The 72089-nt window shown below is 38.8% G+C and overlaps 1 protein-coding gene across 1 annotated transcript; it reads right to left on the bottom strand.

Annotated features, from left to right (window-relative positions):
- Positions 1–13584: 13584 nt before the first annotated feature.
- Positions 13585–17363, bottom strand: LOC148036363 (cyclin-D2-1-like). Its single transcript, XM_087678357.1, has 6 exons — positions 16684–17363; positions 16285–16374; positions 16083–16181; positions 14981–15215; positions 14746–14885; positions 13585–14068 (listed from the first exon to the last, which is right to left on the bottom strand). Exons 1-6 carry the CDS (start codon positions 16996–16998, stop codon positions 13754–13756), a joined length of 1194 nt encoding a protein of 397 aa, XP_087534483.1. The 5' UTR covers positions 16999–17363; the 3' UTR covers positions 13585–13753.
- Positions 17364–72089: the final 54726 nt, after the last annotated feature.

Genomic DNA, 72089 nt, shown 5'->3' on the forward strand with positions numbered 1-72089 from the left:
TTCATGCATTAACATAAAAAAGAAACTTGCCTCATTATTATTGGGTTGAAGCAATTGCTGCTATTGTATATGACATCCATTGTTATTGTACATGGTATGATATATGAAGAGAAGTTTACAACTAGAAAGCTAAATCTGTCCCATCTAAAAGTATTTGGATGTATTGCAAAAAAATATATATTTTTTGGATATTATCTTGAGTAGAAGGGATATAAATATTATAACCATGTTGTATGTGAGCTAGATTTAGCAGCAGGGATGCTATTTTTTATGAAATGAGTAGCTAGTATGGTAATGTGCATAATACAACTTGGGGTTGATAAGCATGAGAGTGTGTTTGTGAAAAAAATAGATTAGTAATCAAAGATATTGAGTGGACCATAAGAGTCTTCTAGTCATAATTCTATTGATACACATTAGAGTGGAAAATTAAAGTCACAAGTTACTCCACCAAGTACATCACAAATGTCAAGAAAAGGTAAAGAGAAAATTGGGAACTCACCTATTGTGACATATGTATCATCAAGTTTCTCTCACATTGATGCTAATTTAGATGGCTCGGAGCAGAGCTTGGATGAGGAGTTTGAGATTCCATCTATTAAAACACCTTGTGTGTGGAAGGCACAAGAGGATGCTAAAGCACTTGTAGTGATCCAAGTCCATGCAGGTCAAGTAGAGTGAGAAATCCAACATAGCAATTGATATATGATAGCTATGTAGCTCATCACTATACATACATGGCTAAGGTTGTGCAGGATATGGAACCCACTTGTTTTGAGGATACAATGGGTAATGAGTATTGGGATCGTGCTATGAATGAAGAAATGGTTGCACTAATGGATAATGACACATGGGAGTTAGTGCCCTTACTTGAAGACAAGAAAGCTATTAGCTGCAAATGGTTTAAAAGGTCAAGCAATATGGATCTATTCAGTGCTATAACGCAGAGTTAGCTATCAAAGGATATGCATAGACTCATGGTATTGATTATGAGGAAACTTTTTCTCTAGTGTATAAAATTGCCACTATAAGGGTTATCATAGCAGTGGCTACATCAAAAGGTTGGATTAGGCATCAAATGGATATTAAGAATGCCTTCTTGCAAGGGGAATTACAAGAAGAAGTTTATGTGGAGCACTACCTAGTTATGTGAATGAGAATCATCTAGATTATGTATGTAGGATTCATAAGGCCTTATATGGGACGTTGAAGCAAGCATCCAGGGCATGGCATGATATGATTATAGAATACATTGTCAACATTGGATTTCACAAAGCACACGCTAATCACTCACTCTGTATGTGAGAGTGATGCAAGTATTGTGATGAGTGCTATATATGTGGATGATTTAATCATTGTGGGTGATACTAGAATAGAGATTGAGATTGTGAAGTCTTCCCAAGGCTGAATTTGAGATGAAGGATTTAGAAGAGCTGCTTATTTTCTTGGCATAGAGATCATTAGGACTCTAGAGGGTCTATGGTTGTCACAAAGACAATATGCATTGGATATGTTGAAGAAGTATGCTATGGATAATTGAAAGCCTATTTCTATACCTTTTGGTGTTAATGCTAAGCTTAGTGCACATGAGGGTGATTTGATTGAGGATGTCACTATGTATCAGAAGACAATAGGAAGCCTTATCTACTTGATGATCACTAGACCAAATCTAAACCACACGGTTGTTTTGGAGAGACTGTTTATGCAGCTTCCACAAAAGCCACATTTGGATACAATGAGGTGCATATTGCGCTATGTCAAATCTACATTGGACTATGCCTTATTCTATGATACACGTGTACCATTGGACTTGCATGGTAACATAGATGAAGAATGGGCTAGTAGTATTTTAGATAGGAGATCTACCAGTGGTTTTATGTTTTCCTTTGGCAATGGTGTTGGTACTTAAAGTAGTAAGAAATGGTTGACAATTGCCTTGTCTAATACAAAGACAGAGTACATAGGTGCTACAATTACAACATGTGAGGTAACTTAGTTACACAAGCTACTTGGTGATTTAGGGATGCAAATGGATAAGGCTGTTATCATCTACTATTATAATCTTAGTAGCATTCAATTGGCTAGGAACCTACTATATCATGCATGGACCAAACACGTAGAGGTCCATTACTATTCCATTCAAGAGCGGGTTCTAGTATGTGATATTGACTTGCTTTATGTCAACACAAAGGATCAAGCTACTGACATTTTCACCCAATTCTTGGGAGCTTAGAAGCTTTAACGCTTTAAGACTATACTTGGAGATCACAAGATTATGCTAAGCTTGAGGGGGTGTTAAGATTTCAGCTCTACATGAGTTGGCATCGAGACTACATGCCTTGGTGATGTGGCATAATATTATTCACTAGCATGTTAGGTGACCAACATGAGGATATGTCGATGATTCTATATCTCGATTACACCCACATATTCCATCCTTGGTTACGGCACATTCATTGTGCCATCTCTTCTTTTCTTAGAGTGTTCATACTTAGTGACTGCATGTACATACATTGTGGTACTTTTCATATTAGTATGTTATCATGTTGTAGACTTAGTCCCTTTGTGTGAAAGAAGAAGGAAGAAGAAGAAGCTTTCAGCCCTATCTCTCTGTGTGCTCAAGTTTCTATTTATTTTGTGTGTGTACTCTTGGTCTCTTCACCTCTCTTCCCTCTTGTCAATCTTCATTGGTGAGTTTTTGAATCAGGTTGTGGATCTGACTTGTTTCCTTGTGATGATGCTACGTGTGATGATGTTGATGTTGTAGTTTCTTCAATTTGCTATCCTGAATCCCTTGATGAGGATTTTCATGAAGATGCTCTAGATGGTGTTGACCGCCCTTTGGATATTGTAAACTGATTGGAGTTGTATTTTCCTGTTGAGTTGTGTGAGTTGTATGGGAGTCTTAAAGTGGCCCTATGTCTTGTTGACCTACCTAGTTCTTATGATGTTATGAGCCTATATGTGACTCTATTTGTGGATGATGTTGTTGAAATGGGAGTCCCTTTCCTATTATTTAAATTTATTTGATTGTTTGGATGAGTTTGTTGATAAGACTAAAATTGGCAATAATGATGGGGCTGAAATATTGTTTGATAACTCCGAGATAGGTACTCTCCTAGGGTGGATGGGAGGGATTTGAGGATTTTGTGGGTGTATTTCATGATGTTTTGAATTTTTTGAGGCTTTTGGATGGGTAGGCTTTGGTGGTGTGAGTTTTGAATTTGATGATGGTTGCATTGATGGGTTTTTCTTACCATTTGAGATTTCGTCTAAGAGATTTTATGGAAAGATGATTTGGTTTGACATTGAATTGTTTGGTAAGTATAGCAATACTACTCAAGACTCAATATTGAGTGGTTGATTACTATTTTGTCATTTTATGAGAACCACTACTACTCATGGATGCCTGTAGACTAGGGGTAGGGCTAAATATGTTGGGCATTCTTGCAAGAATAGAAAACCCTTAGTACTATATCAACTAGATAGGTTTTTATGTGCTTGTTTGATTGCATGACTAATTAATTTGTTGCTTTGTCATTAGAATTGTTTTATGTGTGATTAGACTAGGGTTTTTTTCATCATTTTAACTCTCTTTTTGTTGATGAGCTTGATCTTATTGGAGAAAATTGGTGATTTCTTTGACAAATTGAAGTTGGATTTTGATTGGAGTTGATGGACATCAAGGATCAAATATACTTTCTTGGTGATTCTTTGCACACTAGGTTAACAAGTTCAGGATCACTTCACATTGCATTTATTGTTGAGTAACTACATTGGGAGTCATCTCTTGTTCTTTCCATTTACTTCCATCCCATGGGTTTGGATTTATGCATGATTGCACCATAGTTGAGCACTGATGGTATGAAGCCCATTTTAGCTATATGCAACACAATCTAGATTATACAAGCACGATGAGAGAGCACCTTCATTAAATAAGTAGGTTTCTTGTACACATGATTTTGTGATATTATGTAACTAAGCTAGGAATCCTAGGATGAGAAGGAAATGTGGAAGGAGAGATCGAGGGTCATGTAGGACTCTGACAATTGTGAGATGCTTTGCATTTGTTTTGTCAATAGGAAAATGACCACTTTTTCTTGAGCAACTATGAGTTTCTAGGTGGATGGAGGAGAGTGCTTTCATTTTTCTTTCTTGAGTGATGAGGGGTGAAACTAAAGGATTCTAATTTAAATCAAGGAACCATGTTTGCATTTTTGCATGACGCATAGACACTCTAGCTAGGCTAGGCATAGATTCTCTTTCAATGCATCAATCTCTTTGTGTGCTGGATAGATTGTTTGATTAGATGTCATTGTGCCCACCTTGCCCTTTCTCAAAATCATGATTTTTAAAGCACATTTTATAGTTACAAAAATTTTAAGCAAAAGGTTCTTTAAAAATGTAAATTGCTTGTAGAGGAACTCTCCCTTGATGTAAGGATGTTAATTGTTAATTATAGAAGGGTAGCAAGAGCTTGAGAAGTAGATTGGGATTTAGATCATCAAGAGAGAAAGTATGCAAGACTTTTGAACATTGGAAAAGCTTTAGTCAATTGCAATAAAAGACCATTAATCTTGGAAGGAAAACATGAAGATTGATAAAAACCCAGTTCACTATATTTTAGTAAGAAGAGAAACATAAGGGAGGTATCAACCAAAAGAGTTCTATCTTTAGTTTGGAGAGGCTATGTTGACCAAAGGAGGATAGAGTATAGACTTGAGAGGACCTTCAACCACTACAAGTCTACTTTAAAATATAAGAAATATAACTATCATAAACAAGGAGTAGGTCAAGGGCTAAATATAAGAATTTGAAATTAAGTCTATAACTACAAGAATTGGAATCTCTTTAGCCTTAGGGTTTGAGTTAAGAGACTTTTGAGTTGATTGAGAGCTTGAAATATTTACTATTGGGCTATCTTGATAAAGGGAGTGAACTGTGAAGTGGAAGTATGGAGTGGAAACAAGAGCTATGGTGGAAGGAGAGAGAGAGAGAGAGAGAGAGAGAGAGAGAGAGAGAGAGAGAGAGAGAGAGAGAGAGAGAGAGAGAGAGAGAGAGAGAGAATGTGTGTGTGTGTGTGTGTGAGAGAGAGAGAGAGAGAGAATGTGTGTGTGTGTGTGTGTGTGTGAGAGAGAGAGAAGATGTGGCAACTCCAACTGTCACAATGTGTGACTAGCCTTTCCTTTATTCAAATGTTACTAAAAGAATAAAGAATGAAGTGACAATGATGGCCATTTGCCATTTACAGTGTACAAGTGTGCCAATATGTGGGTACTGTTAGTGTAACTAATGCAGGAGCAGCTAGACACATGTGCCTTTACTCCCAACAACCTCCCACTTAAAGAAAATGTGCCCCTAGTGAGAAGAGAATAAGAAAAAAGTGACAAAGTACAAATGTACATAAGTGCAACAGGATGAGGAAAGACATCATTTTATCCAATGCCCATCAACTTCCTAAGGAAGGCCAAATGCTCTACTTAGAGACTTTTAGTGAGCAGATCTACAGGATTTTGGTCAATTGAGATCTTGATAAGCTAAATGGACTTGTCCTCGAATGACCTTTCAAATAAAGTGGTGATGCACCTCAATGTGTTTCATGTTTACATGGAAGACCAAATTCTTGGCCAATTGAATAGCACTCATAGAATCTGAATGGTAGGGACTATATCACTAATGCCACAGTCTACCACTAGACAGCCTAGCCAAAGAATCTCCTGGCAAGTCTCAGTGGCTGCAACATACTCTTCCTCTGTAGTAGATAGGGCCATGCATTTCTACACCTTGGACATCCAAGAAACAACACCTCAAGAAAAGGTAAAGACATAGCTAGAGGTGGACTTTCTATTGTCTGCATGTCCTGTATAATCAAAGGCAGTGTATTCCATGGCACTTTTATTCTAGCCACCATAACAAATGCACATATATATTGTGCCCTTCAAGCATCATGATACTCTTGTCGACATCCCAATGTCGATGGCCAAGTGTAAATATCTAACATGCCACAACTCTTACTACAAATACTATGTCAAGACGAGTGGCTATCATGGCATACATCAAACTTCCCATCGCAACAGATGAATAAGGGATATTTTCCATCTCAGCCTTCTGCTCATCACACTACAGACAATCAACCTAACTAATCTTCACATGCAAAGGTAGAGGATAGCCAATAGGGTTAACATCCTATAGATGAAACCAACCAAGAACCTTATAATGTACTAATTCTATAACAAGTAAAGAATCCCCTTGGAGTGATCATATGTAATGCACATCCCAAGAATATGTGAGGCATGTCCCATGTCCTTCATCTCAATGCTCTTGTTGAACTGATCTTTCAAGGCATCCAACTCATCATGAGCACTTCCAGCAATCAAAATATCATCCGCATAGAGAATCAAAATCATAAGGCTTCCATCACAAGCCTTCTTTATGTATAAACACAGATCCATATCACTACTCAAGAATATCATTGTGAATGCATAAAAGCATCAAACTTGTGGTACCATTTCCTAGGCACCTACTTAAGTCCATAAAGGCTCTTTCTCAATCTACACACGAGGTGGTCCCTGCCATGTTTTATAAAGCCCTTAGGCTACTCCATGTGAATCTCATCATGCAAGTTTCCATGAAGAAAAGCCCTCTTGATATCCATCTGATAAATATCCAAGTCAAGCTGAGCAACCAAAGCCAGTACATCATCTTTACAATAGGAGAAAAGACTTCATCAATGTCCACACCATGCTCCTTTTTGAAACCCTTAGCAACCAATCTCACGTTATATGTCAACTTGGGGCATCCAAATGTACTTTTCAACTTGTATATCCACTTGCATGGCAAAGCATGCTTTCCACTAGGCAAATGAGCCAAATCCCACGTATGATTTTTCTACAATGAGTCATATGATTGCATGGCCCTCTCCCAAAAGTGACTATCACCTCTGTGATGCATGGCCTCATCATAAGTAAGAGACTCACCAGCATCTATCATCATAATATAATCCATAGAGAGATCAAATTACGCAAGTTGTTGTCTATCTCTAGTAGACCATCTCAAAATAGACTAGGGGGCATATGCATCCTGTGGAGTATCAAGGACCTAGGCCATTGGGACGTTAGCTACTACTACATGATATCTAGCTAGATGTATAGGAACAAGAGGTTCCTTCTGAAAGATCACCCCGCATACCTCAATGACATGCTTAGGAGGCTGCTTATGCATTTTCTCCTCATAGAAAATAACATCATGGTTGTGGATAAACTTTCAAGCCTATGGATCCCACAGGTGGTGATAGGCCATCTCACTTGCATCCCCATAACTAAGAAAAATGCATTTTCTAGATTTAGGATCCAGCTTATTGCACATTTCCTTGGGTACATGGCAAAAAGCTTCACAACCAAAGACATGAAAATGGGCATATGAGGGAGGTTTTCCAAACCATACCTCCTTTGCAATCTGATAGCCAAGAGCAATACATGGGGACCAATTTATCGAGTATACGATAGTAATAATTGCTTCAGTCCAAAAATGCTATGGTAAGCTTGACTAGCTAAGCATACTGTGAACTCACTCTTGAATTGTCCTATTTATACACTCATCCATATAATTCTCGGGTGTATTGTGCGATCAGCTGATAGTTAATACCCCTCTCATCACAAAACTTCTCAAAGGATTTAGAGACATATTCACCCCCATTATCTGACCTTAGGCATTTCAACCTATACCTAGACTAGGGTTCTCAACCAAAGTAAGCCAATGCTAAAATATAGCAAAAATATCCAATTTCTGCTTTATGGGGATTGCCCAGACCTTATGCATATAGTCATCAATGAAAGTAATGAAATACTTCATGCTACCTAACGACTTGTAGGGCATGAAACCACATACATCCAAATGAGCAAGAACCAATGGCTCACCCATGCATGGCATACTAAACTTTTATGTATATTACATATCTACCTGCCATATAAACAATGAACACAAGACTCAAAGCACTTATAGTTAAGGGGCAGAAGATACTGCAAACAATTGAGTATTTTCATTCCTTTCAAGGATATGTGCCTAAGGTCATAAGGCCAAAGAGGTACATGTGGAATTGTATCCACTGCCAAAATATGGTCAACTAACCCAAATACAAGCAAGGGGTAGAGAGTATTGGACTTTGTACCACATACAATGACAAGATTCCCATAGGTAATCTTCCATGAGGAATCACCAAAAGAAACTAAATAACCTGCATCATTCAAAGTGCAACAAGTAGAGATAAGGCTCTTCATGAGAGCTGGTATATGGCATACATCATGAAGAGTAAATATGCAACATGAACCAAACTATAGCTAGACATCACCAATACGAACTCTCTTGAGTGCCAAGTCATCAACCAAATGGACAAATCCAATCAAAATACAATAGGAGTGAAACCACTCTCTATGAGGGGTCACATGAAAGGAAGCCCTTGAATCTATCAACCAACGCTAAGTATACCCTGACAAAGCAGTTGTGAAGTATCAAGAAAAGAAGCTACAAGTATGAAATCGTCATCAAAATTAGTCTACACAACATTAATCTCTTCAATCTTAACACTAGACTTGCTAGGGATAATGCTGCATTTATCATTTTTGTCCTATACTTTACCCTTGCTCTTTTCTTTGCGCTTGTCCTCGTACATCTTATGGCACTATGGTCATATATACCCTACTTTTCCATAGTAATGGCAAGTCAATGATGACTTATGGCCATGGGACTTACTATGAGACTATCCAAGTGAGTGAGAGTGAGACTGTTGAGAGACTCTCCCATGGCCGTCATTACTGCCCCTACCATTATTGCATCTAACTGTCAATGCATGAGAGGTGTGAGAAGCATCGATATTATTTTTGTTAACCTCTTCAGTTTATAAGAGTGCATCCTCTATGTCCTGCAACAATAACTCGTCAGTAGGTATGTTGGCATACATAGCAGTACAAAAGGTATCCCATGATTGAGGCAGTGTAACTAAGAGGAACAAGGGAAGAATAGTGTCATTGAATTCAATTGCATGCGAAGACAAATGATTGAGAATGGAATGAAGCTCGTTTTAAGTGAGCTAACATAGAAGTTTCCTCCTTCATATGAAGATCCATGAGTTGCTTCAAGGGCTTTGCTTGTTATAAACATTGTGAATCTTTTTCCATAATTCCCATGCAAACTACCCATCAAAGACAATATTATAGAGCACCTACTTAAAGAGGGATAATATGATGGTGGACTTACGTACCTCATCTAATGTAGCCCAATCATCTGCATCAATAATTTTGGACTTGACATCCTTATGTTTCAAGGGCCTAAAACTTGCATTTTCTACACTAAACCTTACCCAATTTGGGCCTTCTCATATAGGTTTCAATCTTATTTTAAGTATTAAGAGATACATTTGCATGAAGTAGTCCAACAATGCCTTATCATTGGCAGAGTCAATGAAGAAAATCATGGATAGAATATTTGAGCACATTCACAATGCTGATTTTGCTTAAGTAAAATGTTTGTGCACTCAAAGTCATCCACTTTGCATTGCATTACATCGACATGGTATAAAGAGAACTATCTCCTAGATGCATAGCACTTGGTTTCAAACTATTGACCCACAATGAGTGTGAGGCTCCCTATGTTGTAAGTTTAGTAAAATCATTTCCTTGGGACTGATTTGGTGAGGAATATGCTATCTCCTAGAATGAATATTTTAAAGAGTAGACTTTGTGTGTATGTGTTATACATTGAGATGATGCATCTTAGGGCCAGTCCCTAGGGTGTAGGAGAGTCATAGTGGGGCCACATTGGTAAATTGGGAGATGCTTCCTTTGTTTGTAGTACAAGGTGCTAGCCACCTATGAATATGCGACTAGCACCAAGAAGTTTCAAAGAATCAATGTGTCAAACTGAGATGCATCCCATAGGCATAACCAACACACATAGAGTGGGTCTCATTGGTAACAGAAGTGACCAACGAAAGGCACAATGGACTGAGCAATGTAATAGAAGCTCAATATATAACCAACCAAGATGCATACATCACTAACAATATCGTGACATATATCGGTGCCGGCCTAAGAGGAATGTCAAATCAGCCCACTAAGCATCAACTATCTATATAAAGCATAACAAGAGCATGTACATGTCACCAAGTCCCATGGTCTCATTAGAAGACCCTCAAGCTCAATTACATAACCAAATGCTCAATGTAATATCCAAGTGTTAAGTAGTGTCTCCCATTGGAACAAAATCGGATTCCAGATGAGCAAACAAAGCTTAAAAATATCATGTAAAAGGCATTCAAACATCCAAGATCCAAGTAGTATATATTCGGGAGCATCCAACCCAAGTAACTTGCAAAGCTCTTACTAGAGCATCAAATAACCATACGTAATAGTGAATGACAGTAGTGTCAAGATTCAAACCTCCAATCTCAGCTCAAAAGTAAGTCAAAAGCATGACAAACTTGGATATAATGTGAACCATAAGCATTGGTACATCAACCCAAGTAGTCGGTAAGCACCTGGGAGCAATAAGCATGTACTTCACTGATTAAATGAGATTTAGCGCTACTTATTATAGAAATAAAAAACCTTTGTAAATTTGAGTAAAAGAGTGCTGAAATTAGTCCAATAACATTCCAATACATTGGCATAACATCCCTAGATAATCTGGCATCAAATAGACATCTCGGGAAGCATAACTGGCCCCTAGACAATGAATGAAGTGTTATCATGAATTGTATGACAACAAACTATCACAAACTGTGAATCAATGTCTAATCTCAAGATCTTCAAATAATATCTAACTCAATCCCAAAGCATTGGGTACAATGCCAAGTGAATGCCCAAGTGCCCAATGACCACATGGGAGTTAAAGGAGTGGCTGGGTGGAGTAGGGATGCAAGCCAATAAACTGGTGCAAATCACGTTGATTTGCTACTAGTCCTACTAAAACTAATGAGTTCTATGAGCGCTTATTGACGCTTGAGCAATGGTCTTGAAGCTCCAGAACAATCCTCAAGTGAAGGGAGCAACTAGGAAAGAAGCGGGAGCAAAATGCATACCTCAGGAAGAGGAGGGCTCAACTACCATGGAACCTTCACTCTGAAGCTTTTCTCAAGCTAAAGTAAATTGAAAGGGAAGAGATCCTCAATGCTAATTCAATGGCTCTCTGCCTGCCTCTAGGCATAAAATTGTGACAAATACGGATCTAGAGCATGGCAGCTATGGTGGCTCATAGACCAACGCTAGATTCATGTGTACTTAGACATTACAGGAATTAACACTTGACTAGAAGTACAAACACAAGCAAATCGAGTACACTAAGCTAAAGAAAAAAATGACAATGACATTGCATTCATCATCTATGAAAGTGACATCCAAGTACAATGTTATATAGAATAGGATAGGTGAAAGTCTTCCCCTCTATGCCTATGGACTTGACTAGAAGTACAAACACAAGCAAATCATGTACACTAAGCTGAAGAAAAAAATCACAATGACATTGCATCCATCATCTAGGAAAGTGACATCCAAGTACAATGTTATATAGAATAGGACAAAGCATGCTTAGGAAATTATTCATTTTTCTTACTACAAATGGATCAATAGTTCCTTTTTAGATTGATCTACTATCAAGTACCCACAAAATGTTGACCCAAAAAAGTTTTCAAAACATTATTCGTGAGGATCAAAAAGTAGCTAAGGTACAAACCAAAAGTCATGATTGAAAACCCACATTACCAATTATTTATAAACATGGTATTGAGCACATCCTTAGCTTTGACAAAATACATGCCTATGGTCAATATTTGTGGAGTGCTTTGCATCCCATAAGATGGTCTAATAACCTAGTGGTTCTATGAATAGAAAAAACTCCTAATGGCCACTTTGATACTTGTGTGGCAACCAATCACATGAGGAAAAACCAATTCTTCACCCAACCAGCCTCATTTTAATTAAGCCTACCATAATTGGATCCCACTCTAATCTAGGCTACTAATCACCCAAGCATAGTAGCAAAAGGTGTTTCCCCAAAGCTCCATCCTACAAAGATATCCATGAACCCAATGCACCTAGTGGCCTATACCCACTTATCCCCCTATTGTCCTTCCACATCTCTAGTGCTCACTTTGGTCTTTTTGGTCACTATATGCCTTTTGATTCAAAATCCACATCACCATGATATGCTACATCATAGATAGTTTAGAACCACAAGGTGAGTTGTGAAAGGGACCATTTCATAAATTGTAGACATTCACATAAACTGAGCCTGGACTTTCCATGTTGCATGTTTATCCTTAGAGATTTTGTGCTATTGGATGATAACATAGACTAAGATTATTATAAGATTTCTTATTTCCATGAAATAGCTCATTTGCAATTACATTGAAAGGAGCGGTAAAGATACTAAATAACCTTAGCAATGGAGGTTCCCCCCACAGATTACACGCGTGCAAACAATTTCTACAATTGAGTGAACAACAAAGGTTTAGAAAAGAGAAGGGAAGAATGGCCCTATAGATGGGGCTAAGAGAATCAACAAGCCAATGTCACAGAGATCCAAAATGAGAGAAATTAACAACCATCCAATAGGTTTGAAAGGTCCCAAATTATCATATCTCAAGCACACTAAAAATTACTAAAGCCATCAAGCTACGCCTTGTACCTTAGAACCATTATATCTTCCAATTGCACAATTTATCTTCTTATCTCGATTTTCATATAACATTGCTTTGGCAATGATGTGACGTATCTTTAGAAGCTTATTTTAGCAAGAGGTGTCATGGTCTAAAGTCGATGCACTTCTTTTTGTACCACAATTTTAGAAATAACTCAAAAGATGAAAGCAAGGATCACTTACAAAGTCACTTTAGCTATATTATGATCTTTGAAAACTTGTAATTACCATTGTGTTCATAGGAGCACATGATCTCTGGACTGTAAATTCAGGGTGTATCACTCTTTGACCAATAAACAAATAGCAATAGTAGCAAAGCCTTTCTTCGTTTATAAATAATTTTTAAATTGTGAAAAGGAAAGCAATGTTTTTTTTTTTTTCCATTCTTCCTTTTTATTACAAGCACGATGTCCCATGACTGGCTGGGTTGTTTTTGGCATGAAATCATGGAATGGAGCGTGAGTGCGTTGGACAAAGAAAATCAACTAATTTAAAGGCATTTCCTTGTCAAGCTGGTTATTATTATTATTGTTATTATTAGATTTTTAAGCGCCCCGAAAAAGGGGTCCAAAGACCTTCCAACGATATCAGACAAGAGCCGCAATAACTACAAGGCCTGAAAGCGTGTCAGATTCGATTGGCAAATACTCAAAACAAAAGAACATTTCAATTTCCATGCCGCAAAAATACAAAAGCATCGCCCAGCATTTATGGGAATGTTTATTGGAATATTATGTCCCAACAGTATCTTTCTTGCTTTTCACTTCCATAGCCTTATAAGCAGCACACAAATACGAGTAGTGAAGTGTGTAGTACTAACTAATGTGTATCATCAGATCCAATGTAGAATATGTAGCATGCAGGGAAGTATGAGGTAGGTACAAAAATCCTATACATATTAAGAATCATAGCACTCATCATCATCATCATCATCATTCATCACCATCACCATAAACATAAGATGCAAGAATGGAAGGATCAAATAGGAAAGGGGGATTGGGGGGGTTGGAGGGGCTCTACAAGCATGCACATAGGGTGGAACAAATGTAATGGAGAACATTATTTAATAGGTGACGAGTTTCCTCTTCTTGGGTGCTGGCCCTGCAGGTGAGCTTGTGGTAGACATGGCCACATTCTTGGTGTTGTTGATCGTGCTGATCTCGCCCTCACTGGCGCTGGTGCCAACGGCACCACTGCTGCTGCTGGCACTGCTAAACGAGGCATCCAACACACCAGCTGGACTGTTGGGAACAATGCTGTAGCTCTCACAGCAGGCTTCTTGTTGATGTTTTTGTAATTCTTCAGTTGCTGCATTGCTTGCATCAACAGATGATAGGTTCAAATCCATCATCAACCTTGTGCATGTCTCTATCTCTTCCTGTATGCACACCCAAGGAATTGAATCACTGGAGGATTACAAGAATCTGTTCATGCCACGAAACTGCTTGACCAATATACAATAATGGACCTAGAGGAGAGAAAAGTACAGGAAAGCAAACCAAAACTGCCAATTAAGACAAGGACAACCACACAGATCCCAAGGTTATCACTTTGTAGTGAAGATGTATGTCAAACAAAACAAACACACAGCAAGAAAGTTGCCCAACAAGAAGGCACCAAAGAGATTAAAGAAGGTAACAGAATATCACAAATTGATTTTGTTCAGAACCAAATCCTTTTAAAACCAAACCTGCACACTTCAATGCAGATTAAACAGACAAAGGTTAGGCACACCCAGATGCTTTATGCACCACTGTCTGCATGAAACGAGTAAATTGCCATTGTTGAAGAGTGCCACCTTTACATATTGATGTAACATGATTACAAACTTTGTGACGTACATATGCACCAGCCCACACAATATTGCTAGAATGCTAAACTTCTCCAGATGACATCATATTGCAATTAATTACAGTTCTCAAAGATGTTATCCAAATAGCCACTGTCACATGAAACGGGTAATCTTCGTTCTAGATGGGTATCATCATGCAGTAAGAAAGCATTAAGAAAAGAGTTAAAATGAAAAGTAAGATGGGCCTGTAAAGGGGGTTATACATGGTAAAACTTGAAGGATGAGATGCGAAGAAGAAAAGCTTTCTTGTAGAGTGCAAACTGTACAGGAAGGAGCTCTTGAGTGGCACATAAGGCAGCTGCTGCAGCGATGGAAGAGGGGCGATGCTCCACAAACCTTGCATCTGCATATTTGTGCTAGTTTAGAATTTTGAAACAAAGATATCACTTGGTGAGAAGCCCTTGCAAGAGCAAAACTTCCAGATAAATCCTCTTTTACCTTGCAATAAAGCTGTAAAGATGAGGTGCTGAAGTCGGGAAGAGAAGAGGATGCACGTAATTGAATTGGTAGATTGGAAGCTGCTGCTAAGGAGGTCAAAGGTAATTTGGAGTAAGTGAGGAGCAAAAGACAGAGGGGTTACAACAGAGCTCATCCTCCATCCTAATGTGCTCAGCACCATCAGCTCCATCCTCTGCACTGTCCTAGCCTCAAACACGTGCTCCGGACCACCTATCTGCAATAAATTAGATGTCAGCACACTTGAATGGTGGCTATCATGAATTATTCTGCACCACCCATCCCCACAATCAGGACAACAGCACACCATAATTCCACTACCATGTTCAAGATCACCCAACTCTATAATGACTGGCATTGTCACAACAATCATTGCCATCATCATCATTAGTTTCATGACTACTACAAACTGTGACCATTCATCATAGATGTCGTCATTTATTCGCTGTTGTTCTCCTACACTAATGGCCTGAACATCATCGTTGATCACAGACTTAGTACATTGCTGTAGCATCCAGCTGCATGTATTTAAAAAGGACCACCAGCTGCCATTAAGACCACCCAGAATAAAATGCTACTCTGCGGGTCCACCCGTCACAGACTCACACATCAGTGATTCATGCCTTGCACCTTGAACTGTTTGCTATGTCTTGAACCGTTACATGGATACAAGTATCCATGGATCATGGTGATGATGCCTTGATATCTATCATCAGCACCACTTTCATTTTCAGACCTGCCATTCACTTTACACAATGCCTTGGGCCATACAGGTTCATGGAGATAAATGGAGATATGCTGCAATAGTACTTGTATGGTTCCAAAAACTGTCAGAGAGGCGTCATTTTAACTTCAATTTCAAGTTGCCAGGTTTCAGGATGGCTGTTTTTGGGCCTTTCATTATGAATACATAGGAGTAGATATTCATCTGCTGATAAAGGAATGCCGTAGTGTCTTTCACTCAATAGGCGAATAGCACATGGGGCTAACACACAAAAAAGGTATGTGTTCCAATGTTGCGTACCAATATATTGGACTTAACCATCTTGTCCAAATGAATGATCAACTTGAAAATTATAAGTACCTGGAGATCAACTAGCAAGGGCACCTCTGTCTCTTCTACTTTGGCTGCCAGAGACAAGCAGGCCACTGAAACCAGCTGCATTATCCAGGCTTTTCCGTTCTGCCAAAAAGATGATTGGCATCAGATCTCCAAATTAAACGCTGGCCCAAGTGTAACAATGTGAAGATGGCAAGCCCTGTGAGAGTGCATAGAAGAGGCTTACTTGAAGGTGTTGATGGCGAGACAGGAAACGGTCCAGGTAATTCACACTCAGAGCGGCAGTGAGATGATGGAATTTGTGCAAGGAGCCCGCCTGATTAAGTTCTTGATTAGTATTGATTAGCGTGAAAGGAAAACATCTCTCACGATTAAGATTCCAACACTGCGTTCTGCCTACCAATGCCCCATCATCAGGCAACAGGGATGTTATAATGGGTGCAAAATTACTTTGATTAATCATCACTAACAGGGAATTAACACCTCTCTGCCATTGATTACAGCTAATGGAACATGATCACTGCCAACTGACTTAGTAATGAGAACCTCCTGTTCACTAATTACAACACAATGTACCAGCAAATCCCCGACAAGCGATACAAAATAAGGAGACTCAGGAATGCACCTTGTAAAGCCAGCTAATAGCTCTGTGTCTATACTGCACGGCGTCGTCGATCTTGCGGCGCAGCCGGTCGACGTACTCAGGCTCAGGCATGAAGGATGCCTCCCTCTCCATCAAAGCAGAGAGTTGGTCCGGCCAGTCCGGCCCGAGCTGCTGCCAGGAAGCTTCCAGAAGGTGCTGGGGGTTCTCACTCTGTGCCTCTGCTTCTCGTCCTCCTCCATCATTCTCTTCTTCTACCTCTTCTTCTGCTGCGGACAGGAGATCCACATCCTCTTCTGAGCACAGAAGGATGTCATGTACACAAGCACTTGGCGCCATGGCAGAGGCCAGTAGAGTACGAGTGCTTCATCCAAGCTCAAGACATGGCACTTGCATCTTGAGGGGAGCAGAGGCACTGCACAAAAAGGGCCTACAGGCCTACTACTACGAGGAGGGAGCTCCGAGCTGTATGGTAGCTTGCATGGTCTTCTTCTCGTGATGATGAAGGGGGGGCGGGGAGAGAGAGAGGGCGGGGGTGGGGGTGGGGGTGGGGGCGGGCACGGCGGGGGGGGATGGGGTTTTAGGCTAGCTCTTAAAACCTTTCAATGTCTGCCCGGGTGTCTTAGAGAGTACTGAACTACTCCTAGGACACCCCTTTGAGAAATACTCAAACTCATACATTTGTTTTCTTTTTGGGCTTCCCTTCAATTTTGAAAGGTCAAAGAAGCACATAAAAAATCTGGCATGCCCACTAAGAAGGAGAAAGCCACAAGCTTGTGAGCATTATGCTCATAGATTGAGGACCAATATTTATTTACATAGCAATGCATTGTTTTAGTTTCAATGGTGACCTTAGCTATAAAGTGTTCTTTGGTAGTTTGGTCACACAACTACAAGAAAGTAATTTCTCGATTCAAGTAGATGGGAATTAAAGTATCTTTGTCCTTAGGTGATTTCCTACCAAAATTTACCCTCGTTGCTCTCTCTCTCTCTCTCTCTCTCTCTCTCTCTCTCTCTCTCTCTTGAGAATCGAGAGAATAGGGGGAGAAGAACAAGATAGCTGAATGGTTGACAAAATATTTAAAAAGAGAAATCAATGAAATCAACTTAAAGCTTATTATGCATCTTAAAAATCTTATCCCCTTATGTAAATGACTAGGAACATAAAAGTTGGCCACAAACATTTTGCAAGTCAATGCTCTACCAATAGTTCCAAGCAAGCAATGCCAGTTATTAGAAGGGGGCTTTGGTAGCATGTTTAAGGATTGTTCAAGGATGTGTTTTACAAAAGTTGATTCTTTAAAGTCTTTGTTCATTTTAAATAGCACTTAATATAGAACTTATACATGTCCAACTCGCACCAAGATCTTAAAGCTTTGTGTTAGCATGAAAATTGTTTTATTATGTCACCCATTATGGAAACCTATAGGTATGGCATGCCTATGTTGGGATTATGCTCCTACAACTCTAAGATTTGGTTTCAACTTTTACTTTGTGAAGCTTTAGATGTATGTATCAATTCTTCATTAACAACTCTTCATGCATCAAAATTTCAATGTAAACATGTGACCTTGAGGTCTTTCAAAAGCTTTCAATAATAATAATCCTCATACTCAACAATAGCATGCTATCCCCTCCTACACCACCAATATGGAAGCATGCATGGATTAAGGCATTTGAATGATGAAGAGGACAATCATTGTAGATATGCTATTGAATGGGGGATTGGACATCCACCTACTTATGACCCTAGCCAAAGGAGCCTTCATCAGAAGGCCTTGCATACAAGAGTTTGTGCTATCAAATTGAGCCTCCATTGTGAAATCGTTCTTTCTCTTACATGCACATGGTGTTTAATTGCTCATTTGTAGCTTTATAATATCCCCTTTGTTGTTTCGGTGTCATTCAAAAGGAAAAAGCATTATTCTTGGTGAAAAAATTGCTCATTTATAGCTTTAAGTATATCACTCTACTATTTCATGTTCATTCATGAGGAAGTGAAAGGTGTCAACCTTTTCAAAGATATCATAGAAGTTCAAAACACAATAATCTCGTGATGTTAACATAAGACCACTTAAAATCACCCACCTTTTGGGGGCATACGCATATTGGGTTTGCAAACATAAGATGCTAAGGGAATGCATATTATTGGGTTGTGATCATTGAGATCCCATACCACTCCACAGTGAACTCAACCATATGTGATAGTGTTCCTAACTAGCCATTGAATGATCTACAATTCTTCCTTCTCATCTTGTTTGGTTCATGTAGAGCTCCATAATATCTTCTTAGCCCATGCAACTAGCTACTAGTAGCCACAAAGGAGGGAGTGAACCACATTTATGTATGGGCATCAGATAGTGATGTAACTAGACACACTTACAAAAGGTAGAAAGAGAGGGTAAAGGGAGGGGGGGTGGGGGGGGGAAAAAAATAAAGATGGAAACTTTAAAAAGGGTTCTACTATGACGGATCACCACCTAAAAAGGCGATTAGAAAAGTGGGACTGCAAAAAAATCCATCCCACTCACAAGAGATGGCCCAAAGGCTCACATACCCTGCACGAAGAGAGAGAGAGAGAGAGAGAGAGAGAGAGATGGCGGGGGGGAAGGCTGCGGTGAGAGTACTGGGACGAGGGGGGAGGTAAAGTCTCTGGCGGCCCCGCCAACTTTAGTCCAATCCCGCCAGTTTGGCGCCAGTCCTGGCAAACCCAACTAACTTTATATAATAAACCTCTAACGCCCCCGAACGGGCCCAAATTTTCTGCCTCGCGTCAGCACAAAGGACGGCCCCGCCGACCCGCCCCTTCCCTCAAGCTTTTCCTTGTACCTTTTTCTCTCATTCCACTACGTATTTTGCACATTCTTATTGATTTTTCGAAGACTTTTATCTTGTGAGTAACTTTTCTATTTATAGAAGCAAACAGTTATTTTATTGTTCCCGGGGGTGTCTTACCTCAACCCGCACCCTAACCACTATGCCATGACCCCATTGCTATATAATTTGCCGATTTATCTCGTTTTTGAAGAGTAAGTTGTAACCTCAGGATGTTTTAAAAATGTGTTATATTGCCTCTTGACATTATTATATTGCCTCTTGACATTATTTATTCGTGGGTCTCGCTTCACACCTCAATGAAAAATCCCCCGTCCCCTAGTTAGATATTGAACCATGCACACACACCACATATCCAACCAACTTGGTTGCCCCTTCCCAGGTTACACTTGTAGCCTCAATTTCTCATCTTGTGGGGAAAATTTTCCCATGTTAGTGTGGCAGTTTTTAACTTTATTTTATCACATGGGCTAGGCCAAAGACACACTACCCAAGGTGTTGGTAACTTGAAGGTAGATATTGACTGGGGCTTGGACTTACAACCACACTCAAAAGACATAATGTCCTTAGCAATTGTGCATAGGGTGAACTTGAATTTCTTAAGTCTTAGGAGTGGCCTTACATTTCTTACAATTGTGGACATTAGACCCAACCCATCGCCCGCCCTCCCCCCCCCCCCAAAAAAAAAATGAAAGAAAAGGAAGGAGGGACCTCTCTCTTTAAAAGCATTTCATTTCATTGCTCTTTTTTGCTTTATCATTATTGTTTAGTTGATTCTAGTTATTTTTCAAATGTGAGGATCAAATATTAATCCAAGAAAATGAGCTCAGACTCTAGTAAAGTCACTTCACTTATAGTTAGTAAATGTGAGAGAAAGTGTAGTCTTAGTCCCTTTCAAGGAGTCCTTGAAGGATGCTCTCTTAGTGCCCTTAGGAAAAATCTCAAGGCAACTCTCTTTGTATGGAGGATAAAGTTTTAAAATACCATTATCTAAAGGGCCAAATTTCACTATATCAATTCTACAGTCTTCAAACTAGGAATGTTGTATGCATTATCTTATAATATATCTATTTGATTTTTACTCATTGGTCATTCTTTTATCTATTTCTATAGAGAGAGTGTAGCCTTAGTCTTCAAAAGCAAAACCCACAAGTAAAGGTTATATTATAAGTAAACCGATAGTTTGTTGTTGTTTTACTTGTTATGTTTTACCCAACATAGAATGTTATTCATGTTTTGTCCATTCATTTCTTTTTCATCCTTTTCTTTTAATTTCAACCATTCTTTTCTTTATGCGAGTAAATTGATATTACAAATCAACAAGTAGAATCCACTCTTACACGCATTCTCATCTCTTTTCTGCAACACCTTATTTTTTGAAGCTTATAAAATACAAACCTTAATTTGACAAATCATTCACAAGTCACATTCATTCTTGCTTGTGTTTATTTCCATACCTTTGATTTTCCATACCTTGAGGTGACATGAAGACATTCTTTGGGGCTCCCCAACAAAGGGCTTCTTCAAGTCTCACTTTCCCAAATTGTAGCTTGCCTTATAGTACAAAATCTGATCCATCTTCATCAACTTAAAACCATTGATGCATGGAGGGTTCCACCACACAAACTTCCATATTGTACCTCTAAAGTCCACTACACAAGCCTACTTTGCATCAAAACAAACTCAGATCTCAACACAACATTACTTATGATGCCCATGGTCACAATCAAGGATTACTATCTCTTAATGGACTTAAGGGATTATAGCTTCTACACATATTTAAGCATCCATGGGAAGTTCCATGACTCATTGAGTCAAGTTTTGGGCAGGTTTATTATTAAGTGATAAATCAAAATTTTCGTTCATCCAAAGTTTTGGGCACTCCTTTCACTATTATAAAGTGATACATCCAATATTTGTTCATCCAAAGATCTGGGCACTCCTTTCATTATTATGACGTGATACATCCATTTTTTTTTCATCCAATTTAATTTAGAACAATATCAAGTAGAGTACATGTGCAAAGAGTAACATGCAGTTACTTTGTTGTTGAATAGAATAAAGTTGGCATTCCACTTATACTGCCATTTTGAGCACCCAATACTTACACCAAAGTCTGAAATCGATCACATTCTTGATATTCTTTGTGCAACTCCTTGTACTAATTTCAAATGTAGGATGTGACTCAAAGATATTATTCATGCCTTAAGTTTAACACTTGCTAAGTGTAGATAAGTCCATCACAATACCTTGTATGTTCTAACATCACATACATGGTTGTCCAACCATAAAAGGCATTGTAATCATTCTAAAACAAGGGAGTGTGCTTGAGCATTGCCTTGAACAATCAACCTTAGGGAGGAGAGAGAGAGAGAGAGAGAGAGAGAGAGAGGAATAGAAAATAAAATAATTTATGAAAAATACAAGACATTAGGGGGGGGTGTGTAAAACACATGTCCTAGTGCTCTTTCATAACTTTGAGTAATTGAATTGTGCTGACCAAGAATGTCCCCATCTACCAATACAATTACAAGCAATGCTAACAATCAAGCTCAATATGATGCTTAGCATCACACTTTATGTTTAGCCAAAAGCAATATTGCATTAGAAAGGAGGATTGTGAGGATGAATCTGATGTACTTGGATTTTAATAGGGTATGGCAAGACAAATATGCACATTAATGCAACTAGTTGGTTTTTAACATTATCAACTACAATCATACAAAGCTTTTCCAACTTAATCTACAACATCCACATGAGGTACTTTTTTGTTTTGGAAGATTAGATGTTTAAGGCATAGTAGGTTGTAGTGTTAGAAAGTCACGTACTATTTAACATAGTTGTTAAGCTTAGCAACCCATCAAAATGAATGTAAAATAGCAAATTATATTAAATACTCACCACTTAATATATTTGTAATTCACATTCATTTAATAACCCATCAATTTTTCCATTTATCAAACCATATGAAAGTAGTAATGGAATCTTACCTTAACGACATTATATGTTTAAGCTAGTTACATATTTAACTTCATGATAAGTAGCAAAATATGTACCCCTACTAAACAACAATATGATATTGAAAACTCCCCAAGAATTTCAAGAATGCATTAGCTCAAGCTTTTGTATCTATGTTAACTTTTTTTTCTTTTGTGAATTAGGTTTGTTTATTTGCAAGGCCAATTCGAGCATGGCAGCAAAAAGCTTCTCCATAGATGCTTTATTGCTTTGTTGGAGATGTAAGAACATGGCAAGATGGACATTATATGTATAACATGATATAATTTAAAAATGATAGACCATGAGAAAGGGCCAATTGTCACCACATCTAAAGTTGGACACACTACAAATATTTAAAGATAAGGAAGTACACATCTACCTTGGTTGGTATGATGGAAAAATCTAAGGGCTGTATCTTTTTCTTACTTAGGCCCTACATTCACTAGTATACTATTGTTGGCACTATCTTTATAGCCTTCAAGTTTTCATAGATTGTATTGAAATTTCCAAATCACACAAGCTACCATGCTAATAAGTATGCTCACATAATTATTGAATGTTTTAAAGAAGCATTGCCATGACCTCGAGCAATTGCTTTTCTTATAGAGAAATGTATTTTGTTGTCTCCTAGAAAGCTAAAGTATTTTGTACCTTTGCACAGCATGTCGTCAAAGGACAACACTAAAAACACTTTCACAAAAGAGGAGGCAAATCAAAATTAAAGAAACTGTGGCCTGGCCCCCAATCCTTTCCTAGGCACTTTGACTTCCTCATCTCATAATTACCAACAAGTCAATCTAGAAGAAAAAGAGGCAATTATCTCACATCATCCACTCATATAAACCTAACATGTCAGATGGACTAGCTCTCATGCGAACAAAGCTCTCAAGGGACACCTTACATTGGGAAAAACCTACAACATCTTGACATTACTCTGACATTAATACTTCTATTCTTCTTAGCTAGGGTATCTTCATTTATGTTTCTTACGGGGTTGTCATGTTGTAAAAGATTATGTCTTAGATGTCTCCTCTTTTCCACTTTTATTCTTCTTGACTAGGGCATCTTTATTTGCATTCCTTATGCAATTGTCATGTTGTGACTATTATCTCTTAAACGTCTCCTTTTTCATTAGGCATAGTCACCACTTTCATTCTTTCTTTACTTTTCAGTATGACACAACATCTCTAGTTCCTCTATTGTCTAACTAAATCCCACAAGCCCTTTGCTTGCATTCTTCTTAACCCTACCTCTATTTCATATTTAGTACATGGCATCTTAACTCTTGAATCTATCAAGAATGAAAATGGAACTATGCCATGCTTCTATACTAAAATTCTCTCTCAATTATCCATGGTATAGTTCTCTTAAACTAAAACAATGAAGTCATTCTTAAACTTGCAAGCCTTTGTCACCTTTATCAAGCCTGACGTTATTGCCCACATTTGTGGTCCATGTACAATGTGCTTCACATAGTGAACATACAAAACTACACCTACCATGTGCATTATGATATGCCTCATTGAGAACTACGGCAATTTCCTTGAAGAATGGTGCTACAATATGGTCCAAGCAATGATGCCAATTGATGTGGTGCTACATTATGAGAAGACTCTATCATTGTGCATTGTGGTGATATGATTGATGACTACCTATTGCATTGGCCATGTTGCATTTAGAATATGCCTAGATTGAATGACTCTTATTACACTAAATGCATCCACATGTTTGCTTCTAGTGGTATTGAAACAACAAGCATTGGTAGTCTAATTGTGGTCCGTGTTTAATTGTGCCCAATACATTCTTACAATAAGTCCTTGTGATGGCATAATTTAGTCTTGTTTTCTACATTGTCTCAAAACACTATGGCTAAGACTTATAGTTAATGCCACTAAGTTATTGGATATTACCCTACATTAAAGTCTCCCTTCTTGAAACATTTTTAATCGTTGATATTCTATGAATTGGAATGCATTAGTTCCCCTAGCCTTATTAAGTTATATGCATCATTTTGTTGACTTAACACAATTAATATATCACATCATGGTCATGGACTTTGTAACAAACTCTTCAATAAACATTGAACCAAATCATGTACCATCCTTCTACTTTTTTCTAACAGCTCTCATATTACACCCTCTTCTTATAAAAAAACCATCATACTTCTACAACATGCTATCTGGTATAAGCATCCTTTTACCTCTCACATAGAAACAAGGCTGGTACCGTGTGTCTTGTTGGTGATGCTTCTTGTATTCACATCTTTTACTAAGGTTCATTACAAATGGATTCGAGTAAAATATGCAAACTTGGGACGTGATAGGGATGGCAACCAAGATGAGCTTCCAATACCTATAATGTAGGATCGTTGTGATTAGTTCCCACTAAGTAACAACTTTTTTATTTGATTTTGTAAGGAATAGGTGCATCCTCTCCTCTCCTTGGTCTACCTACTTTTTTGAAGAATTCTTATGGGATACCCTTTTTCATCACTATTCAATATGGAGATTGACAAAGATGAGATGATGTGTTTTTTAAATTTAGGGCATATTATAAAATACGATCAATTACAAGTTGTGGAATGAAGCATGGCGCATCTTTCATGTATCCTTCAGAGTCACTATTAAGTAAATCCAATGTAGAGAATATGAACTACTTTATTGTTTCTAGAGTGACTAATGCCATTGGATAAGTGAAGATGAGCAAAAGACCTAAATAAAGTGACTCAATTATCCAATCTAATGGAAATCATATAACATATCATGATTCAACTATTGAATCCATGACATGTAAGTTTTTGGAGTGTATGATTAGGCATTCTCCAAAGACTTGTGTGACAAAAAGGAAAGTGAAAGGTTGTTAGTGAAAGATATGATTTTTTTCCCCTTTCAACTTCTTTATAATTTGCACATTGGAAAATGTATTTGCTTAAAATTGATAATTTATACATTTGGTCATTTATATTTCCTTAGGTACCTATTGCAAGTTTGCATCTAAGGCCCCCAATGTCACTAGCCAAGTGCATGATATTACTTTACAACTAGTGATAGTATATGGAGTTAAAAAATGAAATGCATGAAGTTGACTAATATCACGCTTCAAGGGGCCTATGCATTTTGGATGTGTTAGGTATAGGAATCCATCATCTAGTTCAAGATGAAATGCATAAAGTTGAATAAACTACAATTTAGGGGCCTAGGCATTAGGGAAGATGCAAATTTATGGCTCTATGTGCAAATAGATCACACACACACACACACACACACACACACACACACACACACACACACACACACACACACACACACACACACACACACACACACACACACACACACACACACACACACACACACACACACACACACACACACACACACACACACACACACACACACACACACACACACACACACACACACACACACACACACACACACACACACACACACACACACACACACACACACACACACACACACACACACACACACACACACACACACACACACACACACACACACACACACACACACACACACACACACAGAGTCTCTCTCTCTCTCTCTCTCTCTCTCTCTCTCTCTCTCTCTCTCTCTCTCTCTCTCTCTCTCTTCTAATCAACTTATGCAGTTCATGAGATCAAAATGTAAATTCAAGAAGTCAATGAAAGGCATAATCAAATAGTATGCCCCACAATTCTCAAAGAATAAGAGTCTTTCTCCACGATTGGATTGCATTGGGTCATATGAAAGAAGTGCAACAAGGAACCTCTTTCCCCATGATTAGATTGGGTCATACAAAAGAAGTGCAATAAGGAACCTCCAAGTCATTATAATCATTGATTCATATACAAAGCACATGTCTTTGGTATAAAGTCACAATATACACAAAGAATCTCAACTACTTGATCCAAACTTGAGCTAGATACTATATGTTATGAAGGATTGTTAAGGTTAGCATGTACAGTAGAGCTTACAAAGTTTTTAAGAGGTTGAGCACCTATATTGAAGTGTTTTATAAGTTTATTATTAATAAACTCAAAAATCCCAAGTGGATTTGAGACTAAAAGGTTTTAAGAAGGAATTATCGGTGTCATTGATGTGCTTAAGTAGCCCATAAACATGACCTTAACTTTTCCCTTTGATCCATTAGCATTTACATTAGTGCATTGTTCAAGCTACATGCTTGCAATTAATACTGCTTGATGGGTGTAGATCTAATCCCCAAGATATTTTCATACAATGTTATCATCATAAGAAAAATCTTTGCATAATTTTTTGTCATATAGTAACAATCAGTAATGTAAAAGGTGTGAGTAAACACATCTTGTTATAACTGCCATTAGAGGGACTAAGTGTGGTTTCTTGCTTAATCTAATACCTCATTACTCCTAGATTGATGGACATCTAGAGTTTGATAAGAGGAAGGGCATGATTATGGTGCTATATTAAGGTTATATAGCAAAGTGGCTAATCCAATGCATAGATTTTCATACCAAAAAACTGAGAACAAAGTTGCTCTCATCTAAAAGTTGGGCTTTTCAAAGTATCTTTGTCATAACATTATTGTGTTATAGACATCACCTTTATATGGTTACATATACAACAATAATTGGTTTGGAGAAATGATGCAAAGTTATGAAACTAAAAAGAATGAAATGATGAGGGTCATAATAGCATAAGAGATGAAATCACAATAGTGAAATGGTAAGCTAATGCAATTCATGAAAATATAAGAGATATAGACCTACGGCTTATATGCTTAAATGTGTAACCTAAAATTTCATTTTTTTAAAATGATTATACAATATCAACTATGGTCGACCATTCAAACCTTCAAAGGAAGTACACCCACACAAACAACTTTTAAAATTTTATAATTTGAGATGTGATATTAACATATCTTAGCTTTATGTGAGAATGTTCTCCCTTACATATACACTTAAGTTACCATCCAAGCACCTCTTTCATGTGCAATAAAAAGAAATTCCACATTTTTGTTTCTATATAATCACATGTCTCTATATCAGAATGTTCTCTTGTAGACATATAACTCAATTAGTGTCCATTTTATAATGATATTTTTGACCTATTATGGATGTGATTTGGAGAGATTCCACAAACTTTAGTCTAAGAGAGTATATTTTGTGTTTATTCCTTGTAATTGTAGACTTTGTTCTTTGTAATTCCAAACCTTTTTATCAATTCATGAAACACTTTGTCTTTTATTGCTGCACACAACTAATGTTTGCATTTTAATTATGTCTCTCATTGGTCCCTTTTTCATCTACAAATGGTGGAAAAATATGTGTGATCATATAGTTTCTATCATTGTTAATGAAAAGCATAACATCACAAACCCTTTTTCCCTTTCTTGAAAGCATTACATAGAGGTATATTTTTAAGGAAGTTTCAACCCTTAACTTAAATTTACCCTTGATTGAGGCACCCATGTGGTCTTTGGCTCTTAAGTTCCAAATAGTGATAGCACTAACTAAATTAGTTACAACTACTTAATTATGACAAAATATATGTAGAAAGGTGTAAACAAAAATATGTCAATGGGATATTACATAGAGGGTCAACATAATTGCATGTATGCAATGGTATATGAAATATATGGTGAATCAAAATATATTCATGGGCTACTATTACTTAAAAAGGTTAACATGCCTTCCCCTACTTGAAATTGATTTGGTCCTAGGATATGTGCTAGCGATAGTAAGCTTTTATGCTTTCTAATGATGATGTATTGAGAGAAGATGTGAGTAGGAAATCCTAGACAATCAATAACTTTTCCTTTACAACTCTTTTGTTTTTGCTAATTTTTAATGGTAGTTCATGGAGTTGTAATATGATAGGATCATTCCCCATTTGATGGCAATTTTGGATGACAAGGAAAGTTTCCAAAATAGGAACAAGGGTTAGTCAAAGTGGAAGACCAAATAATTGAAGCTTGGATTCCAAGGGATATCTCCATTTCCAAGCTTGTTGAATATTGTGAATAAAATGGGTAGAAAGTGTTAGTGGTCTTCACATCTAGACCATGTTTTATGTGATGTTATGAAAATGGAGTGTGATTTGTGCTACAAAAGCGATGTTAGATATATGTACTCCATAGGTAGGCATCATATGTTACTATTTTGTCTCACAACACTAAATAAATCCATGTACATGAGAATTAATACTTTGTGGAGAGATCCTACACATGTATGCCTTGGAGTCTCAAGTCAAAGGATAAAATCTATTAACATGACCCCTATGTCCAACATTGTGCTTTTGGAACTGATTTTGATCAAGAAGCTTTTATATTGAAAAGTGAGTGATAGACAACAATAGCATTATCTACTACTCACAATCAATATGCAAATATATTTGGATATGGTGTTTTGATCCTAAGACCTAAGTTAAGAAGGTGATGCAATGAAGTGAACAATAAGCAGTTATTTCTAGAAAGAGAATATTGGGGAAAATACTCTAGCCACATTGGTGTGAGTATAAGATGTAAGGACTATTTTTTTGTCATTCATTGAGTAACACAAATCCTCTTCGTCTACAACCTTCTTGCCTTTAGCTCGCATGGCTTCCTCTACTTTCGCTATCATCTTCTTATCTCTCATCTCTCATCTCTCTCTCCCTCTCTATTTCTAATATTTCTCTCTCCTCAAATAGAAATTCTCTCTCCTTTTAGTCTCATTCCTTACAAGTGGTATCATAGGTTAGGCTTTTGGTCCATTTTATTTCTCCATTTCTCCATATCCATTTTCCTATTTTACTTTGAAAATTCCAAAGCAGCATGCACATTAGACACATGATAGGTACTTGCAAGCCTTTTGCATGAAGCAATGACTAATTGGGAAGCTCTGATGGGAGTCTTGGACAAGTTTGGCATCATTTGGCCAAAATAGTAGATCATGCATGCGTTTTAAGCCATTTTGACAGGTACTTTAATAAATTGGAGACTACATCAGTTAGAGAAGACTAAAACATCAATCACTTTTCAAGAGAGTCTTCTTCCTTTTCATTTCTCTAAGTTGCCATGGAATCTTAAGTCTTCAATCTTAGATTTTACCCATGAGCTTCATCTTTGAGCCATAATGGACCATGAGAGGACCTTCCTAGCATCATTTGAAGCATGGAGATAACAGATATGAAGTGGTTATGCAATCATATTACTCTAAGGTAGCAATTCGTGATTTGTGACACATTTTTAGGAATTGAATATTGATCTTCTTCATCTATCTCCCATCCTTGATCTCTTTTTGGACTCTTACACTCCATTTGGCAGCATCAATATTATTCATTGTGGGACATAATTTCTACTCTTCTTGTCATATTTTCTTCTTTGAAACCCTAGAATGCACAATAAAGGGCAGCTCTAAAAGCCTAGTTGTAAGCTTCAAGTTCTATGTAATTTCTTGAAGATTCTACTCTATTTCAGCCAAGGGATTCATCTTCAACAAGCTTTCTTAAAGAAATCAAAGACATTAAGTTAGATTGAACAAGATTCCATCAATGGAGCTTCCATGGATTCAAGGTTTGGGGCAAATTGTTCCAATGCATCAATTTCTTGCCTCTAATGCTTGAAGATTAGTTGAAAGCTTCCAATAAGTGAAGATTGATGGTTGTTCAAGCCACATTGGTCATTGCGAAGCGTTCTCAATCTTTGGGAGTATTCAAGCTTTCTCCAACTCATTGAAAGAAGTATTCTCTTACCATTCTTAATCTCTCTCATTCATTCTTTTGTTGAACTTAATCCATTTGCTACGAGTGATAAAAGGATTGGAATCTTCATCAAATTTTGGAGCCTCTTATTTGCATTCTTACATTGCTATTTGGCTTGAATCTTACCCAGGTAAGCATCATTAGGAGGGAATTCATCTCTACAAATTTTATTGCTATTCCCTAACTCATGTTTGAATCATTCATGGAAATATTGATAAAGGAAAGTAAGTATATTTATGAGTCATTGATCCAAGAGATACTCTCTACCCCAATCCTTGCTTCATTTGATTGATCATTTCCTTTTCAATTGTGGCTTCCAATTCTTGTTTCCTTGGAGTAGCATACAAATGGTGATGCTTGAATTCCCATTGAGAAGAAGATGGATGTTGGGGGAGATTCCCTCACTAGCCCTAAAGGGGTGCACAACTTGACATGAGGAGGAACTTTGTGCACCCCCAATGATTCAAAGCCCACATTGGGAGCACTTGCATTTCATTTTATCCCTCACACAGGTACCACATGTGGAGAAATGAAGATAAAGGTTCAAGGCTCTTGAAGTCTAAAATAGGGCCAAATAAGGCATCTACAGGGCACTACATGGTTTTTACATGTCATTACAGGTACACCCTATTCATTGTTGGAGGTGATACATAGATACTACAGGTTACCCTCCATAAGAGCTACCCCTTGTAAGGAGTGAGACTGAGAGGAGAGATAAAGTTTGAATAGGAGAGAGAATCTTTTTTCAATGAAAAAAATACTAGAAATAGAGAGAGAAAGGCAGAAAGATGAGAGAGATAGAAGAGGAAGCCATGCAAATTAAAGGCAAGAAGACTGGAGATGAAGAGGATTTGTATTATCAATGCATGATAAAAAAAGAAATCCTCTTGTATCTTATACTCATGCTAGTGTGGCTAGAGTATGTTTTCCAATATTCTATTTCTAGAAGTAAATATGTATGCCCACCACTCTTTAGCACTTGCCGCATTCTAACGTGTGCCCTAACACCTGCCCATCGCATGTTTTGACGCCTACTTATGCCTCTCTCTCTCTCTCTCTCTCTCTCTCTCTCTCTCTCTCTCTCTCTCTCTCTCTCTCTCTCTCTCTCTCTCTCTCTCTCTCTCCATTTAAATACTTGTATAAAAAAGCATTGGTCTCTTTTTTTCTTTTTAAGAGGTTGATCAAATAATTTATCTTTTATTAGCTAGTTTATTTATTACGTTAAAATTTAAAATTAACTAATATATTTTAATAATAATCAATATTAGTATATTAATATTAATTAATTAATTAATTAATTTTTAATTAAGTCATTAGTCTTCTTAAAATTATTAATAAGATTATCAATGAATATCAATTACTTTATTATCCACCAATTAATTAATATGAATCATTTTAGCAATTATCTTTTTATTTATAAATTATTTTTTCTTAGTTTATAAAATATTATCAATCAATTTATTAGTTAATTAATATTAAAAATTTACTAAACCATATTTATTTATAAATTAGTTTATTAATTGATTTGTTAATGAATATTAGTTATGATTAATCATTGAATATTAATTAGTATATGTCATTGAATATTCATGTATTTATTGATCACTTAGTTTATTGTAATTATCCAATTTTTTTATCTCAATTAGTTTATCCATTAATATTAATTAATTAGTTTATTGTGATGATTTAATTTATTAATTAGTCTATTAATTTTTTATTACTATCAATAGACTTGTTAATTAGTTTTTATTTATTAATGATCATATTAATTATACATGAATTACTCAAATAATTACTTTATTATTCTCAATCAGTATTAATTGGTTTATTAGTATCAATTGCTTTATTTTAATTGATTGGTATATTAATCAATTATTTCATATTAGTTAATTTGTTATTATAAAAATATTAATTAATTTATTAATATCAATTAGTATATTATAATTATTTAGTTAATTAATATTACTATGCTTAATAAATTTTTAATCTATTGATAAGCTTATTAAATAATTAGTTACTTCATATCAATTACTTTGTTATTATCAATCAATATTAATTGGTTCACAAATATCAATTAGTTTATTATATTTGATTAGATTATTAATTGATATCAATTAGTTTATTGATTAATTAATTAATTAATATTGGTATAAAATAAGTAATAATTATTAGTCAAAATTAATTAATTAGTAGAAATACGTTAATAATAATTACTTAAATACTCTATTAATGTAAGTGTAGATTAATTTTATAATATTTAATTATTTAATAAAATATTAGATAGTAGTAATTAGTATATATAAAGTAATATAAGTTCATCTAAATAAATTAATGAATATTAGTTAGAAATAATTAATTAATTAGTATAAAGTGATATGTTAGTATATTAATAGTAATTAGTATGTATATTAATTAATATGTTAGTATAAATCAATTGGTGTGAATAAACATATTAGTATAGTAATACTAATGAATTAGTATATTAATTTACATATTAGTATATTAATATATTAACTATATGGGGCTTTTATGGAGGGGATGGGAGAGAGAGTGCAAATATGTAAGGCTTAGGATAATTTATAGAGGGGATGGGAGAGAGAGTAAGTGTGGGCTAGGATCGTTGGAGAGAGAGTGTATGTGGGCCGGGATAATTTAGTCTCACCGAAGAAGGGGTCGTTGATGCCCCCATAGTTGGTGAAGAAAAAATGTCAAACATCCCTCTCCCCCTTCCCCCTTCACAGTCTCTTCATTCTGCACATGTGTCTTAGTCTCCTTCTGTCTCTCTGTCTCTATCTCTCTATCTCTAACATGCATTTAATGCTCAACTATCTCAAAGTGATTATATAAGGCCACACACCCCCCCTATGACACAACTCCCCCCCCCCCCCCCCCAAGTTGTGCAATATTTACTTAGTCCTGCACGTACGTACACTGCCCCTCTTCCTCCCTCCCTCCCTCCCTCCCTCCCTCTTTGTCCCCGTCTCCCCTCCCCCCTCTCTCTCTCTATCTGTCTCCCCCCTCCCTCTCTCATATCTGGCACCCACATCCACACACACACACTCACACTCACTCACTCACTCACTCACTCTATCTCCCTCTCTTGCTCTATCCATCCATCTATCTCCCTCAATGTTTGTCTCCCCTACCCCTCTATCTCTATCCATCTCATCCCCCGCCTCTCTCCCTCTTCCTCTCTCTCTCTCTCTCTCTCTATCCGTCCCTTCCATCCACTTTCTCTCTATCTCCATCTCCCACTCTCTCTCTCTCTCATGCACACATACTTTATATATCCTCCTCCTCCTCCTCCTCCTCCTCCTCCTCCTCCTCCTCCTCCTCCTCCTCCTCCCTCCCTCCCTCCCTCCCTCTCTCTCTCTCTCTCTCTCTCTCTCTCATATTTGGCACTTGCACCCACACCCACATCCTCACACACATACACATACTCTCTCTCTATCTCTCTCACACACACTTTCTATATCCTCCTGTCTCTCTCTGTCTCTCTGTCTCTCTCTGTCTGTCTCTCTCTCTCTCTCTCTCTCTCTCTCTCTCTCTCTCTCTCTCTCTCTCTCTCTCTCTCTCTCTCTCTCTCTCTCTCTCTCTCTCTCATATATGACACCCACCCCCACACTTAGTCTTTAGCTATCACTCATATTTGAGATGCATATCAATATAGGTGTAGATAGATTGGGAAATGGATCCATTGTCAAGTGCTATGCTAAATACCGAGGTCCGCATATATGTAACCTCCTTCTCACCATCACTCATATTTGAGATGCATATCAATATAGGTGCAGATATCTTGGGAAATGGATCCATCGTCAAGTGCTATGCTAAATACCGAGGTCCGCATATATGTAGCCTCCTTCTCTACCAAACCTATTGTGCACTACACAAGTAGTTGGTTCTTGATGTTGAAGGAGGAAGACATTTGTAATGGCAATGGCTACCATGTTCTTGATATCATCTATGCGAATGGACAAATACAAAGCACACTGATCCATTGCATCAATGACCATGAGGTTGGCTAGGTATATGTTTTAGACACCTTGGTCTTGCAAGACTATCTTGTCAAACAAGGAAATGGACCTACATTGCAGCCTTTCCTCACAAAAGACCTCACCCAGAGCCCTTGTAGCTTTGAGAAAATAATAATCACTGTGGAAGCCTCATCACCCCCCTCAGACATGACAAAAAACAAGACCATCCCAATCACACTTGATATGTAAGAGGAGGGGATATGGCTATCCTCTTATACTACAAGTGTGGTTGAGTACATAATGTCTTCGAGAGGGAGACATCGAGTGTTGTGTCATTTACTTCAAAATACGAGTGTTATGGAGAGAGTGGAGGAGATTCCAACTTTGTATGATGGCAATGTGGTGTACGAGCTTTCGTCGGTGGTGGACAATATGCATCCAATGGAGGGTATGGAGCAAAAGTACAATGGCCATCACTAGGGGCAAAGCCCACATCAACATCGATGGCATTCCTTCGTAACATTCACCAAAGCAAATGCATTAGAGCACTAGTGTGTCCAAATAGAAATTGTGCTGGCCGCTCAATTTTTGGCTCACCAAACCAAATTGGCATGGATAGGTACAAGACTTTTCATTTGCAAAGTCACTAAAAGGATTGTGTGATAGCATGACCTAGTTTTTGTACTCTTATACGAGTAAATCATATTGATTAAGTCCCATTGTATGCAATGTAGGAAAACTTAATACCGACATATCGGTTGTTGGAATGCCAGCTAATGGTCTCAAAAGCCTTAGATGCTTCTATTGTAAGCAACCCCCCATCCTACTCTCCAAGTGCGGGTGTGTAGTGTATTATGTGATATTAGCAAGTAGAATGTTAAGACTCTTTATTCATCAAGGGATACATAACCATGAGGTGCAAAGAGACATATGTAGAGCTAATGTCAAAGGTGTGAAAGACTGTAGAGAAAATGATCAGAGACTTTAGTGCAACTAAACCTCGACACTTGCAAAAGATTGTGGCTAGAAGAGTAGTGACAAGTGCCTTGGTTCACGAGCAAGGTGTTTCCATGTCTGACATTAAACTCTTGACAATGTTCGAGGAACTCCAACTACTCATTTAGAGGAACATCTAGTATGTTATTCCATTCATAGATATCATGCATCCCATAAATATCATAAAAAAGCCATGCATATGAGGTTTAGTATTCCATGCATGTAAGTTCAAACACATGGTTCGTGCAGCACACGTTGAGAGTGACCAGGGGATAGAATCTCATCTTCTAAATTTAAAGCAACATTGTGCATATCGATTTTCCCATGGTAACCTATTTTTTGGGCAAGTTAATGACAATGATAATAGGTGTTTTATATTCAAAATGTCAATGATTGAGCTAGTCTTAGGGGTAGACTTAGTGAATTGTATGCAAAGGAATGGCACTGGGGACCTATGCAATAGTTGGATATGCTTCTACCATGTGCATCATATTAATGATTAGACCACCATGGTAGCACATGTGTATGGCCCAAGGTAGTTTCTCTAACATGATTTTACCATCACAACACAAACTTAATGAATGTAGTTATCCTTAAACTTCAATTTCTATCTTGTGTTTGTAGTGTATAAGAGTTGATGACTCTAGCAATATACGAGATTAAGAAAGAGGATATAAATGCACAAGTACTTTTCTAAACAAAGTTGAATGAAGAGATGGAGAAATGTGTCCACCGAAGCACTGATTTTTGAGGATTCATGGCAGATGAGGAAACCACCAACTAGAGGGCTAATCACACAATTTTCAATGGTGGTCTAGACAACATAATGCAAGGATGGGAGAGATCTTGCTTATTTCATTGGGAACAAAGTCTCCAAATATACATATCGTAGTATGTGCATATGAGTTTTCAAGATGCGAGCATAAGCATTTGTGTCATGTGGAAGTATATAGCCACGAAAGATGATGCAACATTGCAATACCAGTTCATTCGGGCTTGGTGGGCCTTAGGAAAAGTTGCAGATTACAATATTCCAGCAATGGATTGTTGGCTTAGTTGGTGGCATATCGAATATCCACATTGGAGGTGAAACTTTGCTGAGGTAAGTGTAATCTGTAAGAGTAGGATGTGATGTGCGATGCACTCATTTTCTCATGCTCCATACCCTCTTGTGTTGTTATTTGTCCATATGGTAGAGGAAATTGCTCATATATCAACCATGAACCTAGTAGAGCCAATGCATGCAAGCTAGTTGGCTAGGGAGGGATTCAAAGGATCTATCATCTTATATGCTGCATGTGTTAGTGATTTGGCCAATTCTCTACTATAGAGCACAAAATGGCATGCATTCATTGGGAGAAAGTTCCATGGAGGAGGACCTAGTGCAAAGAAGCTTTTGAGTTGACTACAAGAAGGAATGAGCCCCACATAGGTATAAGCAAAGCTTGATGTTAGTCTTTTTGAATGTGTTTGTATAAATACATTTTTTATTTTCAATATGCGGCCATCCAAACCGCATTCACAAGCCTACATAGATCACGTAGCACCTAGCCTCGAAGAGCTTCATCTTGAAGGGCATCTAGACTACGTGTTACATGCTGTAGAGATCACGATGCAGGCCTGCAGAGATCGGGCAGCACCCAACCTTAAAGAGTGTCATTTTGAAGGTGTTGCCAACTTGCCATCACGCAGCGCCGGTGGCCAGCTCTGAACCAGCGTTCTCTCTCTCTCTCTCTCTCTCTCTCTCTCTCTCTCTCGGTAGGGTTATCTTAACCCTTGACGTAACCTCAGCATCTCAATAGAATGGGTATCCTTGGCGAGGTGATGAGGAGGTAGGCATTGCCATCGTTTCTGCTTTCCAGGCAGCATTACCATCATGCAGTACCCAGACTTTAAGAGTCGTCCAAGCCAGTCCACACTGCTCATCCACATCTGCAAGCTTGCCTGCGAGCCCCCATCATCGTCTAGTACATCAACGTGGTCTATGGTCCCGTCCTTCCTCCCCTGAAGAAGGACGACCCCTTTATTGTTCTTCCCAGTTGTTTTGTTGTCTCATATCTCGTTATAATACATGCAGTTATATTGGGGTGTTATCACACTCATTGCACACATCTGCTGATCCCTTTGCGCTTGCTATTGTATGATCCTTTGTGTGTAATATACACTAAATGTTTTCAACAGAATCCCCCAACGCCTATTAATGTATGGTCATTTGTATCTAATATACGTAAGAAGGCTTGAAGAGGATATCTAGGGCAAGCTTCGTATTGAGGCTGGCTTCTGAAAAGGGCTACTACAAACAAGCTACAAGAGGAGTTGCAAGTATAGCTATCAACTTGATCGATAAGCTTAGGGGGAGCTAAACTTGTTATAGCGTCATCCCCTTATTGAGAAGTCATTAAGCAACTTGTTATTGTTGTCATTAATGAGGGGGAGGCTACATGCATCCCATGGTTTCTTTCCTATTAATGACAAGTTGCGCCAATAATACCCTTGGTCAAATAATAACATGGCACTAGCCACCTCATTGATAACTAAGGCCCCTTATAGACTAGCTTTCATCAAGGGTCCTTAGGAAGGAGGGGCTTATTAGCATGTTTGTTACATGCATGAATTATAGAAATGATAAAGCAGACAAACCATGTTTTAACAACCAATCATGATGGGTTGGTTGGTAGACATTATGGCTCCTCATTGGTGAGTCAACAATTCAAAGATCCAAACTACATGGAAGAGTAAGGTTTTATGCTTGAGTAGGGGGACTTTGGCCATCTAAGAACTCCATTTTTGCTTCTTTACCACAATCATGTGTAGACTTTTTTGTGTGTGTGTGTGTGTGGATATCCATCCATGATGAATGTCTACATAGTCTATATCTACATAGTCTATAAGGGGTCCAAGCTATTCTTACTCTTACGTTGTCGCACTGTGTAGGGTTGAAGGTCACCACAGGGGTTTGGCAAGAAAACTGGACAAGATAGATAGAGATGTGTCTTCAAGAGATAAGTAGATTACAATGAATGTTTAAAGGCTCAAGAGATACTTCACGGTCAATTATAGGGGTTTGAGAGAGAAGAATGTATGGGGTTTCAAGAGCTTAGACTCCGGAGATGGTAGAGATAAGAGAAGGGTTGAAGGTTTCAAGCCAAGTTCTTGAAGATGTTGATAGAGCTTCCAAATGCATGTTCTTAGCAGAGATCACAAGAGTATTATCTCATAAGTTCTAACTCCAATCAAGCTTGTTTTCTTGACTGTAAGAGCAATCACAAATTATAAAATCAAGTACAATATGCTGTCATGTATCATAAACAACTATGCATCCCATCATTCATACATGATGCCATAGCATGAATCAACTTTACATGATTACATTCAATGTAGACTGTTAGGGACAAAAGCTTATGAGTCAATTACAAGGCTTGTAGGGCAAAGAGACTTGCTTCAAGAGAGCTTCAAATTGAGTTCTTGATAAGGATAAGTTATCACATCTAAGAAATAAGAGAAAAAGCTCCTCTTAATTCAACTCAAAGCATCTATGAATGATCTACAAACATTGCCCTGCCATAGGGGTGCATAATACTTGCATATTTTGACAAGATGTCTTCTATAGAGTAAGAAATGAGTTAAAAGAACATTGATGTAGCTAATTCTCTGAATATGGCTAAAGATATCAGCCCCAAATCAGCCCAAATATCTTCCAGAATTCACCTCTGATGATAGCATAAACTTCCCCCAACATGGTGTCGATGCGTTTGGTGTCGAGACACTACAATAGAAACGAGGCATAGACGCGCAAAGTCGGGCGCGTCTATCATTGCGTCTATATGTGCATGTAAAAGAGTGTGTAAATAGATACGAATTTTGCATCTATATATTCGCGTAAATAGACGCCCCACCAGACATGCAATTATTTAACCACCTAAAATTGGACTTAATATAATAAAAAAACCAAAGTTAATAATTATTTAACCACCTGAAATTGATTCTTGAGTATGCACGTGTGCGCATGATAAAAACCATAGAATTAAGAATACACATTGAATCATTGAATAAAAAAACCAGAGTTAATAATTATTTTTGCATTGCTCTCTAATGAATGGCAGTTCCTCCAGTTGACAAGCCTGGTACAAGTAATTAGCGGCAAGCAACAGAAACCTTATTATACAATTAGTAGCAAGCATTGGAATATATATATTGTAATTTCAACAATGAGATTAGCCCTTGCTAAACTATCTACTTCTAGGTCTATGTTACCAAGAGGTAACGAAACAAATAAGTCTATCCCACTATCAGTTGTGTTGCTATATTGCTCAATAACTTCATCAATATCATCGACAATCACATTATTGTCTTCCTCTGCGTTTCCTTGAACATCCTCGCAAGGTTCATCTTGTACTATATCACGCATATCATCCATTATGGTGTCATCATGCACATCATCATTAATTGTTGGATTGTCATCTGCTATCTCCATGTCGGTAATATTACCATATATTGGTTTTGAACGATTAGATATAGGGATGACATACCACCATCGGTTATTGTTTACCATTGGATGATACACAACCTGTATTTGAAAAAAAAAAAGCAAGAAACTTAAATACTTATTATATTGTGTATATGTATCACATGTATACATATTAAAAAATTAGCTTTTGCATATATACCTGCTCGCATTGTTGAGGTAGTACTAATGTGTCAATCTTGTTTTGGTGAAATTTTGTAGAGTCAATGATTACAAAACCACTTGGATGACGTCTGATTGTGCAATGCTCACCATTTGTTACCACTTCTTTAAACCACTTCACATCCAGTGCATATATAAAGAATCGTCTGAAGTCAAGCTTCAGAATATCTTGGATCAAGCCACAATAACCTTCCATGGTACCATTGGCATCCTCGAAGTGAGCAAGGACACCACAATCTTGGGTATTTCTCTTTTTATCTATACGTTGAGTTCGAAGATGTTTACCCTCACACCAAATAGCATTGAATAATGTGCACTAGTAGTAAAAGATAAAAGATCAAACATGCCAATTATTTATATAAAATATAACTTATAGAAACAAATTAATTGATAGTATGTCTCACCTTTGATAAGCAACCTCGTGCATATTCCCACTCTTCTTGAGATATATTAATTTCCTCCTCTTTTTCCATTCTCTCCATTTCCTCATGTAACCAATCTATATCAATATGACGTGGGAGCGCATTTAGATGATTTGGAAATGAGACATTACGTCCATATCTGGTGCGAAATGCTTGTCTTTCGCTTTTTCTTCTTGCCCTTGCTTCATTATATAGTGTCACCCATTTGCTCATTACATCACTATTGAGCACACAAAAACTATTTAACTTACGAAGTTCTTCTAACACCATATTGGGGAATATGGGAATTTCCCGTAAGTTTGGGACATGTGGTCAAATCTTTAGATTTGTCATAACTTGAATACTATAACTCCAAATCAAGCACTCTATAGCTCAATAGATTCTGTTTTTCAAGCACTTTCCAATGATAGGTCACATCATATGGTTTTGAGAAACTTATGGGCATGTTATCCAGGTGCCACCTTTTTAGTATTCAAAAAATGAGAATTGGGAGATTCCCAAACTCACTAATATTGTGTTTTCTTTTGTTAGCACTTTACTCATTCCTTTTCCTTGAGGTATTATAGAGGTCATTCTCAAGTCTTCATCATCTTTCCATAGTCGTGGTTGAGAGGGGTCCACTTCAGCAAGATATTCAGAGATATAAACAAGGGATGATTGCACTAACCGACCCTCAGCCATGCTTCCCTCAGGCCGTGCTTTTTGCCTCACAAAATCTTTCAAGGTTTTCATGAAGCACTCAAGAAAAAACATCCACCTTGCATGAACTGCCCCACAAAGTGCGATCTCATCAATCAAATGTACGAGTAAATGTAATTGAGTAGTCAAAATGGATCGAGAAAAAATTTCCTCCACCAAACAAACCACCTCAACAGATAATACTCGAGCATCTTGCAATGTGTTTGGATCAATTTCCTTCGAGCTCACGTATCTGTCAGGATGTATTTGAGAATTGTTTATTTTTGTGTAGAAATTCAAAGATATATAATGAAAAAATACAATGTATACACGCCTCACAAGCTCTCCCATCTTGTAAATGATATCACGTACATCTTTGGATACACAATGGGATATGCTAGTAGGAAGTACAAACTAAATGTAAAAAATATTCATAGATCAAATGATTAGTTGAGGAAAAAGTCATCATACCCCAAAGTTTACACATAGTTACTCCACTAATTACTATATTCATGGTTAGAGATACCCTTACTTGAATCATTTTGTGCCAATCGTGGGACTTCAAACCAGATAGTTGCTCCACACCTCTTTTCTTTTTCTTTATGAAGGCTCCCTTGAGACATCTCGTACATCCTATGGGTGTTCGAAAGCTACATATTTGTTCCTTCACTATTTTTCCTCGTTCTTTGACAACATCCAAGGTGCATGGGGTAGCTCAATCTTTCCTGTGGCTCCAATGTGTGGCCAGGTTCATCTCATGCAACCAATGTTATGTAAATTCTCCCTTACATTGATTGAATCACGAGCCCCTATCAAGTGATCCCATAATGTAGATACAACATTTTTGAATATGTGCATGGGATATAACAGGTGATTGATCTTGAGTTCAGTCCAGTATGGAAGACAAAAAAATATAGAGAACCTAACAAATAAACAATATATTATGTAAACAATTCATCATGCTAAATACTTTAAAGTCAATCGAGAGAAATGCACTTCTTACCGACTCATGCCGAGTGGAGGGTGGCTGTCGGCATTAATCCATCTCTCCTTTCAATCTCGAATGGTTAGAGATTGTGGAGTCATTCCATTAGTAGGGAGAACATATTTGGGATGGTCAATAGGAAGAAATCGATGATGATTGTCGTAGATAACCTTCTTTAAACATGCCGGCCTAGAGAAAACTAGAGAGGGACCGCCAATAGGACATGCATGATATCCTGATGTGATTAAACCTGAACAAACAAGTGAATTAATAAAATGCAATTGATTCAAGTTTTGAATTTCAAATATAGAGTTATATACATGTACTTGAACACTCTCCGTATCCTGGAAAGTCATGTATGGTCCACAACAACATGGCCTTCAATGTGACATCTCTAGAGGATGCAGATGCGCTTGTATCCAAAATAGTGGATGGATCATTTTGCTTCATAGAGTGACCTTCTCCCTAAAATGGTTGCGAAAATAGATGGTGTACCATGTTGTCCAAAATCTCATCCTCTACGACTTGATGGGGCATTTCATGAGGGCTACTATCATGGTCGTGAGTCTCTACTCTTCTTGAAGACTCTGCCTCCTCGCGTTGACGTTTTGCAGCCTCTCGATGCCCAGGAGGGAGCATCTGAGGATGTGGCACCGCATCCTGCTCAACCAAAAAATGGAGTTTCATGTACGTTGATATATATTGAGCAACATAGACTAGCAATCTTAGTGGTTAAAAAAAACAATGAATACCGGTGATTTTTCTCGGTCCCATTCTCCATACAAGCTGAGGTGTGACATTGCAATTCGACGTGCTCAAAAAATACACCCTTGACAACGATCACACATGCATTTAATTTTTCGTCATAGCCATGCATCTCGATTATGAAGACGTAATGTTTCATCCTCACTTGAGGACGTGCTCGTTGACTCATCAGCATGCATCGCACTAGGTGATGACGACGACATGATTAAACCTAATTCATGACAACATCAAAATATTTGTCATTCATATGTTTATATAAAAACTTCAAGCTAGCGTATTAATTATTCTAAGATCTCAATTTTAAATACACAAAACTCATCATAAATACATTAAAACTTATGATAAGGATTCACTATCAAAACTTATCTTAAAAACAAAAAATTATGATAAAGCCTAAATGCGCGTCTATATCCGCGTTTACGTAGGCGTCTATATTAGCGTCTATTTGTGCGTCTATGTTCGCGTCTATACTCACGTTTACATAAACCTTAGACGCGCATATACACGCCAAAATAGACGCACACGTCTATATTCAAACCATACTTAAATCATTTATTTTCAAACTGTGCCTTTCCTTTCCTGCGTTTTTTGCGGTTCTGAAGCTCGAGTCTAGCTGACACGCAGTCTCTTCATGCCTCACCTAGTCCCTTCATGCCTCACCTCCTCATGACTCACCTCTTCTTTCATTTTAAACACACAAGAAGGGAAAAAGGAAAGCCAAGGAGAGGAAGAAAGAGAGAACAAGAGAGAGGAGAACAAGAGGAAGAAGAAGCAGCAAGCAAGCAAGCAAGCATCAAGGGAGGGTAACTTACCAAGGAGAGGAAGAAGGAGAAGGAAGAAGCGCCACCACCCGCCACACCAAACACCCAAGATGAGTCTCTCTCTCTCTCTCTCTCTCTTTGCTCTGTCTGTGTATTAGGATTTCTGATTCCATTATGTATTGCATTTTGTAAATCATGAATGGCGGTCGTCAGACTAAAATCAGCCGATTGAGCGCGTCTACCAACACGTTTACATTTCAGTGTAGACGCAGGTATAGACGTGAAGAAATGTTTTCTCTCATTACGTCTGAGGATGTGTCTCAGAGCGCGTGTATTGGTGCGTGTGCTCTGTAGTCTACACGCGATGATACACGTGTGCGCCAGAGCATTGACCTGGAATACGCGTCTGACAGCGCGTCTATACTGCATCTCAGATGCGGATATAGATGCGCTCTGGACAGAGGGTTGACTTTAGGAATGCATCTGAGAGTGCATCTAACCTACAATTTAGACACGGTCATACACGTGCTAGCTCTCCCAGCTCTGATAAAAAACAATATATTTTTGCAATGATGAATGTGACCAATCCCATGTTTGTGTTTATCAGTTTTCTTGTTTATGAGAAGCATTAGCACTTAAGTTTTATGCTCAATGTCTAAAGAAAGCTCTTTGAAAATGTTTAGGTATGGATAAAGGTAATATATGGTTTTTTGTATGCAAACAAATTTGTCTTTTTCCTGTGTTTTTTTTACAGATGTCGTATCCTAGTTCATCTAGCAATGACCCAGATTTGGATCGCATGAATGATACATTGGCCTCGTTCGATAGGGGGGTTTTTTTTCGAGGTTTTCCTAGTAGGGAAGACTTCATGGGAGAGATGACTAGACACCTTGGCCGCTCTCCCACAGTAGACGAGGTGTTCTGCGTCATGTCTGGAACGCCTCTGACGTCTTTGCCTGGCACTACTTCCCAAAATCCAACTGCAGGTACTCCACGTGTAGGTACTCCATGTGCAGCACCTGTACATGCATCGGCTGAAGCACAAGCGTCAGCCGACGCATGTGCATCCAGCGAGGCAGAGGGTAGTCGATAGAGAGGGAGGAGGGAGAGTCGAGGGGGAGGACGAGGCTTGTGTGGGGGTTGCCTAGGAGGTGGCGAGCGATCACCCTCACCAGTAGATCACGTAGAGGAGCCTCTACGCCAGTACTATAGAGTTACAGATACTGGTGGCATCTTCCATGATGATGAAGGAAGGGATGTAATGGCGTACATGAGGAGCGTCGTGCATGTGACATATAAAGATTGTTTCGTCTACTTCAAAAATCAGAAAAGCGGCTTGTGGCAGGAGGTGTTGAGGGCAGTCCATAGGAGGTACCCAAATCCTGAGGGTCAGTGATTCTCAGATGATTGGGGATGCACAAAAGTGAGGGATTTGCTTCACAACAAAATATCCCACCTCATGACGCGCACCAGGGACTCATTGCGGAGGCAGGAGGAGGGGCGTGGAGCCTATAGCCAACCACTTATGTGCCACCGCATAGAGTGGAAGAAAGCCAAGAAGAAAGCAGCAGAGAAAGTGAAGGGTCGCCAGCACGCAGAGGCGTGACGGATCCAAATGGAAACCATGGGATCGTCGCATTACAGATCGGAGCGGCAGAGAGTCGTGGGAGGTAGAGTTTGTAAGTATATTTTGATTTCTAGTTTTTAAGAAATTTATATTTCTTTCAATTCTTTATATAATTTGTTCTAATACATTGTGTCTCATAATTGTTTGTATATATCATAATTGTTTTGCAGACTACTATCGTTGGTAGGATACCTACTCCTAGAGAGGTAGGTTACCATCGAGGCCATAACCGCGCAGCCACATGGCTTTACTTCTATAAGGAGGGTCTCATCACTGAGGACCAATACAACCGGGCTGTGAGGATTCGACAGCCAGAGGAGGTATGTTTTTCTTACTTTCCTATTAAAAGTATAGCTAATTATAACTTTTTCTACACCATGTCTACGTAAGCAACCTTGATCTTTTGTGTGTGTAGGCGAACCCGGATGTGTTGCATAGTAAAGGGAAATTTGTAGTCGTGGTCGTGGTCATAGTCGTAGTCGTAGTCGTAGTCAATTTGTGCTTGTGTTCTCCACGGTGTGTTGGCTATGGGTGTCAAATGCTCTAGTCAGATCTCTCTCTCTTTCTCCTCTCTCTTCTCTCAACCATTCTCTCTCCCTCAATCTTCCCTCTTTCTCTCTTCCTATACTCTCCCTAAATCCTTCTCTCTCCCCTTTTCTCTCTCTCTCTCTCTTTCTTTCTCTCTCTCTCTCTCTCTCTCTCTCTCTCTCTCTCTTTCTATTTCTACCTCTCTCACTTTTTTCCTTTTCTTCTCTAACTTTACTCTCTCCCTAACTATTGTCTCTCTCTTCATCTCTATATAAGTAGTCGTGGTCGTGGTCGTGGTCGTGGTCGTGGTCATGGTCGTGGTCGTGGTCGTGGTCGTGGTCGTGGTCGTCGTAGTCGTAGTCGTAGTTGTAATCGTAGTCATAGTCGTAGTGGTGGTGGTGGTGGTGGTGGTGGTAGTAGTGGTGGTGGTGGTCGTAGTCATAGTCATAGTTGTGGTCATGGTCCGTGATCGTTAAAGAAAATAAGAGAGGGGGAGGAAGAGAAAAAGAAAGAGAGATGGAAGGAGAGGAGAATAATTTAAGAAAAAAAGAATGATAACAAAAACAAATTGTTTGTTGTAACGTAAACAAAATGGAAAACGATGAAGGTCTTGTTGTTCAAGATTGCGAGGTGTATCTTAATCAGTGTGTCCCATGTCCTTGCACTCAATGCAAGCTGGCAATTAGACGAAAATGTCGATTGTCTATAGAACACGTACAACGCTTCGGCGAGTTTCAATCTGAGATCATTGATCAGGCGATTGCAGATTTTCAGTAAACGGTAAGAAAAGTTAATATCAATCATGCATTGTACTCGGAAGCTAATTGAATACCATATACAAGAAGATTGGGTGTGGCTGGCAAATTTTCTATCCAGGGAGGTGACGTCTCGTCCTAAGGTGGAGTGCACCCTTTGCGGCCAATTAGAAGAGTTCGTGGGCGTGCGATGGATGGAGTGCATGAGCCAATCCACCACTTAGAAGGCACTACCCAATCTATACCGTCAATACAAGAGGAGACATGCAACCTTCCAGACCTACCTATAATCTTGGAGCCTGAGATGGAGGCAATGATCGATGCATTGATTTCCATGGATGTCGAGACTTTTGATCCGCTTAGAGAGGAAGCATCCATACCATTATATGATGGGTGCCAAGTATCTCGCATGAAGACATTGCTTGCACTCCTAAGTGTGCAAGCAAAATATGAGTGGAGCGATGCGAGTGTGACCGAGTTGTTCAGGTACCTTGTACGTACGCTTCGTTGATTTCTTTTCAGCACTATTATTAAAAACATTTGTGCTTTTTCAAGGTGTTTTATGTTTTTTTCAAGTTATTGAAATATTATATATTACCACCTACAAATACCATGCCCAAGTCTTGTGATGATGTACGACATGTTTTACGAAAGCTTGGCATGGACTACAATAGTATCCATGCATGTATCAACGATTGCATACTATTTCAAGGAGAATATGAGACTATGGAGACATGTCCAAAGTGTGGTGCTCACAAGTATCGACAAGACTTGCAAGGGAAAACCATCCCTCAAAAAGTTCTTAGACACTTTTCGCTTATCCCCCGCATAAACCACATGTTTTGTACGTTCGACATGGGGAGCTTGACAACGTGGCATGTGCAGAATAGGTCCACATATGGAGTTCAACGAATATTAGCGGATTTACGTGCATGGAGCCACATTGATTCTAAATTCCCAGGCTTTGTCTGAGAGCCAAGGAATCTTCGGCTCGGTCTTGTAATGGATAGCGTGAACCCATTCTGTTTGCGCTCAACTTCTTATAGTGTGTGGCCTATAGTCCTTGTCAACTACAATATCCCTCCATGGCTCTCTACGAAGAAATGACATCTTATCCTTAGCTTACTCGTCTCGGGCCACTACAAAGTCAAAAATATGGATGTGTATCTTCGTCCATTAGTTGATGAGCTTAAGATTTTGTGGGAGGAGGGGGTCACCGTGCAAGATATGAGCAAGCGTGATGGTCGACGGTCTGCCAATATTCGAGCCATTCTCATGTGGATGATGCATGACTTTCTGGGATTCGGAGAGTGCTTAAGTAAATAGGCTTCCGTTCTCGTTGGTAATATCTATATTTTATCTCGTTCCAGTTTGTATTCACTGGATAGAGGTGTTGAACAAGTTTGGTTATCTCAGGTTATCATGCATGTCCATTGTGGGGGCCACAGTTAGACTTCCGAAGGTCACAAATCATGAAGAAGATGGTATATCAAGGAAACGCCGCTTTCTTGCCAGAGGGTCATGAACTCAGGGAAGGTTTTCTTGGATGATCTCCAACATGTATGAATGCTGCAAGCTGGTACGAGCTGAAAACGGTCCATGCGGAGTCACATCCAAATGGAATGCGGCGGTTCTTAGTTTTCTATGAGTTGCCATATTGGACCCACTTATAGATCAACCACTTGTTAGATCCCATGCATATTTTCAAGAACGTGGGCAGCTTGCTATGGGAGCACACCACAGGAAAGAGAGACACTATAGGGGCACAAATGGATTTGAAGGAGGTAGGCAAGATGGAGGTGCTTTGGCTGCAGTTGAGTGCTAATGGTCGCCAATACCTACCTTACGCTCCTTGGGTTTTGTCCACTAAAAAAGAGCGCATTGTGAAGCAAGTAGTTAAGTCTATCCGCACTCCGACGAGTATGATGCGTTCTCTCGGGTCTGCATTTTCTAAAGACAACTAATTATCGGGGCTAAAATCCCATGACTAGCATAAGATATGTCAGGTTTGTACTACGAATGGATTGTAATTGGCGTGCACATTTTGCTATTTGGAGTGTAGCCATTGTTCATAATGCTTTCTCAAACGTGGCAGTTTGTACTACTGATCACGATCGTAGGATGCCTTACTCCAGAAATATGCGGGGCCATTTACAGGTTGTCGACTTTGGTGCAATGGATCTCACAGAAGGAGATTAAGACATCCTCTATTGAATCCGCGAGGTGGGGAGCACTGGAGACAGTCTGCCTCTTTGAGAAATACCTGCCTACTAGCATGCTCACGATACAAATCCACCTTCTTGTGCATCTTGTAAATGAAGTGGAGATTGCTAGACCTATCCATACGCGATGGATGTTCTTCTTGGAGCGCTTCATGAAAACCCTGAAAGGCTTTGTGCAACAACGAGCTTGGCCAGAAGGTAGCATGGTTGAAGGTTGGTTGGTGTCTGAGGCGCTAGTGCATATTTCACAATGTCTACCAACGTTGGATCCAGACAACAATATGCTATGGTCGCTGAAGGAGGATGATAGACTGACCGGAGGTGTGGTGGTTGGAAATGGGGTAGAAAAAAGAATGGATGCTACAATGGAGGAGAAGGTGAATCACTTTTGTATATTGCACCATGCCTCTATGGAGATGTGGCTCTCCAAGTACTAGCAAGCTAGGCAAGATCGAGAGGAAGCACGATCTGAATTTTGACGTAGTACGTGCCATTGATCGATTCGATATCCCGAGGGTATGGAGGAGATGCCGCGGTTCATATCAACGCGATGGTTGCATGGAGCGAAGTGGGAATTCTCGATGGGATGTAGTCCAAAGGTGATGATGTGTTTAGAATTTTTCATATCTATATTTTATATGCGACAACTAATTTGAGTGTTTCAATGTACAGTACAAAATATATAGTGCAGCGTGGTCGTGCGGACGGCATTTTTGCGTGGAACCTATTGACAAAATGCGCTCCACAATGGACTGTGGTATCATGGCAAGGTTCGAGCAGGAGAGCCGACAACGAGCAACGGATCCAAACACGGTTATAGATGAGATGGAGTATTTTGGGAACTTGCAAAGTATTGTTACGGTGGATTACCGTAGCTTCTCCATGATACTATTTGATGTGTAGTGGTTCAAAGTGGTACTTGAAGGAGCTGGAGTAACAGTTCGACGAGGTCCATTTGGATTTCTCAAAATAGATTTAAAAAAAAAGAACGGATTTTCGCGACACCTTTGTGTTGTCGGCCCATTGTGAACAGGTGCATGAACTCATTTGTTTGTTAATTGTATTATGACATGGTACATGTCACAATAGTTTAATCTCTCTTGTACGTGTTTGTGAACATGTAATCTTCTATCCAAACCCTCGACAACCTCGATGGTGGTATGTTATACCTTCAGCTCCCGAAAGTGCGAGAGTATATGATCAAAGTGATGTTTCGAGCATAGACGAGGACAATATGCAAATAGAGGGGTCAATATTGCAAGGGGTGGAGGCCACTGAAAGCTTAGAGCATGTAGAGGAGCCAGTATCGGCTAACAATGATGGAAATACATGAGTCCAAGAATTCTTTGAGAACGAGGTGGACTCATCCTTTTGTGGTGACATATCTATCGACCTTCTAGTGTATGCAGAGTTGTGTCAGGAGATTGACATGGGACCATAGGATACTTCATACTTGGAGCATCCACTTACTCAATTTGTTGACTAATCGCTTATAAGGGTACATAAGATATGCATTTTAAGTGAGATCATTTTTTAGGATTTATATTACCGTGCTTTGTATGATTTAAATTGATTATGCTAACATCATTTTTTGTATATGCAGGTGACCTTTTTAGGATGAGTCGAGGGATGAGCGATGAGGAGTTACAGGATATCTTCACGCACATGTCTCTAGATCAGATGGCGAGATTCAGAGACATGGCAGACCAGGAGCTGTCTCAAACATCGTCAAACTGCTCTACTAGATTTACTTCGGTGCAATCAGATACTTCGGCTTCGAGCAGACGAGGTCGATGCTCCAGACTTGGGCCAGAGGGAGGGAGTGCTTTAGGATAGGGGGATGCTGTAGAGATACAGAGGCAGTGAGCCCACGGTTGGCACGTGATACAGGTGTGACTCCTCGCTCTCGTGGCGGTTCCAGGGAGTGTGGCTCAGGTGGATGCTGTGGAGGCACCGACGTGGTGTCTCTGTCTCGTCGTTTTGCTAGAGTTGCATCCACCTCTAGGATTTGTCATACATGTGGGGACGTCTACTCTAGTTAATCCGGCTTTTGCTTAGTCGTTTGCAGGTGGTACCCCTCTGGTGCTACTCCGATAGATACTACCCCGGTTGGTACATCGGATGTACAGGGGTCTCCTGGATATGCCCAGGAGCGTGGATGTAGGTGAGAGAGGACCCATCTTAGGCATACCCCAGAGGGATATGCCTATCTTATTGATGATAGGTCAGGAGCCATAATCATCAATGATGAGGGGAGGAGGGTGATGGCTCACATGAGAGAGTTGTGCCAACAAGTTTTTCGGAACAACGTCTTAGATCATTGGAAAAACATACCGGAGGGGAGCAAGGACTACATAGTAGCATTCTTACATGTGGAGTTTTTGGTTCCAGCAATAGCAGATAGATTTTCTACGGGCTGGATGATAGACTGCATGAATGCCTATATATCACACAGACCATCGGACATACGCAAGGCACTCAAGAGTGGGGCTGCAAAGCCCGAGCGGCTAGATGCGGACGGCTGGCGCTGACTAAGGGAGGAGGCTATAGATTCTCCAGAATGTTGGGGTCAGCAGCGCGAGGCGGTGAGGGCACGACTAGAGGCTGGAGTGGTCCATCATCTTGGGAGTGTCGGCCATAGGACATATCTGGAGGACTCTGTAAGTTTTTCTTTTGTTTTGCTTGCTTTTTTTTTTGCAATATCATTTGTACTGACAATCATGTTTCTAATAGTTAGTATTTTTTTTCCTTTACAGCACTCCATTACAAATCACGATCCGACCGGCCTTGAGACTCGATATGTAGAGAGGCACGGTCTCACTGCATTGATCGACCGATTGTATAGATGCGGCGGCCCTGTAAGTCACTTATCTTTCTTGTCCGTAGTTACCATGTTTAATTAGAATACATTATTGTATGGTGGAATGATGTGTTTCTTTTTTTGCAGAGTCCGTTCGATGCTCCTTTGCGGCAGGACGAGATTTCGGACGGTGAGGATATGTAGCTCACCCTTGGATCCTTGGAGCTCACATATCCTTCTTTTTTGGTCGCCCTATCTGTGTAGGCATTTTCTATGTAGTAGTGATATCTTGTCATGATTGTACCAGTTGCTTTCATTATGCGATCATGTATTTATTTCACGTATCAGTGTTATGATTTTAGTACACTTTGTTTTTGTTTATACGAGCATTGTACACAGTGCAAAAACTATTTTGTATGGCCCAAATAAAGCACACAGTGCTATGTGCCACAAATTTTTTTTTCCTGTTACCGTCGCTATTAGCGTCGCAAATTTACCTGCATGTGTCGTTATTTGCATCGCAGAGCGTCGTTATCAGCGTTGTTATTTGTGTCGGTATCAGCGTCGCAAAATGCGACGCTGATACTAACGCAAATAGTGACACTGATAACGACGCTAATACCGACTGTTCTATGGCGTCGCCAATAACGACACTGTTTGCGACGACGGGGGCAAATTTTGTTATTTACATTTTCGTCGCTTTTAACGTCAGTATAAGGCCTATATCTTGTAGTGTGTTGAGGCTGTAGTGCCATGTCCTTCCTCCTCTTCAAGGATGACCCTTAGTTAGTTAAATATATTGCTTATATGTTAGGACCTGAATCAAAATGACAAGAAGAACTCAAACACTATTCGATTCATGTAAATGACCTAATTTGATTTAATTCAGCCTACATCATTGGTGATAGTTGTGGTGTTGAGCCTACATTAGTGTGGGATGCCTTAGGCTTGTGCTAGAATGAGCTTACCAAAAGTCTTAGGCATGCCATATTTAGCAACTGCATGTGGTATGACTCCATGAAGATAAAGAGATCACTCATCACAATTATGTACCAATTGAGCTAGATAATGGTGTAAAGAAATTAAGAGGTTTACAATCACAAGGCTACCTTGAGTTCTAGTTTTGGAATGGAGGAACCCTTTGCATAGTTGTAGTGCAGTCCTTGGTTGGATGGATAGAAAGAGTGTGTTGATTGGGATTATCCAACATGGGTATATTAGTGGGTGGGCTATGATTACAGAAATCAATTTCAAGATCTTTAATAGAAGTTGTATAACGACAAAAAATATACAATTGCATTTTAATTTTAAAGAAAATAAATTCATTAGATTTAGAAACAAGCTTAATGATAGGATGAAACATCACTTAATTAAAGATGCCATCCTTTGATATTGGCATTCATAATCATTATTTCATAACCACTGCTATCACTTATTATTAAGTAGCTACGTCTGTTGAGAAATAAGACATAGGTTAAGTATATATCCTATGTATGTATAAATAAATTAGAAGCTATATGTGAAGTGACTTAAAGGTCAAAAGGTATCTATCACTTAAGTGAGATACTTTGTGTACATTAAAGAGCTCAAAGCTCTAAGTTTCTACATGTACTACTTGAGGATGTTTGCATTAAATTCATTGGAATCACAACATGTAAAAGGCCTCATTGATTTTGGTGTATGTAGTGCATGGTTGCAAGCAAAAAGAATATGCCCAAGATTTTTATTAAAACCTTTATCTAAGGTTTAAAAAGAAAATCCTCTCTCCCCCTTCCCCCTAAAAAAAACCCTTTTCACACTGACTAGAATGGAAGTGGTTATTTTGAATCTTGGTTGACACTTTTGCAGAAAACTTTGAACTAGTTATATTGCAAATTGATTCACATTTGATGTGTTTACACTAAAAAGATTGGAACTAGTTGTATGGACTTGAATGATAGCAATGAATGACCATGGAAGAACCCTCTCTTGTGGTACAAATACATGATAAACCAAATTGGATTGAAATAAAGATAAATGCAAAGTTGGCAATGTCCAAACCCAAGCAAGGTACTACTCGGAGCAAGCCCAAACCACCCTTGGACTAGTCACTTGACACATGCACTCATCTTGGAGTGTGTTAGGATAGAAAAATATGACAACTAGCAAGAAAGAGGATGATCTTGATGACACAGTGTTCAAAAATCAACACAAGGGGTTTGTCCTAACTGATGGTTGAGATTAGCTAAGAGGTTAAAATGTCAAATTTTATGCTTATTTTTGGGCACCAATTTGAAAGAGAAAAATTGTCAAAAAAATTTCCAAGAAAATTACTATGGATGGATCTTATCTAGGACTTCATACTTGGCATAAAAAACTACAAAAAACATAGGAAAATTGGTGAAAGCAAAGATTGCATAGTGCATGGTGTGGAAATAGAAGCATCATTGTCTATGTGGTAGAAATAATATGGGTTACAAAGGATCTTACTTCAGTTCTAAGGGGTCTACCAATAAAAAATCATCTATATAATGTGCATTCAAAGGGTATTAAGAAATACCCTTTCTTTATATGCTAGAAGGCCTTAAAATGACCCCTTTGACTTGATTAAACTTATAATTTAAAAAAATTATAATTATAAAATATTTTTTATGTACATAATATTATAAATTTTACTAAATATAATACCATTTCTTTTAAAATCATGTGGTATCTTACATGTTCTATAAGGTGGACTCCCCCGAGCTTCAATAAATGCACCAGTTGTTGATGATGATAATTGGTATCTGTTACTTTAAATGGAATTGGACCTTCATGAAAGTTCCTTAACATCTCCATTTCTATGAGAGGAAGCTCTATGTCTGATTTTGAAGAGTTAATTACTTTCCTGTTTAAAGAAGAAATTAATTTGGGCCTCAATGTATCTAATAATGGAAATAATTCAAGTCAGGTTAGTGTATTTTTTCATCAAAGAAACCGTAGCATCTCATCTAGAGCTACATGATCATTATATGGTCATGTAGATAGCTTTTCATGTGGTCATAGTACCTTTATATGTTGTGATTTTTGTTGAGATTTGCAATCACATCCATGCTGCCTCTTTGTATGAACTAGATGGGAAGAGGATATGCAAGCTACTTGAATCCCATAGGCATAGAGGGGAAGACTGTCACTTATCCTATTCTATATAACATTGTACCTGGATGTCACTTTCATATATGATGAATGCAATATCATTGTCATTTTGTTCTTCAGCTTAGTGTACTTGATTTTCTTGTGTTTGTACTTCTAGTCAAGTCTTAATTTCTGTAATGTCTAAGTACACATGAATCTAGTGTTGGTCTATGAGCCACCATAGCTGCCATGCTCTAGATCCATGTTTCTCACATGGTATCAGAGCGTAGTTGAGAATGGCTTAACATGTTCTAGCTCACATCTTTGCTCCTACAGGTCTCCTCTCACTCCTCTAAGCTCAGGTCCAACTTGGCTTGAGTGCATGAACTTGTCAGCTCACTTGGAGCTTCTTGATTTACTCCTACATCCCATATTTCCTCACGCTTCCTTTTGGAGAAACTTTTATCTACTCTTGGCACAGCTCTTTGTCGCATTGACATTGGTGAAGCCTAGCTCCAACATTCCAGAAATTCGTGGTTGTAATCTCTAAACATGTGCAACTTGTTTGTACCGTCTTTGGACTTCCTACGAGCTACGATCTGGGCCGCCACCATGGGACTTTGAAAGCCCATGAGATAGGCTTTCTATCCATGATTTTTTTTTGGGAAATGATCAAGTCTACGTGCTGCACGAATTGAAAACACAATCGCTTGTTGTAACCCTAACAAGGAATCCATAGCTCTTTCAACTTCAAGCTTCTATTTCACTTGATTTTTCTCCTCTTCCACTCAAGCCACAATGTTACCACTCAAATATCATTGAATTTGGGATACATTCTTGCAACAAATCATTGAGGAGGGGAGATCTTGGTGATTTTTTTGGCAAGATTGAAGCATAGTTAAGCACAATGTACCTTGACACTGATCTAGTGACTCTTGTCACTGTGTCATTTGACACAATCAGCTTTGCCTCTAATCAAATCTGAGTTTTTTTTGCTACTCCAGCATCAAATCAAGGAGGGGAATACTTAGACCTGCAAGATCTTGAAGACCTCAAATATCTTTGAAGATTTCAAGTTCAAAGAGCATATAGTCACCTAGTATCTCTTGATACTAATCACCTAGTTCTTCTTGGCACTTGTGCTCAACTCTTTTGCTGCTGAAACTTCAAATTTTTGGAGCTAATTTGCTGTTGATCTTGCAACCTCAACATGGGCAAGGACTCAGTGACAGTTCAATTCAATGGTATCAAATTCCATACATGGAAAACTAGGATCAAATTGATCCTGATAAAGAAAGGCTTGTGGTCAATCACAAGTGGTCAAGAGAAGAAACTAAGGGAAGCTACACTTTTACTCATATGGGATAAAAATGATGATAAGGTTCAAGCTATTATTAAGCTCGAACTTGATGACAGCTACATTCATCATGTTGATGATTGTGAAACTTCTCAAGCAACATGGGATCGATTAGAAACCGTGTTTGGAGCTCACTCAAAATCCTCCAAATATGGCTTATTAATTGAATTTTTTAGGCTTGACATGAAAAGTAGTATCTCACTTGCAACTCATTTGAATTATATGGAAAGATTGTTGACACAACTTGCAGGAATCAACTTGAAGATGGATGAAGACATTTGCATTGGAGTGCTTCTCATGAGTCTTCCACCTGAGTTTGATAACGTGTCCACCACATTAATCAACATGCCAAAGCCAAAGCTTGTGGATATCAAATTATCTCTCTTGGAAGAAGAAAAGAAGATCAAGATCAAGGGAGAAACAAGCATCCCAAGAGGAGACCAACAACTCCTCTATGTGAAAGGGAAGAAGAGCATAGTCTGTGATTTTTGTAAGAAAATTGGGCATAATGAGAAGTTTTGCCATGCTAAGAAAAGATCTCAAAGAGCATATCTTGCAATAGTCAAAGAAGATGAAGACAAGAATGGAGAAGAAGAAGAAGAAGACACCCAAGAACAAAAGGATAGGACTCACCAGTCCCTCTTTTGTAGCTCATTTTCTGATAGAAAATTTTAAGTTTTAAATGTGGACTTGCCTAATGTTCTTACCATAAGCTCATGCACTCCTCATGTAACCTTTGCACACTATAGCCGTTCCAAGCTTAATTATGAATCCTTTACTTAGCAAGTTTCTTCATTGGATCATATTATTTGTTGATGGGTCTAGGTTATGTCAATGATACTATAACTTAGGTCATATTCATCTTAAAGAGGTTCAAAAATTTCTTGATACAAAATGTATATCCCTTGTGATGTGTGGTTAGGTGACAAGTGAGCTCAAGTGGAGACTGTTGAAGTTTTGTGTAGGAAAAATCTTCTAGATCACTATGGTTTGTGGAACTTTTGGCCTCATCATCACAACTTGTGAATGTGATGGCCCTTGTAATAGTATCCATGATGTTACACCTTTCTTTTGGATGCTAGTAGTTTAATGATTGGCCTAACATGACTATTCTAGTGACAAGCGAGTTTACATTCAACAATGCTTTGTAGGGCCATTGATGTAACCTAGAAATTTTCCAGGTCACATAATGAGTTTGACCTTTTGATCAAATCTTATTGATGTCCTAGAATGAGCTAATGAACCTTTGGATAAATACACAAGAATTGGCCTAAAGGCCAAACCTCATGGGTGCTATGGGCTTAGAGATGGACATACATGATTATCAACAATCATGCAAGAGTGCTACTTAGTTAAGATGTTGATAGGAAAGTGTACTATAATACTTGATTCCTATTGTTAATGGCCTATAATTTATGAATGAGCTTCATTCAACTGAATGAAAAAGTGCTTTGTTATTTAAAGACATTGAGGAATGGATTTACAAGCATTTTATGAAGTTTTTTTACACTTTTTGTTGACCCCAAAATGTTTTTGAAGCCAAAAACACAAAAAAGGCAACACAAAATGTGACATTTTTAATTGTGAAAAATACATATAAAGGCCAATCTGAAAAGCAGAAGTGATGGCAGTGTTTGAGTGGCCAAGGTGAATGAAAAACAAAATTCAGCAAAAAGGCCGTTACCAAAACGTTTATTAAAGGCATTTGAGACAAATGAACATGTAAAGCCATGGTGGCTAGTAACTCAATGTTATATAGGTCCAATCTCAATGAAGTTCTAGGCAAGACCATGCACGTTGATAATCCACTTGCAACAAGAGAGGCAGGTCAACAAAGTGATGCTAGGTTTGCAAGAAGTATCTTAGAGCTTAGCATGACTCAAGATTTGCTTGCCACTTTAACTAGTAGCAGTCATAGCGAAGATCATTGATGCCCTGAATGTTAGAATGTATGTTGCTAGAGGTGATGCTAGTGATGTAAACAATCTATGATTCAAAACATGCTATAGGCACAAAGAATGAATCCTATAAGCAAGAAAAGGAAGGAAAAGTAGCTCAAAGTTTGTATAAAAGAATGTAATTGGATCACCTACTATATCAATGCAATCAAGTTTTCATGTTACCAAGGTCTTCTTCTTGTTCATCTTCTTTCCCTGTAGTATAGTATTCTCTTCTTGCTTAAACCATGTTTTCTAACATGATATCATAGCCTCATCCTGAGAGGTGAGCCCTAAAGTGGAAGCATAGAGCAGAAGCAAGAGCTGTGGTGGAAGAAGAAAGAGCAAGAGAGAGAGAGAGATACAAGATGTGGGGATCCCCAACAGTTGCAATGTGTAATTGGATTTCCCTTTATTCAAATGTCATTGAAAGAATAAAGAATGAAGTAATAGTGATAGGTGCCCGTGCTAGCTACAATGTACAGTGTGCAGGTATGCGGGTACTGTCATCAGTGTAATTAATACATGAGTGACTAGGCAACACAAGCTCGTTTACCCCCATAACCTCCCAATTAAAGGTGAATGTGCCCCTAATAATAAGGAGAGAACAAGAAAAAAGTAATGCATAAAGGCATCAAACTTGTGATACCATTTGCTAGGTGCGTGTTTAAGGCCGTAAAGGCTCTTTCTCAATCTGCATGCTAGGTGTTCCTTGCGAAGGTCTGCAAAGCCCTTAGGCTACTCCATACAAATCTCATCATGCAAGTCCCCATGAAGAAAAGCCATCTTGACATCCATATGATAAAGATCCAAGTCAAGCTGAGAAACCAAAGCCAGTACCAAGCATAGGGTAGTCATCTTCACAATAGAAGAAAAGACTTCATCAAAGTCCACACCATGTTCCTACTTGAAGCCCTTAGTAGCCAAATTGGTCTTGTATCCTGGCTTGTGGCATCCAGGGGTACTTTTCAACTTATGCATCCACTTGCATAGCAAATCTTTCTTATAAATATTCTCAAAAGGTGCAAAAAACTTCTAGAATAGGGTGCCATGCATAAAGCAAGTGAATTTCAACCAATTTTGGAGATCTCAAGCAAAAAGAAGGGCTCCCGAATTCGCATCACCCGTGATCACAGTTTTTAGGCGTCAAACAACACTTCGAACGGGAGGAGGGGATAAGGAGTGATCCGAGAGAGTTTTGAGGAGCAAGGTGTCTTGGGGTTTTACCCACCTTTTAGAACCAACAGAACCATTAGGTTTGTCATTTGAGCAAGTGTCTTAGGGTTTTACCCACCTTTCAGAACCAACAGAATCATCATATTTGCAATTTGAGCAACAGAGTAGAAGCTAGTATTTGGTGCGAGTGTTTGGGTATAACAGTGTGAAATAGGACACAGTGAAGGGGAGACTCATTGTAAACATTTTTTCTTAATCAAGGATTAATTTTGGGATACTTTGAGCCTCTAATCTCTTGTATGTGTGTTGTTTTATCTCTCGTTGGTCTCTACTTTATGTAATCTATTGTCTATGTTCTCATACAAGAATCCGCCTAATCTCTTACTACGGGTAATCCTCGCTTAAGAATCTCTCTAACATCATATGCATCTATCTATCCATTACTACTCTTATTCACTTCCATAGCCAAAGACCCGGTGTCTTCCCTACATACACGCAGATTGTCTTAACATCTTTTTTGTGAATGCGATGTGAAGATTGGGGTGAAGTATTTGGTATGGATGCATATATGGATGTAGATGAATAAATACTTTTGGGACAAGATATATAGCATGTTATGGAGTATCTTTAAGAGCTCCTTGAGCTTAGATACATAGATGATGCATTTGCGATGCAACTTTTGGTTATATATTTGATGCTCCTCGAAGCTTATAAGTCCCTAATGAAATTGGAAGAGTCTACAGATGAACATACACTTTGTATGCGAAAGATACAACAATTGCTAGATGTTAGTGCATAGATGAGTGAGCTTGGATATGTAACTTATGTCACTCATGGATCTTAGAAGAAATTTGAGGATGTATGCAAGAGGCTTATTGGAGAAGCAAGAAGAGGAAGAACAAAGGAGGTGGGATGAGAACGAAACAATAAGATAGATAGAGGAGGCATTTCAGATGTGGAAAGAGGAGGAATTAAGGATGTAGATGCAACTAGAGAAGGATGAACGTATAGAGGAAGCACAAGCTTTTGCCTAGGCTTCACTACTTCCTATTGAGGCTGAGCAATGACCTACTATGGATGTTTTTGATGCACTTATTGAGGAGTTGAGCACTTATGCAGTAAGTTCCTATGTTGAAAGTACAAAGGTTGTGATTTACCCTATTGACGAGGTCTCTACAGTTACAGTGGATGCTTTAAGTCACCATATAGATGAACTTAATGCATATACTTTTGATGCTATGAGTACCCACTGCAGAAGACATCTTGAATGAGCCTAAAGGGGATGATAGGGATAATGCATATGTAGATTTTATGAGTGCTTATGAGGAAGCCTACGAGGCTCATGTGTAACTGGATACAGTAGAGACTATTGATGTGCTGAGTAGTCATACCAAGTGTGCCTTTTGGAAGAGTATGTAGTGGAAGAGTTAGCCATTGCATATGCATATTTTCTTAGTGCGTATGAAGAGGCTTACAAAGGTCATGTTTTAATGGATGCAAGGACTTGGAGGGAGATTGATGACTTGCTTGGATGCACATGATTTGTAGAATACAATTATATTATGAAAAAAGAAGGGCTCTCAAATTCGTGTTGTGCGCAATCACAGTTTTTTGGCAGCAAATAACACTTCGAACATGAGGAGGGGAGAAGTAGTGATCTAGGAGGATTTTGAGCAATTTCTTGAGGTTTTACCCCCCTTTTAGAACCAATGGAATGATCAAATTTTCATTTGAGTAGTAGAGTAGAAGCTAGTGTTTGGTGCCAGTTTTTGGGTATAACAGGGTGAAATAGGACACGTTGAAGAGAAGACTTATTATAAACAGGTTTTCTTAATCAAGGATTGGTTTTGGGATACTTTGAGCCTATAACCTCTTGCATGTGTGTTGTTTTATCTCTCATTGGTCCGTACTCTATGTAATCTCTATCATCATCTCTGCTCTCATACAAAAAATTGCCTAATCTCTTACTACTGTTAATCCTCACTTAAGAATCTCTCTAAGATCATATACATCTATCCATCCATTACTACTCTTATTCACTCCCATATCCAAAGACCTGGTGTCTTCCCTAGTATACACACAGATTAACTTGACAACAGGGTGATCAATTGATGCTTAATACCCCTCTCATCACAAAACTACTAAAGGAGGTTAGTGATATACTTACTCCCAAACTAGCTCTCAACCAAAGCAAGTCAACACTGAAATGTAGCCAAGATTTTTGATATTTGCTTAATAGGATATGCCTAGACCTTATGTATATAATCATCAACGAAAGTAACAAAATACTTCACTCTACCTAACAATTGGTAGGACATGGGACCACATACATCCAAATGAACAAGAGCCAATGGCCTACCCATGCATGTCATACCAAATTTTTATGTGTATTACGTGTCATCTAATTCATCCCAATCCTGTGCATTAATAAGTTCGAGCTTGACACCCTTATGTTTCAAAGGCCTAACCTGCATTTTCTGAACTAAAACTTGCAAGATTTAGGCCTTTCAATAGCTATAGTTGGTGCCATCCATCTTGCCAATATTAAAGATAGCAATATCACTCGAGCCACTAGCCATAATGAAGGCAAACAAGTGCACAAACTGTCGAAGCAGGCTGCTATAATTATTGCAAAATCCCTAAAGGCACTACTAAATCAAGCTCAAAATTAGGGATATTGACCAAGTAATGAATTTCCCACAAACTCAATGCAAAGAATTGTCAAATGGAGACAACTCCTCAAAAAAATAGTGCAATGCAATTTACAACATGTTGAAAATGAAGTATAATGGTAAGAAGTCAATGCCAAAGATGGGTAATCGCTGATATAAGACAAATTGTAACTGCCAAGGAATAGCTTCAACTATAGCAGTGAGTGAATATGTGACTAGGCATTGAGAACTATCAAAGAATCAATGTGTCAAATTGAGATATATCCCATATGCATAATCATCATGCATAGAGTGCATCTCACAAGTAACAAAAGAGACCAACTAAAAGAATAATAAAGTGAGCAATGTAACAGAAGCTCAATACATAACCAACCAAGATGCATACATCATTGACAACATCATGACAGAGATAGGTGCTGACCCAAGAGGAATGTTGGAATAGCCCACTAAGCATTAACTACATATATAAAGTATGACAAGAGCATGTACATGTCACCAAGTCCGCGATCTCACTGAAAGACCCTCAAGCTCAACTGCATAACCAAATTCTCAGTGTAATATCCAAGTGTCAAGTAGTGGCTCCCATTGGAACAAAAGTTGAATGCCAGATGAGCAAAAAAAGATTAAAACATCATGTGGAAGGCATCCGTATATCCAAGATCCAAATAGCATATATCCGAGAGCATCCAAGTCAAGATGGTTGGCAAAGCATCCATTGTAGCATGTGAGGCAATGATTAACATACCAATGTCATGTCCAAAGCTCCATAATAACTCAATGCAAGTCAAGACAAAGCCCAAATGTCTATCATACATAGCCAAGACATATAGTATCCATATCAAATATCTTACATCCAAGTAGATAGCCCGAGTATCATCCAAGGGTAATAGGCATAAATAGTCTCAAGTGGATGCTTGCTATAGCAAATTACATAAAATATCAATAAAAAATGAGCTGCAATCACCATTCAAAAGCATTTCTGAACCATGACAAAGCATGTCACATCATCCATAAGCATTGGTACATCCCCTCGAATAGTTGGTAAGCACCCCAAAACAATAGGCATATGCTTTCATTGATAAAGTAAGCTTTAGCCCTATTATAAACAACAATCAAATCACCATCAAATTGATCAAGAACAATGCTTAGATCAGCTTCAAAATAATCTCCAATCAATGGGTAAGTTTCCCCAAATGTATGGTCATCACAATCAAGCATGAATGGGCATCATTTATGCATCACCACTAAGCAAGAGACATCAATGACATGGGGATGCCCTACTTTTAGAGATCGCATGTTGAATAGATAGTCAATGAGCTGAATACTAGCTACCCAATCTCAATGCTAAGGGTTAAAGCCAAAGCCAATGCCAATGTTGAGCATCGAGAAGGAGTTGTAAGTGCTGAGCAAGCAACCCAATGAGGAGGAAATGTTGTGTGTTGCTATCCCACATAGCTTGCAAATAGGTGCAAACATGCATGGATTTGCTGCTATCTTTGCTACCCATAGTATGGCTTAAAATAGTGATAAATGACCTCTACCAAGGTCCTAGATTGAGCCGCTTGAAGGGTCTTGATGAGTGCTGGGGCAATAGATGACCAATACAAACCTCAAGAGATGAAGTAATGGATGCCAATGGTGAATCCTTGCTATAGGTAGCTTGAATGGAAGCTGTGAAGCAATGCTAAGGACCTCACAAAAAGATGGATTTGATACTAGTTGAAGGGAGGTGAGCCCTGAAGTGGAAGCACACAGAGTGGAAGCAAGAGAGCTATGATGGAAGGAGCAAGAGAGAGAGAGAGAGAGAGAGAGAGAGAGAGAGAGAGAGAGAGAGAGAGAGAGAGAGAGAGAGAGAGAGAGAGAGAGAGAGAGAGAGAGAGAGAGAGAGAGAGAGAGAGAGAGAGAGAGAGAGAGAGAGAGAGAGAGAGAGAGAGAGAGAGAGAAAGATGTGGGGAACTCCAAAAGTCACAATGTGTGACTGGCCTTCCCTTTATTCAAATGTCATTGAAAGAATAAATAATGAAGTTACAATGATAGGTGCTCGCCACCTATAGTGTACAGGCGTGTGGGTATGCGGGTACTGTAGGTGTAACTGATACATGAGTGGCTGGGCACACATGCCTTTACCCCTAACACATCCATGTGAGGTAGAGAAGCATCCTTAGCTATACATTAGTAAAAATTACATGGCACATCAAACAAAATTTGAGCAAGGAGTAGAGAATACACAATAAATATGAGAAGAACAAAAACTACTAAATTCAAACAAACTAATACAAAGGTGGCTCTGTCCACTCGTGCACTTTTACTATGAAGCTTGGATGGTGATCCAAACACATGATATGCAAAGAGCTTAAGTCTAACTGGAAGAACTCTAATTAGGTGAATATAGATTAATGATGGCTTTGGAGGGGTCTTCCTTTTATAGCTTGGGAAGATAGTCTAGTCAGCTTGTTTGACCATATTATGAGCTTTCCCTAGTTGGCCAAGGAATACTCTAGGGAGTATCCCCTTTACTGTCAAGACCCACACCTCGCAACTCAATGCATCATGTCTCGAGTTGCTACGGGTATAACTACTCTATCTAACCCAAATGCTAGATCCACAAAGGTCACCTTTTTGCCATCTGGTCACATATATCTCATTTGACATACAAGTTAGGACCCTAGGCTCACACATGGCTTCTTCTCATAATGGTGGCCTTACAACTTAGAGCACCAAGGATCATTGGTGGCACCTTACGAGGGTGGGGCATTGAGCATATCTAACACACATGATTTTGAAGAAGCTCAAGATAAGGAAAGAGATGTTGCCCAAAGAATTTCAAGGCTTAAGTTTGAAGGCTTTCAATAATATCAAGTGCATTAGAGGTATGGAAGAGATTCTAGTTAATCAAGGTGTAAGAAAATATCATATTTCTTAGTCATTATCACATTTTTAGATTTGTTTAATAAATATCATTGAAGATTATAGCAATTAGAGGGCTAGTTTTAAGCCCGATTAATATGGTTTTTGGTGTTGAGATATCGAGCTCCACTTGTGATATGCCAGCGTGATCGTTGTGCATTTATGTCACCGACTTGTCAACTGTAGATGCGGTTGGTACACCGCCCATGAATAATAGCTAGATGACAGCTATCCTTATCTACTCTAGTTGGTGGCTCAGTTAGTATGCCACCTTAGTTAGTTGAGTTTGGTTTGAGACCCATATATAGGGTTCTTCTATTTCTATGTACTTGAGTTCTTTTTGGCTTACACAACTAAGAAGAGGAAAACTGTTTTCAGTCTCCATCTATGTGTGTATTCCCCCATTGTGCAAGCAAGAAAGCTACAAGTGAGACTCCTTTCTTCTCTATCACAATCTTGACATGGTATCCGAGCCTTGTTCGTGGTAAGGAGCTTAAGAAAGCAAACCAACTTCGCGGTGTTCTGGTAAGAGGACCAGTGTTGCTTTCATTTTTCTATTTTGGGAGCAAGTCTCTGCAGGTAGCACAACCGGAAAGTGCAAGAGTGCATTGTCTCAGATTGAGACGCCCTTCGCGGTGTAGTAAGAGGGCAGTATGTGCTGCGGGAGAGGGCTTTAGCCCATGGTTGCTCTGTTTTTTTAATTTGAGGCCATTTCAGGGCCTGTTTTGGAGGCGAAAGTTTTCTGCACGCACTCAGGAAAAGGCCCTGTTTTATGCTGTGCGACCACTGTTCTACAGGTCGGTGAAAAGTTACTATAGAAATTGCATCGTATGCCTGTGCGCAGAGACATTGGGAGTTACAGAATCATCCTTGTTGCCTGTTGATGCAAAATCGTCACTAGGAAGTGACTGTGTGGTCAAATACCACTTTTGTCAGTTTTGCAGATTTGCCCTTGTGAGGCCGAAGCTGTGTTCTTTGCAGTGACAGAATTTTTTGCAGTGTTTTGTAATGGCGTTTGATTCTCTTTCACAGATTGTCACTGAAAAGCTGGACAAGAACAACTTCCAAGCATGGAAGTTTAGAATGACGAATTTCCTTATGGGAAAAGGATATTGGGAATTCGTTGCATGAAACGAAGAAGAACCAGTTCTTCCTGATGTTCCCAATCAACAACAAATGCAGGCATTTAAAGGATGGCATGAGAGAGCTAGAAAAGTTATGTACTGGCTATCTATCAGTATTTCATACTCTATGATTGTGCATATTCAAGATGCAAGTACGCCAAAGGAGGCATGGGATACTTTGTCAAGAATGTATAGCACAAATATGCAAGCTAGGAAAATGCAGCTCAAGCAAGAGTTGCACAATGTGCAAAGAGAAAGTATGAGCATCAATGACTACCACATAAAGGTGAAGAAGATTACAGATGCACTTGCTTCCATTGGGTCGCCAGTGGAAGATGATGATTAAGCTTCTGTGACCTTGAATGGTCTACGAAAGGATTATGCACAGTTCCAAACATCCATTTCCATCCGTGAAAGATTTTCCGATTTTGAGGAGTTGATTGCTCTTCTAATTTCTGAGGAGTAGAGAAATGGTGGTGCATCTTCTTCAGGAGGAACTTCAAAAGAAGTTGTCTTCTACTCAAATGCTGGAAGAGGTAGAGGCAGAGGTAGAGGAGGCCGATTTGGAGGCCGTGGTAGAAATCACAATATGCAGCAAACTCAAGAAAACCAATCCTATGGAGGAGGATGTGGTAACTCTAGAGGCAGGGGGAGCCAAAGAGGTTGTGGTGGATGGCAAAGAGGCCAAAATGCAAACAACAATGTTGAATGCTACTACTGTGGTAAAATGGGTCATATGGCTAAAGACTGCTATAAAAAGCAGAATGACATCATGAATGGAAAATTGCAACAAGGAAATTATGCATCTTCTAGTAGACACGGTGATGACAGAAATGAGCATTTGTTTATGGTGCAACACATGACCAATTCTGTGACAAGTGCAGAAGAAAGCAACGATGTGTGGTATGTTGACTCAGGTGCATCAAACCACATGACAGGTCATGCAGAATGGATGCAGGATGCAAGAAAAATGGAAAAACCAGGATTTGTGGAGACTGGTGATGATACTGCACATCCTATTGTGCAGATTGGAAAAATTCATTTATCTATGCAGGATGGGAAAAAGAAATACATGTTGGATGTATTTCATGTCCCGAATATCACCAAGAACCTAGTTTCTGTTGGTCAAATGGTTGAGCAGGGCTTGCAGGCCAGATTTAATTCTCATGGATGCTTTGTTGAGGATATGAAAAATAAAGGTCACTTGATAGCAAAAGGAAAGAAGAAGGGCAGAATGTTTACGTTGGATGCAGACATGCCTGAATTGAGTGCAACAATGTTTGCACATGGGACCGGTGTAGTTGCAGATATTGATATCTGGCATAAACACATTGGTCATGTTAATGTACAGCGACTTAAATCATTGCAAGCCCAAAATATTGTTGCAGGATTGCCTAAATTCAAGGTTGCAAAAATGCATAAGGTATGTGAAGCCTGTCAGTTTGGAAAACAGGCAAGGAAACCATTTCCTAGACATGTTCAAGAGAGTAAGAAGCCATTGGAATTAATCCACTCTGATGTGTGGACTACTAAAGCTACATCTCTTGGAGGCTGTCATTATTTTGTCACTTTTATTGATGACTATAGCAGAAAAGTTTGGGTGTATTTTATGAAAAAAAAAAGTGAAGTTTTTGGGAATTTCAAAACTCTTAAAGCTATGGTTGAAAAAGAAACAGGCCTGCAAATAAAATGCCTAAGGTTAGATGGAGGGGGAGAGTACCTCTCAAATGATTGTAAGGTTCTTGCAGGAGCATGGCATAAAGCAGCAATATTCATGCAGTCATACCCCACAACAAAATGGAATTGCAGAAAGGAAAAACATGCATATTGGAGAGGTATCTCGTGCCATGCTCAATGAAAAAGACCTGCCAGATTTTTATTGGGCTAAGGCAGTTGCTACAGCAGTCTACATAATGAACAGCACTCCCACTGTAGCAATACGTGGGATGACTCCAGAGGAGAGGTATACTAGTAGGAAACCATATATTTCTCATTTGAAATTTTTTGGTTGCATTGCATATGTTCATGTGCCATATGAGTTGAGATCCAAGTTGGATCCAAAAGCTGAGAAGTGCATCTTTATTGGTTACTCTTTGCAGTAGAAAGGGTATAGATGCTATAACCCTTCTACTTGTAAGTTTACAGTGAGCAGAGATGTTATTTTTGATGAGATGAGTAGCTAGTATAAACCAGTAAATGTGATTGATAATGTAGATGCACAAAATGGTAACGCTGCACAGAATTCATAGTAGCAGTCACAAGATATTAGTGGACATGGAGCGTCCTCTAGCAGTGGTTCACATTCTTCGCCATGGACAGGCAGATTGAGATCAGGAGAATCTTCTCAAAGCAATGCAGATAGTGGTATGCAGGTATCGCGAAAAGGAAAAGAGAAGGTAGATCAGCCCATGTTTGATGTGAATGCATGTCACTCTTATGTAGATGGTGAATCCAGTGGCTCAGAACAGAGCATTGATGATGAGTTAGGTATTCCTTCTATTATTACACCTAGAGTAAGGAAGACCAGGGATGTTTTGAGAGCACCTGGGAGTGAACCTACTTTGCGCAGGTCTACCAAAGCTAGGTATCCTGTGGATAGGCTGAAATATGATGGATTTACAGCCATTCACTATGCATATATGGTCAAAATGATACATGAACCAGAACCCACTTCTTTTGAGCAAGCCATAGGAAAAGAAAAATGGGAGAAAGCCATGGATGAAGAAATGGATGCCTTGGAAGCAAATGCTACATGGGAATTGGTACCTTTGCCTAAAGATAAGAATGCAATTGGTTGTAAGTGGGTTTATAAGGTGAAACACAATCCAGATGGTTCTGTGAATAGATACAAGGCAAGATTAGTAGTCAAGGGGTATGCACAAACATATGGCATTGATTATGAAGAAACATTCAGTCTGGTTGCAAGGATGGAAACCGTAAGAGCAGTCATTGCTATGGCTACATCAAAGGGATGGTCTTTACATCAGATGGATGTAAAGAATGCCTTCTTGCATGGTGATTTGCAAGAAGGGGTCTATATGGAGCAGCCACCAGGTTATGTGCATGCTGTTCATCCTGAGTTTGTTTGCAGGTTGAAGAAAGCCTTGTATGGCTTGAAGCAAGCACCTAGAGCATGGTCTGACAAGATAGGACAATATCTTGTCACTATTGGCTTTCAGATTTCCAAGGCAGATTTCTCACTTTATGTGAGAAGAACAGAGAAAGTATTATGCTACTTATCATTTATGTTGATGATTTGATTATGACAGGTGACAGTGATGAAGATATCCTTCATGTGAAAATGCTATTGAAGCAGAAGTTTGAGATGAAGGATTTGGGAGAGCTGCGTTATTTCTTGGGCATTGAGGTGATTAGATCACCAAGTGGGATACGGCTCTTGCAGAGGCAGTATGGATTGGACATGCTGTCCAAATATGGGATGATAGGCTATAAGCCTATTTGAGTTCCTTTGGAGCAGAATGTGAAGCTGAGCGCAGATGCAGGTGAGCTTCTGGAAGACCCTACTATGTACAAATACATAATAAGAAGTTTGATTTATATGACTATTACCAGGCCAGATTTGAGCTATGTTGTTGGATTGGTAAGTTAGTTTATGCAGGCTCCAAGGAAACCGCATTTAGATGCGGCTAGACACATACTCAGGTATGTGAAGTCCACATTGCAGTATGGACTACTTTATGAGTTTGGGGTTCAGATACAGTTGTATGGATACACTGATGTTGATTGGGCTGGTAGTATTCCTGATAGACGATCTACCAGTGGATATGTGTTCTCTTTTGGGAGTGCTGGAGTCACTTGGAGCAGCAAGAAACAGCCTATAGTTTCCTTGTCAAGCACAGAGGCTGAGTACAGGGGCACAGCAATGGCTGCATGTGAGGTAGCTTGGTTGCATAAGCTACTTTATGATATGCATCAGCCTACAGATGGGCCAGTTGTCATTTATTGTGACAACATGAGTAGTATACACTTGGAAAATAACCCAGTCTATCATGCTAGAACAAAGCACATTGAGGTGCATTATCACTATGTGCGGGAGAGGGTTTTACTAGGTCTTATTGATCTAGTTTATGTCAGCACAGAGGATCAGGTAGCTGACATATTTACAAAGGCATTGGGCGCAGAGAAGCTGCGCAAGTTTAGAGACCTGCTTAGTGTACATGAATTGGGATTGAGCTCGAGGGGGAGTGTTGAGATATCGAGCTCCACTCGTGATATGCCAGGGTGACCATTGTGCATTTATGTCACCGACTTGTTAGCTGTAGATGCGGTTGGTACACCGCCCATGAATAATAGCTAGATGACAGCTATCCTTATCTACTCTAGTTCGTGGCTCAGTTAGTATGCCACCTTAGTTAGTTGAGTTTGGTTTGAGACCCATATATAGGGTTCTTCTATTTCTATGTACTTGAGTTCTTTTTGGCTTACACAACTAAGAAGAGGAAAACTGTTTTTAGCCTCCATCTATGTGTGTATTCCCCCATTGTGCAAGCAAGAAAGCTACAAGTGAGACTCATTCCTTCTCTACCACAATCTTGACATTTGGTTGTCATTGATTGCATAAAGGGGCTATTCAAGGGGGAAATGTAAAGGGACTAGCTTGAATGGCCTGGTTTAATAAATTGGGGCTTAAGGGGCATGCTTGTATAAAAGCTAAGGAAGAGGAAGAGCTCTAGCTCAACTCAAGGAGTCTATTGTGTGTTCTCCTCAAAAACATATAAATGCCATCATACATGCATAAATTAAAAAACATGGCATAAGTATTCCCCTCAAAGACCATCACAACCGCTAAGGAGAAAAAGTAAACCAATGTGGAATGCAAACTTGAGATAATAGACAAGGTCAACAAATGGATACAAGAGGTTCAAGCATAGAAGAATGAAATACATGCATAAATAAAAAACATGGCATAAGTATTCCCCTAAGAATATCACAACCCTTAAGGAGAAAGAGGAACCCAATGTGGAATTCCAACTTGAGATAGAAGACAAGATCAATAAATGGTTACAAGAGGTCCAAGCATAGGAGAATGAAATCTAGAAGATGTGTATGACATGAGTGTTGCAAGGCTATCCAATATGGCACTAGTCTAATATCTAGGATGTAAACATGATTAGGAAGGACTAACTTAGGATCAAACCGAATGGAGCTAGCTTCATTGCCACATTGCCTTTAGCTCACCAACATGATGATAACACTAGGTATGCTGCTATTGAATTGTGGCTAACCTTTGGAAAGCATTCAAATTTTGGATGGAGGTAAGGATGAAATCCTACAAACCATCATTTACTGTAGTGCAAAAGGAAAACATTAACATTGAAGCATCAATTCCTTCTCCAAGGGAAATTGGATTTATCACATTTTGGGAAGGACATGTTCTCCTAGTGGAGGCTCTCGGTGACTCGCCACATGGAGAGGCACCATCTACTATGTATGGGAGCTAGCATTTTCGACCAAGGTATGGGGAAACCCACTAATTGAGATCATGAAATTCAAACATCATAGTGGTTGATTGATATAAGGTTCAATAGTGCTTGGAATGCTAAAGGACTCACCTGCCAAGATTGTGGGGATTAATTTCATGATGGACTTTGCGTTCATGAAACATGTGGATTACGACCTACTACTAGGTCACCCTTGGATGTGAAACACTCAACTCATCAAATATTGGGAGAAAGGGATAGTCTTCTTGGCAATAAACATGAGTCAGTTAGAGTAAAGATATATAACTTGAAGACCATGCATATCAACCTAGATGCCATGTCTAGCATGCTTTGAGGAGGCAAAAATTGTACACCTATGTGGTTGGAACTCTTAAGAAATACATCCCTTGTCCTAAAGACAAGTGGGACTGGATGGACATTCTTGCCACTCTAGCTTCATCATAGGTTCATGTAAGTAATGCTCTAGTGGGTAGTAATTTTTTATGTGACTTCTGTTGAAGTGTGCAATGCTTTTTCCATCCATGATTTCTAATTCCATGTTACTATCCTAATGAGAGCACTGATATGGTGAGGTTAGAGGCCTTGGAGTTTGAGCTTTTGCTTATGGCCTTTGATTGAGTACAAAAGCACCAAATGAACTCTAGAGTATGATTATGTAGATTTTGCATGTCAGCATAAAGGGAGTTTACCTCATCGCTATCTTAAAGTAGTATAATGTTGAAATAAACATAGTTTTGGTTACCATCTTGATAAGGACTTTGTTTGTCAATTCAGCTTGGCCCTTGTCTTGAGGATAATAAGGAAGGAGTAGATATCTAGTGTAGAACTAAGAATGTGGATAGGAGGTATTCAATGATTGCATTTAGAAAATGAATCCCTTAGTCGTTGAAAAATATTCTATAGCTACAATGATGTAGTATGCTTGGAAGGATTGAGTCTC

This window comes from Lygodium microphyllum, chromosome 5 (genome assembly GCF_053477565.2).
Source record: "Lygodium microphyllum isolate KBCC chromosome 5, Lygodium_microphyllum_v1.1.10, whole genome shotgun sequence".
Lineage (NCBI taxonomy): Eukaryota > Viridiplantae > Streptophyta > Polypodiopsida > Schizaeales > Lygodiaceae > Lygodium > Lygodium microphyllum.

What these genes read in the sequence shown, in the direction of transcription:
- LOC148036363 (XM_087678357.1), bottom strand. Translation starts at nt 16,998, where the DNA reads ATGGCGCCAAGTGCTTGTGTACATGACATCCTTCTGTGCTCAGAAGAG. An exon ending in CTCGCCATCAACACCTTCAA is followed by an intron (nt 16,182 to 16,284) that starts GTAAGCCTCTTC and finishes TCTTTTTGGCAG; the next exon opens with AACGGAAAAGCCTGGATAAT. An exon ending in CCTTGCTAGTTGATCTCCAG is followed by an intron (nt 15,216 to 16,082) that starts GTACTTATAATT and finishes AATTTATTGCAG; the next exon opens with ATAGGTGGTCCGGAGCACGT.